This window comes from Cinclus cinclus, chromosome 2 (assembly GCF_963662255.1).
Source record: "Cinclus cinclus chromosome 2, bCinCin1.1, whole genome shotgun sequence".
Taxonomy (NCBI): Eukaryota; Metazoa; Chordata; class Aves; order Passeriformes; family Cinclidae; genus Cinclus; species Cinclus cinclus.
The window spans coordinates 112,727,765-112,797,265 of record NC_085047.1 but is presented as its reverse complement, the minus strand read 5'-3'; the positions used below and the strand labels follow the sequence as shown (position 1 = coordinate 112,797,265).

At 45.6% G+C, this 69,501-nt stretch overlaps 2 protein-coding genes across 13 annotated transcripts; one reads left to right on the top strand and one right to left on the bottom strand.

The window, feature by feature from the left end:
• Nucleotides 1-8,920: 8,920 nt before the first annotated feature.
• On the bottom strand, nt 8,921-22,791 carry U2AF1 (U2 small nuclear RNA auxiliary factor 1). 12 transcript variants are annotated; one of them, XM_062488155.1, is made up of 10 exons: nt 21,404-21,515; nt 20,283-20,370; nt 20,017-20,073; nt 18,071-18,101; nt 17,415-17,481; nt 13,226-13,275; nt 12,519-12,617; nt 11,257-11,390; nt 10,890-10,982; nt 8,921-9,173 (listed from the first exon to the last, which is right to left on the bottom strand). In XM_062488155.1, exons 2-10 carry the CDS (start codon nt 20,327-20,329, stop codon nt 9,038-9,040), a joined length of 714 nt encoding a protein of 237 aa, XP_062344139.1. In that variant the 5' UTR covers nt 20,330-20,370; nt 21,404-21,515; the 3' UTR covers nt 8,921-9,037. The 12 variants fall into 12 exon arrangements, with proteins under 12 accessions (XP_062344139.1, XP_062344137.1, XP_062344136.1 ...); XM_062488153.1 differs by lacking the exons at nt 18,071-18,101; nt 20,017-20,073 and adding an exon at nt 22,743-22,785 and having other exon boundaries at nt 21,404-21,929; XM_062488152.1 differs by lacking the exons at nt 17,415-17,481; nt 18,071-18,101; nt 20,017-20,073 and adding exons at nt 16,561-16,627; nt 22,743-22,785 and having other exon boundaries at nt 21,404-21,929.
• Nucleotides 22,792-44,035: 21,244 nt separating this feature from the next.
• Nucleotides 44,036-46,910, top strand: CRYAA (crystallin alpha A). The gene is made up of 3 exons (XM_062515198.1): nt 44,036-44,230; nt 45,135-45,257; nt 46,299-46,910. The coding sequence occupies exons 1-3, from the start codon at nt 44,042-44,044 to the stop codon at nt 46,506-46,508; spliced, it is 522 nt and encodes a 173-aa protein (XP_062371182.1). The 5' UTR covers nt 44,036-44,041; the 3' UTR covers nt 46,509-46,910.
• The last annotated feature ends 22,591 nt before the right edge of the window (nt 46,911-69,501 follow it).

The window sequence follows — 69,501 nt, the reverse complement described above, 5'->3', positions numbered from 1 at the left end:
AGGAAACCTGTGCTAGATCCTCACCACCCTCACAGTAAAAAATTCCTTCCCAGTATGTATTCTGAGGCCATTCTGATGGTGTCTGAGAATGTGACAATGAGTTATTCACCTGGGAAACAGTTCAGTGTCACAACAGCTGCATCCTCACTTTTGTGAACATGGTGTGATGATGCAGAACACAGGGTGCAGGTGAATTTAATACACTCCATGCAAATTATCTCACAGTAATTCTTTAAAATTTGCTCTAGATTATGCAGAAATTTAAAAAACAAATAAAAAAAATCACAGAAATCCTTGCACAAAAGCAGAAAATACTGAAAGGCCTTACCAGAGAGAAGTTCCTCAAGACTACAGCCTATGGCCCTGGAAAGTCCAAGCAGCAATTTCTTCTGTATCTATAAAAAGTACCAATACAGAGAAAAGCAGTTCTAGGTAGTTTATTTTAGGACATGAGATTCACCCTGAAGTGTTCCATGTGTTTCAGGCCATTGAAGGAGTTGAGGCAGCTGTATGTCTCCATCTACATATATACTATATAGTACAGAGAACTATTTGGAGAGCACTGAATGCTGTAGAAAAAGGAAAAATAATAAATAGGATGTTTTAATCAAGTGGTAAAAGTGAAAGAAAAGACTTTCCAATTGAATGTGACTGGTTTAAAGCTGAGGGACCAGTTTCAGCATTAAAAAGTCACAGCTCTCTCTCTGGTAAGAAAATGAACCATGACTAGAATGTGGGGTGAAATTTATGAAAAAAATGCAGGGAAAACACTGAGCAACTAAACAAAAAAAAAAATCAAGAGAAGAGCAGGATATTTTAAATTTACCATAAACAGAGACACTAAAGCAGCTCTTCCATTACATTGTTAAAAATTCAATACTTGCAGAAAACATCCACATCAATGACAAGTTACAGAATCACAGAGTCACAAAATTGTGAGTTGGAAGGGACCCACAAGGATCATCGAAATATCATTTCTGACTGAAATGACACTTTTTTCCCTACCCTCCATATTCTAATTTTACTACTGAAGAGTTTATGAGAAAACAGTCTTCTTAGGCAGAACAATTATTTACTCTAAATCATAGTTTGCTTAGTTAATTACCTCTGAAATATGCTATAAAGTGACATTTGCACAAGTAACCTTTAGCCCCACTGGTAAAACATCATTTGGAAAAACATGTGGAATAGATTGTGGCTTGCATCTGGTGCAGTTAAATTATGGGATGGCACAAGAGCGATGCAGAGTGTGAAAACGGTGATGTGAAGAAGGCCTGGTCCTTGATTTGGGTCTCAGAGAACCATGAGATGCCAGGGCACACATGAGGTGAAGCTACGCAGAAATCCATGAATATTTGGAACAGGAGTGCAAGCACTGACACACTGCAGTCACAGCCAAGGAGGGATATCCATACCTTTCATGCCTTTCAGGAGGTTCTGGGGAAGAAGCCCTGAGTCAGCTGTTCTGTCTGAAGAAGTGCCAGCCTTGCAGCAACCACTGCAACTTCAGGCAGATGGGTGTCGAGGTATGGAATAGTCAGAACAGATGGATGTGCCAGATCCTGAGAGATGCAAGACAGACACCTCAGAGGAAACTTGTAAGACCAAGTGACAGCGCCAAGTGTGTTGGAAACTATCTGAACATAATGTGTGAGGCAAATTAGAGGGGTTTGTAATTGCAGCACAGCTCTGCACTCAGGATTCAATTTCCTTCACCAAGGCAGCAGCCAGGTAAAGAATGGTTTGGAAGGGACCTTAAAGAATGTCTTAGTTCCGACCTCCCTTCCACGTGCAGGGACACCTTCCACTCTCCCAGGTTGCTCAGAGCCCCAGACAGCCTGGCCTTGGACACTGCCAGTGATGGGGCAGCCAGAGCTTCTCTGGGCAGCCTGTGCCAGGGCCTCACCACCCTCACAGGGAACAATTCCTTTCCAATATCCAGTCTAATCCTGTCCTCTTCCATCTTAAGGCTATTTCCCATTGTCCTGTCACTACATGCTCTCCTGGAAAGTCCCTCTCCACTACTACAAGGGAGTTCTGGTATACAAGATAAACGAATTTGAAAGATCTCCACGGCAACACCAACCCATGCTGTGCCATTGGCATTAAAGCCATTAAAATAAATCATAGTGGCTGGGAATGAATACACACCACTAATTAGCTCCATTAGGGCTCAGCCCAATCACTGGGACACAGATTACTCCTCATCCCAACTTTGAGAATAATTCCCATAAATCAGCACCAATTTCATAAGGAGAGACACTTAATCCATTTCCTGAGATCTGGCAATGACTGGGTTTCTTTCTCTCACAGGGACAAGAGGAGCTGCAGTGAGGGTTGGTATAAAAGCAGAATTATGACCTAACCAGCCTAGCAGTGAAGTGACAGCAGCTGGAATATTAACACAGAAATAAACAGCTTGTTTAGGGATGACAAGCAGAGAATGATGTTTCTTGTATCAGTGATGAGTAGATATGCTGAAGACTGAAAGGTCAAGAAGAACCCCTTGGAGAAGCACAGCCAGTGATCAGAGAGAGAGGGAGAAAAAGGTAAATGCTGTTGTGGTAAGATCACTGAAGGGGATCAAGTGGAGGATGCTTTTTGTGAGCAGAAACTGAAGTCACCAAAAGAACCAATGGAGCTTTGGTGGTACTCAGAGCCCTTTTGGGAAGGGAGAGCATAAGCCTATTGCACAAGTTCACAGAAATATTTTTTATGCAAAGGGAGGAAAACACAGCCCAGAATCACTTCTGATTTTAGCTGCATGGGATAAGCCACAAATTGGGACAGAATCATATTTCATAATGACCTTTGGCAGACTGGGGAAATCAGAAGAGAAGGTAAAATAGGAAGGTGGCTGATAAGGCAAGTGCTAAATTTTGCAGCCAGGCAGGAGGAATAATCTGCTTCTGTGGCCATTACCTGGACAGTAACTGTGTAGAATGGAAGGGCTGACTCAATGTGGCACTCAAAACTGGAGTGCCGGGCAGGCTCAATGTGAGTCAACAAGGCCCTGCTGTTGTGTAAAAAGCAAACATCGTACAGGGTTAAGCAAACAGGGATCCAGCCTGCAGGACACATGGCACTCCCAGCATCCATGTGCTGTGGGGAGGTGCCTTGTCCCATCTGGAATGACGCGGCCCGTGTGCGACGTGGCCTAGGGAACACAAGGTGTAGAGAGAAATATGGGCCAGGAGTAAAGACTGATAGAAGTGAAGTTGTCAGAGAAGAGAAAAAAGACTGTCAGAAACCTTGCTAAAATCAGCTACAAGTACTGTAAGGAGAAGGAATATAATTTGCTGCTTGCTCTGCATTGCAGGTCTATTCCCTTTGCTGAAGATGTTTTTTCAGTGAAATTTGACAGCTGGCACTACAGGAGTGCTCCAGAAACCCAGGGCTGTCCAAAAGACCAAAGGCTGGCCTCCTTGGAGACTGAGCAAGGAAGGCAATTAAACGTCTCTTTGTTGTGGTCACATGAAAGGGTAAAGTATCAGAGTCAAACCCTTGCAGAATGAAAAGTGGCCCAGACATTAAGGAGACTGTTACTTGGTCAGATTTTGCCTGTCAGACTTTGGAATTACCCTCACCCATCTCCACTGCAGTAATTAATGTTGCATGCAATCCCCAAGGCAGTAAAGGCTGGCTGCTCACTCTCCACCGGTGCTTTGCCCAGAAATCAGTTCTTTATGTCCTGCCTAGAGTCCTTTTATCAACTTCTTTCTCCAGGACTTTTTTCCTACTACACAAGAGCAAACATTTTGCAATGCTCACTGAAGAGGAAGGAAAAAGGATGATGTAAGATGCAGGAATGTTTTGATCCACAAGGTTCTCTCTCATTTCTCTCTGGGACAGTAACAGAGCTCTCAAGGAAGATGGGTGGTAGAGAAGGGAGGAGCAGTCGCTCTCCTTGGCTCTTCCCACAGCTCCCAGGCCCAGGAGCAGGCTGGAGCAGCTCCCTCCCTCCCTCTACCTGGCCAGAATCCCAGACAGCTCCAGGAAGACAGTGAGAAGGATCTGAAACACATCCAATACGCAGCTGAAAAGGTAGCGAGACTTGAAATGAAGCCAGATGCTGGCAAAAGCACAGCAGGCCTCAGCCTGGCAGACTAAAGGCTTTTCCCTGAAAAACAAGGAGGCAGGGAGACTCCATTGCTCCCTGCTGTTTTTCTCCCCACTTTGTCTCGCTGCTCAACCGGAGGAGAAACTATTTTTTTTTCCTCCAGACTTAACTACACATGCAGGCATGGAAGTGCAGAGCTGGAAGAGGCCTACAGTGCTTGGGAAAACTGTTCTGCAGACCTTTGTCATTAACACACGGGACTGTCCCAAAGGAACACCTGGACCAGAGCAATTGTCTCCTCCCAGTGGGAACAGCTCGAAGAATGCTGTTAAAGCACTCGGGTCAAAGGGGCAGCCGCACACACACAGGCTGCTGCCCACCCCTCACTCACATCCCACCACTTCATCAGTTGTCCTGTACAAACAATCCTGTTGGAAAGCCAACACCCAAACAGCACAAATTATGCAGAAGTACCGGCCCCTGATGCTTATCCGAGCACCAAGAAGTCCGCATTTGCATCCGAACAGTGAGAGATCAGCACACCCTGCCCCCTCCAGCCTTTGGTACCTCTAAGGAGCCGCTGGCTACCGGAGCCGGGCTGCTGGCAGCTGACCTGGGCTCTCGGCTACCACCGCTCCACAAGATCCCACATATCCCACTTACAGCTGGAACGTCAGAGCCGTCGAATTAACACCACTCCTGGCAGAAGCCACCAGCAGGGAAACAGGGACCTTCTAAAGCAGTTCTGCTGCTGAAGAACCACAGGACTGCCGAGTGGGACTGTGCTGTCGTCTCGCTCTCAGCTCTTCTTGCTAAGGTTATAATTTTGTACAAAACAAAATATTAAAGGTTTACAGGGACCAGAGGTTTTTGTTTTTGACTGATGAGTATATTGCTGGCAAGGAAGGGACTGCCTACATAGCTGAGGAGATAAGTTGAATTTTTCATTAAAAGTGCATTTAACACAATGAAAATCACAAAAAAACCCCCCAAAATATTGGCAACACTCTCATCACTGACAGAGTGCAACACAGGTTGCCCAGAAAGGCTGAGCACTCCCCACCCCTGGAAGTGTTCAAGAACAGGCTGGAAGGGGCTCTCTGAGCAACCTGGTCTAGTGGAAGGTGTCCCTGCCCATGGCAGGGGGGTTGGAACATCATGGGTATTAAGATCTCTTCCAAATCAAATTATTTTATGATTCATAAAAAAACCAGCTGATTGGATGAATTCAGAAATACTTGTGGATGGCTTTGGAAAGCACCATTAATCAATACAATGAGAAGATACATTAATTTATTCTACGGACATCTGGATGTAATTTTGTTAGTTTTTTTTTTTTTTAATTGAAATCCATTTGCTCCAGGGTAAGACTGTACAGTAACACAGATCAGCATCAACCTTGCAGTTAAGAGGTAAATGCAGCTACAAATATTCTCTCCTGTGACAGCATTGCCACTCAGCCATTACTTCCTTACCAGCTAAAAAGAAACATCAACTCAGTTCTGCTTTTCAGGTGGAACTTTTCCCAACCGGGACTGTTTTTAGGGAATCTTCAGTGCAGCAGTGTCTGGAGAATTAAATTGCTTACCCACACCGTCCCCAGCTGGCATGAAAGCAGTTTCACTTCTAATGCATTAAAGACAACAGATGCAGTTTAAGGTGATGTACAATGATCAACACCCAAAATCTTGCAGCCTGGATGGTGCAACACCAGGAGGAATCATCTTTAAAAAAGTCATGACCCATTTGATTACCTATTTTTTCAAGTAAACATATGCCTTTTGTAAAAATGAGCTTTCTCGTCCTCTGCAGACCACCACAACAGAAATTGACAGGTTCTTCCTAACCTTAACACCATAACCAAAAGCCTTATCAATTATAAGAACCCAAACCAACCCACCCAACTCCTAACCCCAAGCTGCACTCTTAAAATTCAACTGGATCATGTCAATATGGAGAGACTGGGGCTATTTTAGCTGAAGACATGCTTCACCAGCTCTGAAAAACAGAAGGCAAAGAATGCTTAAAAAATAGCTTAAAATCTAAGAATTTGAAATTTTAGTCTATGTCCTCATTAGATATTTAGAGAGCGGCATCCAAGCTAAAGGAAAGGGATAATTTTTGTCAGATTCTTATAAAAAAGGCTTTATTTTGAACAAGTTTTCTCCATTTGGTTTTACAGTCTCAACATACATCATATTCATGGACAAGCAGCATTTTCACAGAGTAAGAGCCAAATACAAAGAAGAGAAAGCCACTTGGGATTAACAGTTTCAACCTAATTGACTGACTTCAGAAAATCCTGTATGCTGTCACTTATTTGAGGTAAAGGAATTTCAGAAATTAAGATCTGCTGTTCAACAGAAGAGTCAACAATGAAATATTTGAGAAGTAGGAACCTTGGGGAGGAGGGGAAAAAACAAATCTTAAAGACATTGTGGGCCACAGCAGAAGGGGGAGGTAGGATTTCCACTTGGTTTTCACTAGTGAACCACCACTTGGGTCTATCAAGTGTCAATGTTTAACCAAATCAGTGGTTTAAATCTCAAATTTGATGAATTTTACTGGTAGCAGTCTCAAAAGGTGAACCTAACAAGGTATGTCATGAGCTTAGTTTATGTGCTGAAGGCTGTCACTAGGCACCTATTAGACTATCCAGTAAAATCTGCTGCTTTCAGAGCATAACCCATTCTGACATACTCCAGTTACATGGGGAATTTTTGGGCAGCTGTACAATCAGATCATAGAATTCTACGTTTGGTAGGATTCTAGAATGCTTTCTTAAGTAAAACTGTTGAGGGAGAGAGAGAAATCAACCTTCCACTATCTGTTCATGCAAAAATACACCTGCACTGAAACAGGGTTTAGATAAACAGATTAAAGCCATTACAGGGACACATTTATACTTGTTTTGAACTAACTTTATAGAACAACTAACTCTTAAACTAGCTTTATAGAGCAAATCTTAAACCTTTTAAATAGCATCCACATTGTATTACATACTGTTTAAAAAAGACAAAAACTATCTTCACCTTTTGTAGTTTGAAATTTAAATTAGCTATTTAATAATCCCAAATCTCACTTAAGAGAAATTTGGAACAGGATTAATATCCTGTAATCTCTAAGAACTAAATTATCAATGTGAAATTCCTAATGCCCAGCAGAAATACATTTCAGTTCAGTCATTTAATGCCAGGCACTGCTTAATTTCTTCCAGTAAAGCATTGTTTGATTTATGTACTCACAACAAAACATCATGTGGAGATGGGCTTCACTGCTTGAGTGATATTTCCTCAAAAAGGGTCCTGGCACACCAAGTTCCAAAGTCTGGTTGGCCAAACCATCCAGCGGGAACAAAAAAAAATTCAAATTGAACTGGTGCAAGAATTTAATTTAAGAAGCAAAGCAAACTAATTTAGAAAAGCTCACTTTCAATATTGTTTTGTTCTCCAAGTTCCAGTGAGAAAAATGGTTTTATACTTAAGAGGCAGAAAGAAGCTAGTTTGTTAATCACGTGATGCATCCATATCCTATTTCCAATTATTTTTAAAAGAATCACCAAGGAGCAGGTTTGCCACTTAGCAAGTTATCTGGCTCAGAACTAAGGAAGCTCTAGCAAATTCTCTCCCCCACTGGAAAGCTGTGTTTTATTGCGTAGCTTTGTGTACACAAAGTTCTTTTTTGCAGGAATATGATCAATGAGCAAAACTACTTGCTACGTTACACTTTGAAGAAAAGCAGACATGAATGAGGTGAAACTGCAAGTACAAACTGTCTCAGAATTCCAACATTTCCACTGAAGCTTTAACACTTTGGGACACAACCTATGATGTTCAGCGGTTGTGCAATTCAAAGCTCAAAAAGAAAAAAAAAAAAGTATTTGTGAAGGAACTGCCATCTGTCCATTAGTTTTCATCACACTCCAGACCATCAGAAAGGTGGAAAAAAATATGCATTTTCCACTAGAATACAATTAGTTTTCTACGACCCTGATGGTGAACAAAACGCTTTTCATTAAATGACAGGCGACAGAGCATAGATTAGGAAAAACAAAAAAAATCTGTTCAGAAATTTGATCCTTGCATTCAAGACCTTGCATTTCCTTCAACAGCACTTCTCTGTCATGTTGCATGGAGCATAATTTTGGTGATTTTATTTTATTTTTTTTTTCACAAAACCCTCACCTACCTATTATGAATCATTGCAATAAAAATATTTTTTTCCACACTGCACTAGGCAACTTTCTTTCCAGCTAAAGAAAGGAATTTAGTCAAGAATTATAAAAACCTGAACTATGAACTCTGGCACAGCCAGGAGCAGCCACTCAACTACGCCAGAGTGCTTAGAAAATAGGCAGCCAGGAGTAGCAACTCAACTACTCCGGAGTGCTTAGAAAATAGTCTTTCGATTTTACACCAAGAAATTGGATTTATTGTAAATGCCACAGTCACATTGATAGACAGAGCACAGACTTCTGGTAACAAACAAACATACATTTTTGTAACTAAGCGTTTCTACTCAGTAAATAAATGCATTTCGCACAGCCTTCCTCTTAAATGTGCCTAAACTAACCTAAATAAGCAGACAGCATAGCAGAAAAGGGAAACTTATGTGAGTAACTGTTTCTTAAGCAGTATATTATTTTTACTATGTATATAATATTTTATATTATATACACACACATTTTCATCAACAGTTCAAATTATACCCGAATAAAATAAAAAAAACCCAAACCAAAACTGGCGCTCCTCCAATACATTTACCACCTTTCCCTCAGGCAGACTTAATCCAGGTATTTGTCAAGATAGAGGAATGACAGTTAAAAAGACTCCCCCCACAAGAAACAAGTTACACAAAGAATACTGTATCACTACAAATTTTTTATTCAGAAGCCCATCTTTAAAAAAAATGTCATTATGAACTTGTTTGGTCAAACTACAACACTTTCTAGCAGACATACAGTAAAAATGGCATGGCTCAGAATCGACCGGATCGTTCGCGATCTCTTGACCGCCTCCTGTCACGCTCACGGCCTCCTCCTCCTCCTCCACCTCCACGACCGCGGTCTCTGGATCTAGACCGGCGTTCACGGGACCTCGACCTGGATCTATGCCTTCAAAAGAAAGTTTGGATATTTTACTGTTTCATCCCAGGCAGCAATTTACTCGCAGTACCACACAGTGGAATACGTAATTAAGAATGGGAGTGATGAGGGAGAAGAAAGGCAGCGTGTCATTAGAAGAATTGGTTAATTGGCACTTGGGCTGCAAAACCCAGTTTATTTACAAATTGCCCAAATTTCATACTGGGAAGTCAGCATAAACAGGTACAAGAACTGGCTGTTCCCTGCAGTCACCTCTTACAATGGATGTGCAAAACCTAAGGAAAGGCACAGTTACACTGCTGTTATTTAAAGCAGGAGAAGGGGTCACCTGCTTTGGCAGACAGGAATAGCTCTTAGCAACACACACCAAAAGCCTACAGCTGCTTCCAAGTCCACTCATATTCAATCAATTGCATTAATTAGCAATTACAACCCAGTTCTCTGTTGTTGGTCCCTCTACATGATTTCTACCCCCCACAGGATATCAGCATTGGCAAATGATCTTCCCTGCTTCTTAGGCTGATGAATTCAGGAAGGCAGCTAAAATCACTCAGAACATACTGCTATCACAGCTTCTACCAATAAGCATTACTGAATCTGAGAGTTCCAGATTTATAACAGTGACCAAAAGGTTAATATAAAAAGCACACCAGGTCTTTTTCATAAAGCATTCAAATATCTGAAAAATCTACTTAGCCACAAATACATGTGGCTAAACAATACAATCTATGTTTTACAAAATTAAAATCATCCTCACAGATCCTGAAACACTGCCAATTAGAGATGTTTACAAGAAAAACACATTCACAATCTCAGGCATCTTCCGTGATTAACAGAAATCTACAAAAATCACACTCTATATACAAGCAAGATCAAAAATTTTATACATCCATCCCAAAGAGCAAGGTCTTAAATGCAAACAGATTGAAGCCAGTTCCAAGTGAACCATCACAGTAACAGCTGTAAAAGCTTTTCTGCAAGGTACCTCACTAAATGAGTAAATTTATATATAATAAAATGTATTCATATTTTTTTACCATTAAGCAAAATTACTTCTCCTTTCTCCTACTGGGAATTCCTATCAAGAAGGGACACACTGTGAAGTTAAAAGTGAGCTCTGTACAGTGACTGGCTGGTATTAACAATAAGAAATGAATACAGGCTTCAACATTTCACTTTAACAGTTAAAAGCAAGTAAGGTTGGGTCCTTACTTGGGTTCTTATGGGTTGGAGTATAATTTAAAGACATGGTTGTCTGCACATAATGCTGAAAGCTGCCAATGTGATGCTGCCAAAATGCCCAGTGGCCAAGCAGCCTGCATCTAACAGAGGCCATGAGCAAACACATTTAGAAGAGAATAAAACAGAAGCAGCATAAAGCAACTTCTCCTAAATAATGTCCATCTGTAACACTCTACAGTTTGGAGATCTGAGCAGGTAGGGCCCATGTATTCCGTAACTCAGTGAATCTTCTCACTGAACCCTGCTTTCCACACCAACCTTCAGAATTCATAGCCCTGCAGAGCAGGAAGCACTGTACTTTTAGAGCCTCACTCCTTTGTTCTAAACTGGCCACTTGCCAGCCTGACTTGATGCTCTTTGGCATGAGCCAGAAGTGTCAGAAAAAACAAGAGGACGTGGCACGAGTTTAAAAATTTGCCTTCAGATTTTTCAGCAACTAATCCTTAAATTAGTTGTTTTAGTAGTGTTTAAAAACAAACTTACTTTTTACGCCGCCGCCCATACAACTCGCGCCTTAGCTCTCGAGAAATGGGCTTCAAATGCATAAAGTTGCAGAAACCTCCTCGTGTACACTCCCTGAAACAGAATTCAAGAGGCACAGTTAGAATTCTGAGCTCTACGCTATCTGCTAAGACCTCTAATACCCACAGTATTAAATGCAGTAAATTACAAGCATCGTTTACTGCCTCACTTCTAGGAGAAAATCCCCAAAAGATGGCAGAAGTCAAGAGGTTCACTGCAGGTCCTCAACACTACAGGTACCTGAAGCGCTTTTCTTCCTGCACTCAGCTACATAAATACCACACCCAAGCAGCCTCCAAGCCAAGGCAAGAGGAAGCCCCTGCTTTACCCCATCTCATATTGACGGCAGCAGGCCTCTCTGAAGTCAGTCACAGGGGAGAGCTCGGCATGGATGGGCTGCCCATTAAACCAGCGGTTGTTCAGGTCGATCACGGCCTTCTCGGCATCTTCTTCACGGCGGAACTAAAAGCAAAATCAACGTTTTCAGAGGAGCAACTGGAGATAAAAGATTCCTGTCACATCAGCTGTGTGATAGCTGAGGCTCAGGGATGGTAATGAAACTAGAAGCTACTTCTGATTTCTTGGACAGTCCATAAAATCAAAGGTAAATATGCCAGCTTTTCATTAGCTGAGACAAAGGGCTAATCAAAACATTGATTTTCCTCTTCATTACGCTCTGTATGGTCTCTCAAGTGGGAAAGTTAGTCAATAGAAGATACTGTGTTTTTTTAGTACACCTTTAAAGCAAGAGAATGTTTATATATACTTTCTGGAGCACCAACAGTCCTGATGTAATGCAGTTTTTCAAACATTTAAGAGATTTATATAAAAACTGGAGCTTGCATTCATTTAAATGAGAATTTACAAAAATCAGATCCTGTTTTACGATGAATGTATAACTTAAATTTGAAATGCCTTTTCACTGCTTATTTTTTAAAGACTTCTTTTTCTGATTATGACCTACAGTCGAGAATTTCAGGTGAGAAAATACTTTCCAGCTGAGGGTATGTACAGCCAAAATATTAAAAGAAACTCTCTCACACCTACCCCACATTGTGAACAAAAAGTAGAATTTCTGCAGTTGACTTTGTACTCCTTATCCAAGAGATACCAATGACATTTAAAAGTTAAACCTAAGCGCTCCAGTTTGCACCTTGAACCACCCAGCTACTGCCAAATCTAACTTGGCCACGGATATTGTGTTTAACTGGCAAGTTAAAAAATTAATGCACCTGTGGCACATAAACCTCTCTCATACTGATTTGCTTTAAGGGCAGCATGATGCTACGACTCTTCCCAAATTAATCCTGCCAAACTGAACAGTCCAGCAGGGCTGACTGTTTATGTAAAAGAAAAAAAAAAAAGTGGTTATCTTTCTGAAAATGACATAAATTTCAAGAAAGCTCCTCAAAATTCATTAAAATTTCTTTTGGATTCCTTTTAACATTTTTACTTTACTTTCAATTGTGGCGAGTTTATACACTGAAGAGCTTTCCTAGCAAAATAAAACTACAATCACATAGTAGCTTTTAAAATTCTCCATCAATAACTACCACCCCTCCTAACTACATGAGCATCTCTTCATTTTACCTTTACGTATACATTTCCAACTAGATGATCTCCAAGGTTATCACAAACGTTCATCTCCTCAACTTCGCCGTATTTCTCCTCCATTTCTGTGAAGACCTCCTAAGCACAAAGCAACCCAGCAGAAGTTTGCAGCACATTACTTGTAAGTACAGAAATATTGCAACTAGCTCTAAGTAAATATTAAAAAAAACCAAAACCTTCCTTGCAAAAAAAGCAAGGCCACCTGATTTTTTTATTTTTATTTTTTTTTTTTTACATTTTTGGGTTTAAAATTAGTAATTGCTTGGCTATCTGTAAGCACAACACTACCAAGATAAAATAAAAACTTATGGAAAACACATACAGCATTTACAGAATACACAGGATGCACTGAAAATACAACACAGAAACTCTGATGCTAGCTTCAGGTACTTTGTTTCTATACAAATAATGAGTACTTTAAATTTATAAAAAAAGGAGATTATACACTCAAAATGCTGCATCACTTAAGCTGCTGATGTTAAAGCCCATTTCAAGCAGTCAAATTAAGGCCAAACTTGCCAATGGTTACACCACGAAATATTTAATACCACGTTGTATGCTTTATATGAACACCTGAGGAAATAAGTGTTTTTTCTCTTGAATCCATCTAATTGTACTGTGCCCTACACCCATTTAACTTATTTGTGGTGACAAATCCAGTGACACTGCAAGGCACCTTTACATACCTCAAAGAATTCATCATAATGTTCCTGCATCTCAACATCGCTCACAGCACCTGCAAAAGTCAAAGAGTCAGATCGATTAGAGCCTGTCAGTGAGGAAGAGGAGATTTTGATCAAACTACAAAACAATCTAGAGAGGCCATCTGGAGCATAAGAGACACCATATAGCATGGAGCTAACTAACAGGAGTATTGCAAAGTAAGGATGTGTGAAGAGCTTTGAGTCCCCAAAGTATCTGTCAAAACATTACATTGATATGATCAAATCAAAGCAAGTTTTAACCAGAGCCAAAATTGTATGCCACAAATTTTAAGGGGAAAATAATTACTTTGAAATCACTTAAAATTTAAGGTACAGTCCCACTCTCTAACTGACAACAATTTTACCTAAACAGAAGGCAAGTGCTTTGTTTCAATTCCAAACCTTAAAATATTACTACAATTTAGTATTCCTCTTCCTAAAGGCAGAAATTTATGCCTACTTCTCCAACATGTCCACTAGAATTTGAGAGCTCACAATGTAAAACAGCCCAAAATTTGTCTTCAATTTGCTGAAAATAGTCATTGAAATGACACACTTTTCTCAGTGCCCTCAATACTTTGCAACAGAGAGCCATTTTCTAGTTTAAGTTTGAGTGTCACTTCATTTTTCTGTAGTCCTGCAGAACACCTTTCAGTGCAAGACAAGCCAGCCTTATATTCAAGTTAAGATTATTTTCATGCTACAAAGCTGGAGTTCAAAAATGAGTGCTGCTTGCCTGCTGCTACAAAACCCAAAATAAGTGTGGCTTATTTTCCAAAGCATTAGAAGGAAAAAAAGTAAGTTTCATTTATTTCTTCCAGTCTACAGCACTTTAAACAAGCTATATACATTAAAGCCATTAGATTAGCTCTTCAGCAGTTAAGTGGTTTATTAGGACCAAGCGGAGCAGTTTTACAACAAACCCTGCATTTTATGCTAGAAAAATAGGCTAGTGTTTAAAATTACAAACCAGACTGGTTTGGTTCACAGAATGTGAAAGAGAAGAAACTGAGCCAATAAAGCTGAGTTTATTCATTTTCTGGCTGCTATGAAAAAATTTTTGGCTAGTATTACCACTTGGACAAACTTTATGTTTTTCTTCAAAGACTCTAAAATTAACCAGCCACACTCTCTGGAACTGCAGTTTCTGTTCTTCCACCCAGCTCACCTCCACAAGAGGCTAAGGGGCATTTGATTTCTAGTTCAGGCTAACAATGTTTCTGCATTTGAGACATATTTGCTTTCAGAAACCTCTTCTTCCCCATGGTTATAGCAAATTAAGGAATATCAAACACTAAACCAGTAACTCTAGGCAGTTTAATACTTAGCTATATTCCCAAGGTTCTGCTAACACCACTGATAACAGCTTACTAACACCTAAGGATTTTTTTGTTTTGTTTTTAAAGGTAGCAGACAAGGGCTCTGTGAGCCTCAGTGGGAATAACTACTTTTTACCAGATGGACAAATGCTAAAAACTTTCTTTTTGTCAAATTAGATCATCACAGGCAACAGTTAGTTAATGACTACTTCGATGACCTTCTGAAGTGGGAAGCATACATATGCACAGGCTTTACAAACATCCATATTCCAGGGCTACTGGTTATCTGAACCATGAGAAGCCCAATTACTAATTAAAATACTCAGGAAAACTATTGCTGTTTCAAACTAGGGTTAATCCTCTACGACGGCAATAGAAAGGAAGATAGTTAAGCAACAACAACAAGGCATTAAATAGCTACCCAAGTTATAAATTTAAAATACATGCAATACTTAAGTAGGGACAAATATCAAAAACCAAGGAGCCAGGAGTTTCAGCAAACCTACTGCTTGCAGAGCTCCAGCTCTACCCCAGGAGGTACAGTCAGGCTCTGGCACACAGCTACTTGCTTGTCACGACAAACTAGAGCTGGATACCAGCATTTACAACACTGGAGGATCTGTGCAGGACTCTTGCAGCTGTAAATCTAAACAGCTCCACAGACCAAACTGCTGTAACTCCGTGCAAATTAGTTACCAGCTCATTAAGAGTTCAGGGAGAGTGGAAACACCCAACTGGAAATGTTTTGGTCTACTGAAAGTGTTAACTACTAAGCATCTGTAAGGAGAGAGCCTACAAACCAATGGAACTGGTCAGGCAACTAGACAAAATGATACAGCTCATTTACATGTCCAGCTTGATTGTGTGACAAAAACACAAATTACATAATCGAGCCATTATTCCTTTTAGAAGCAAGAGACAGTGTTGACTTTTAAGTTAGTGGCTGATTCACAACGCATTTCTAATCAAATGCTGGTAACTAATCTGAACTAGTCTATAAACCAACAGTAAAAAAAATTTAAAAAAATAAAATAAAAAAAAAGGATAGCCAAACAAAGCTTTATTACCACACAGTAAATACTCACTCCAACAAGAAATATTAGTTAGAAAAGAACACCGACCCTTTTTTTGTTCTACAACTTTTTTTTTTTTAATCTTATTCTAATGTTGATGATTCAATTACAATAAGTCAGTTAAATCGCCGATCAACAATCCTGGGCATTAACTGCTGCCAGTCTCACAGGAGGTGTATTTGCTCATGCCCATTTGTATCTCAGGAGGAGTCATTAAATTACTTCATGACCATACCCAAATGCCTTCCCCTCCTCAAAAGTACTTTAAAAAATACTTGTCTTAGGTGAATATGCCAAATGGCATTGGAATTCGAATTTTCAAAGTATGGAAAGAATTTTAAGCATGCACCTATCCAAAAAGGACAGCTGCCAGAAGGGGTTAGTCAGTCATAGTGTGTTCTTCCAAAGTGCACTCCCTAAATGGAAGCTGCATTAACCTAGGACGAATTTATGCATGCAGTCTGAAAAGTTTCAGTTTGAGTTCTCTTAACATTTACAGAGCAGGACATTTGTTCTGGATGAAGACAATGTGTCACTGTCCTGCTCTTTTCGACAGTGGAACCTAATGGATAGCACAAAACACACAGAAAACCATTACTAGGATGCAGGCAACTGGCAGGGAGAGAGGTGACAGGAAGAAAGCAGTGCAACCAACACTGCTTCACAGGGAAAATACAATTTCAACCCTTTTTGATTTAACAGCTGTTATTCAGATTCCCCTCATAATTTTGAGAGTAGGGAGGAAGGTAATGGGACAAAAAAAAATTTGGTTTTTCTTTTTTTTTTTTTGGTGTTTGTTTTGAACACATGTAACGAAACGTGGTCAGTTTGATCTGTTAAACTAAAATGGCAGACCAGCTTAAGTCGACACTGAGCTCTGACAATCAAGCCCAGGGAACCAGTGAAGGAACTTGTATGAACTTACAGCGCAAACCGTCAGCAGACTGGGAAGAGTTTTGAGGGTTACGGTAAATGTTCAAGAGGGCAATGGTCTGAAATACAAAACGCAACAACTTTATATTATGGAAAATAATTTTAACAAGAAACTGGTTTCCTTTAGGGTCGCTTTAGCCGAGTCTGTGCTGAAAGAGAGGTGGTTATTCTCTCCCAAGCAGGAGAACTTGCACTTAGCTGGTGACCTTTCTATGTCAACCTAACACTGTAAAGTAATAGAGATCTCATGATACTCCATTATTGTATTCTTAATTTCACTCCATTCACCAATATTTCTATAGAGGGGTTTTGCATTATCTCATACAGCTCTGAAAACAAGCAGTATCCAAATACAGCAGTCACATTACAAGCACAGTAATTTGAATTTGGTATTGCTGAATGGCTTCTTAGCAGCAAAATCCCAGGAAAGGAAGCAATACAATAATTAGAGCATAACATGAAATCTCCATTTTCCTAAAAAAGATGAAAGAAAACCCAGTTTTGGGACTTACCGTACATCACATATATACCTATTTTATTTTTTTTTGGGTGTTAAATCAAGAATTTGAGAAATGTCTGCGGTTTAACCCTTTCAAAAGATTGCAGTGTTACTAGTAACAACACAAAAGGGAATCTGCATCAAGTCTGATTTGTGCAGTCCTTTCTGCACTCAGAATTGCACACATTCCACAAATTCTTGATCTGTGCGCAAGAAGAGTTCCGTCACTTGTCCTGTTTGCAACAGCTTTATGTCAGCAGCTCAGAAGCCAACATTATTTTCTCATAATTAGGAGTGGGCTCTTTAACACCATTCTTTAAAAAAATTTCTCCAACTGTGGGACTTACAGTGTGAGCCGTCAGCCGTCTGTGCACTGTTTTGGGGGTTACGATAGATGTTTTGAATCAAGATGGTCTGCGGGGAAAAAAAATAAAAAGGGGAATTCTACTGGCTGCTGTGCATATAATAGACAATTGCAAAGAGACAACTTGTTTGCAAACAGCTAAAAGTCATATTTTATCCTTAAGACTTCCTTTTGTATTTGCAGAGTATCTTCCAAAATTGCATCCAGACCATCATATTATGAAAACAGTTTTAATTAACCACCAAGAAACAGCTGCGTTTGTCTCATCAGCTATCCACAAAATGGGAGGTGTGAGGCCCAGTAACCTAAAATGTCACATGAGGTATTCTGGAGATGCCTAAACTTTCGAGACCAGATTCACTACTGCAAGTCAAGCGGTGAGGGGGGAAAAACGTGTTATGTGCACAGCATGTAATACATAATGCCACAGTGTCCAAAATGCTACACCAGACCATAAGGCCTTTAGGCAACTGCTACATCTCGTTTTGTGCATCAGGATTTTCTTGGTGGAATTTCTGTTTAAATAATATAATAGCATCATAGGTTCACATGTTTCCGATCCTTCAAATAAGGACAATATCCTTTTAGCCCTTCTGCTTTTTACTTGAAGAATTAGCCCAGGCAGACTTGAAACCTTACATTTGTACCGTTCTTCTTAAAATCAAGTTGTCTGAAAAAACAAACCATGTTTAAGTTAGTAAACTAATATTACAAAAAAATTCCAAATGTCCATATCACTGTAAGCAGGTCAAAAATTGAGATTTGATTACTTATAATACAAGCTCAGTGTTAGTCAGTATGAATGGCAATCCCCAAGTAACGTTAGCTTAGACATTATTATTAGTCACAATAAGAATTCAGAACTTAAGTCACAGGACCAGCAATGTCACACCTACAGATGCTACCCGCTTAACATGTAAAAAAAAGACAACTGTAATACCACATTTAAAATCACACACTTGTTTTATGATGGGTCCAGCCATACCAACCAAAGCTTTGTGCTTCCGTGGCCCAGGTTTAAACTACCTATGCTTTAGCCTACAACTGGAGAGTGCCAGAAACAGGCATCTCGTTAGGGTGTTTCTGCTGATTGGGGGTAATTTGATCACCCTGATTGTGTGACCTTTCCTAACACAGCTCTTCTGTAAAGCAGCTGCACCAGCAAGAGCTGCACAAGGTTAAAACATTGTGCTGGTAATTTCCCATGAGCAAGACCTCTGTTCTATTTTCTATCACAGCTGATTGTCAACCTACACACGAACAAAGATTTATGCAGACCCCACATGCTGCCAGGGACCTGGGAGATGTCACAGCACAGCTGCCAGGTACAAGGCTGTGCAGTCACAGACATCCCTGGATGAATGGGACGTGCCCTGCTGACCCACTTCAGCTGGCATTGCTAAGCAGAGTCTAAAGCAAAGCTAAAGGCTGCTCTGACAGAAAGCTGTACTGCACACAAACTTTTACTGGCAAAAAAAAAAAACAGATGTAAGGGTCATGGGGTTTTTTGTCAGATTTTTGAGGGTTTTTTTTAACTTAAAAGACAATTACTGTGGAAACTGTCTTCTTTAGAAATATTTTTTTCGTAGCCAATGACATAATTTGGGTCTCTAAATAATCAACTGCACTTCAACTTGTGCTCCATGTAGGTCAGCAACACGGGATAGTTCTGAAAATGGACAATATTCTTTTGAAAAATAGTATCTGCATTTAAAAAATTTAAAATCCCAGAAGCAAAGAGATGTTTTATTAAGTACCAGAAGTCCCTGTACACCAGTAACCTTGACATTCTTCCCTAAAAGTCCCCCTGCCCACTCACAGTTTAATATGATGATCATAGCTATGAACCTGTCACATGGATAGTACTCCCCTCTCTAATTTCTCCCCAAACCAACATCAGCCCACATTTCTCATCAACTCTTCTCCTAAGCAGATTAGATGAACTTGCAGAATATTCTGTTGTCATGTAAACTCTGTAGTTGAAACCACTGCAGTTGAAACTGCTGTAGTTAAAAGTGCACTAACTTTCAAAAGCACAATCCCTTATGTACAGAATTCCCAAAGAACTTAATCTGTGTACCTTGACAATCAGCATTGATAGAAAGAGGGAAAACATACATTTCTCCAGGAATGTAATTTGTGAATACTGTACAGTTCATAATAGTAACAACAATGAAAACCCTGCCACTCCCTGCACCCTTTCAAATTTATTTTTATTCCTGGCAGACATGCAGTCACACATCATGTCACTTAACAATATTCACTGAGCCAAAGATTAAATAATCTGTCATGCCAACTGACAATTCACCCTCAGCAACCAGGCAAGTTGTTCTGAATAAACCATTTCTTCCACATTCAAATTCAAAGGAAGTATGCAAGTCACTCTTGAAACTTAAGAACCTGGTCAGAAAGCAAATGTAGTAACAGATGAGCCACTTCCATTCATTAATTAGTTTTCTTCTATTACATACATAAAAGATTGAAGTTCCCACCTTTGGGACAGGTGGAATGTGCTGCCCTTGTCTGTGATTTAAAAACTCTGGGATGGTTTAAGTGCCTGAACACCACTGAGAAGGCACACTCACCTGAAAGTTAGCACTGGCTGGTCTCTACTACAGGCAAGCTTACAACAGCATCGCTTCCTGCAGCCATTAAGGGTGACAGGAGATAATTAGAAATGCTGGGAAAAGTAAATGGAATACCCCCAAAAAAGCAAAGACCCAGAAAAACTGGGGCTAAAACTGAACTAATTAATCTGGGGCTTGGCAATTATTCACTTGTATCTGAGAATCTAAGTTTTAAAGAAGCAAGAATGTACTTCCACAAGAAAGAGAAAAAAGGGGAAACAAACCTGGCTAAATGTTGGTTTGTTGTGCAACCGAGAACATCTGTCTCCATGGCGACAGGCTCCAATTTTGAAATAAAATGAGCAGTTGACTCTGCAAGAAAAAAATTAATAAGGTAGTTACACGCTGGGACAGAAAACATTAATTTGCAAAAAAGCATATCCCTAAATATCTTTATCTTGATGTGGAGAACTAACACAGAAAAAAACACCACATCAAAACTGTACTGGAAAGCATTCCAACAAACCTGTCCATATTCATTCCTTTTACCCCTAATTTACAGTCAGTATCTGACCAATTTCCCCCAAAGTGGTTTCATGATGCACCACACAGAAGTGATCTCTGTTTTATCTTCTGCTTCTCCATTCTTGTCTTTACATCAGTTTCAGTGGGTGATGGGTGGAAAGTAACGAGAAAAAAAACTGTCTGAAAATTTACACTGCGAGCTCTGTGGCTGAGTTGATGCAGCCCCGGGTCCAGGTAAGAAAATCTGCTTTACAACTCACACAGTTGCACCTCTCCTGTTTTATGTTTAAGTTATACTCTAAGGGTAACTCAGGCTGCTACCAACACAGTATCCGAAATGATTCAGGGAAGAGAAAACCACGTTACAGAAAGAATACACATGAGCAAAATAAATTCACTTAGTTAAGCCATTTCCATGAATATAATTAATGGTTTTAAGAGTAAGCTGCTTTTTGTTTTAAACCACAAGCTTTTCTTGAATCATCCATCTCATGGCACCTTGATAGTGATCCAGGTTTAGGAATGGTACTGAAACTCCCACAAAAAGGTGTAATTCACATAGAATGATGAAAGAAAACCACAAGGAGCTTAGTTACCTTGACTGGGAAATTCAGAATTCTGAAGGGCAAGGAAACTATTATGGGCTATATATGGGTAAGTGAACTACTAGAATTCCGCTGGAAGAAAAATTATTATTTCCATAATTAACACCAGTTCTTTTCCACAATGCTGTGTAACCAACATCAACTCATGAAGGGAAGAATTATTAAAGTACTAAAGCACATCTGATCTCTAGCAAAGCATTCTACTGTAAAATTGCAACATGCTCACTCTTCATTATGTTTTTGAAAACAAACACTTAGCATTATAAAATACTTACTGTCTTTTCTGAACTCTAACCTGAAACAAAAAGAAATACCTAACTACAGAATTTCCAATAGTGCCTCCAACTTCAGCACCTTCTGGAAGGTTCCGTTTGCTTTTTTTAACAGAAAACAAGAACTGCACAGGAATTTCATGCCTGATTAACACTCTGAAACTGTAACGCATTAAACTCCTATGTATCTCCTTTGTGTGAAAGGATGCTACAGTAACAGAGCTCAAAACAGAGGCTGCCGACACTGCTTTCCTGGAATGGCAGCACTACAGAGCAGAGCAGAAGCCCCACGGCCAGGGGCTGACAAGAGTAATTTAGTCCAGCAGCACATCGATGCCCCCTTTTCATTTTTACGAGTGGAAAAACACGCCGGTTTGGTCAGGCCGATGGTGACCAAATTTTCGTTAGGAGGGTTTTGTGTGTGTGCTTCCAACAACCAGAGAAACTAGAGGCGTTCCCGGACGCGTGGAAGGCTGCAGGCAGAAGCCTGTAGGATCAGGATGCAGCAGTCGGGGAAATCCTCCGCACCCTGGGGAGGGGGGAGAAATAACCAGTCGCTGTCCTTGCAGCAGAGCGGGAGCTCTCAGGCTGCTGCGAGGCTCAGGGACACGAACAAAAGGGGAACAGGAGGAGGAGGAGGAGGCGCTTTCTGGCAAGAGGCGGCGGGAAGCTCCGGCACCCAGCGGCCCCGACAGGAAGGCGCAGCCGCGGGGGGAAGGGGGGAGGGCGGACGGGGGAGGGCGGCAGCGAGCCACGAGGCGCGGGCACACCCTCATGGCGGCCGGGGGAGGGGAGGGAAGGGGTGGGAGAGGAGGAAGAGAAGGGAGGAGGAAGAAGGGGGGAAGGGAGTGCCCGAGAACAGCCCCGGCCCGGGGGGGGGGGGGGGAAGGGGAAGCGCGTGGGCGGGGCAGCCGGGCGCGCGCGCGGGAACGCGCGAGACCCACGCGCCGCCGGGCGCGCGCGCTCCCGGGAAGGAGGGGGAGGGGAAGGGCCTGAAGGAGGCGATGGCAAGGGTGGGGGGGGAGGGGGACGGGGAGCGCGGCCGCCTGTCGCTTCTCTCTTCCCGCCGCGTTCCAGCGGGATGGGAAAGGCGGGGGACGTGGTCCCGGGCGGCGCCCCCGAGGCGGGAGTGGAAGAAATGGGCGAAAGGGGCCGGGGGTCCCCCCGCAGGGAAGGAGAGGCAGGGAGAAGGGAGGCAGGGCTGACCGCCGCGATCGGAGCAGGCCGCGTCCCCGCGCAACCCGCTACGGGCCTCCGGCCTCCCCTCAAGCTTCCACCCTCCCTCCCGGGGGTACCGGAGCCGCGGGAGCGGCGCGGGAAGCGGGGGAATGGGGCCACTCACTTGTCCTTCTCGGTGCCGAAGATGGAGGCCAGGTACTCCGCCATCTCCCACCGCCCGCCCGCCCGCCCGCCGGACCGCCCCGGCGCCGCCGCCGCGTCACAGCGACCGCGCCGGAAACGCTGAGGGAAAGGTGAGGGGGGGGGGTGCGGAGGGAAGGAGGCGGGGCGTGAGCTCCACACGGGGTCGCCACGGCGCGCGCGCAGGGGCGGCGGGGCGGGGCCGGGAGCGCAACCTGAAGAGCGCGGGTTCGAGTCCCGCCCCCGGTTGGAGCTGAGGGGACGGAGCTGGAGACTTCGAGCGCTGGAACAAAGCGGGACTCTCAAAGACGGCAGGGCGTGTGTGCTGAAGGGACAAAAAAAAAAAAAAAAAAAAAAAAAAAAAAAATAAAACCCCTTGCTTTTGAGTTAAAAGCAGAGTGAAGAATAAACCAAATTCTTTCAGATCGTTGTTTTGGGAGGTTTCATTGGAGTTACAGGCCGAAAGCTGTGCATGTCTGAGCCCAGTGAACTGAAATTTTTGCAGTAGAGTAGCAATGCATGTGGAAGATTCCAGTACTGTACAACACTGGAAACCACATCGGGAAATAAACTTACTCGTTCTGCTGATTCGGAAAACGAGACTGAGAGCTCAGTGTGAGATGAGTAGAATTCATCTCAGATATTTTGCAATTCCCTGGAGCAGTAACAAATACATACAGAGCTCACAGCTCCAGTTGGACTGTTCACAGAATTATGGAATGATTTGGGGTGGAACGGACCTTAAAGATCAGATCGTCTCATTCCCAGCCCCTGCCATGGGCAGGGACACCTTCCACTGGACCAGGTTCCACTCCAAGCCCCATCCAACCTGACACCTCCTGCAATTCTTGATTTGGTTTGAGCTGTGCTCTTCAGGGATGTAAAGCTCACCTCCTCCCTGCTGCTGCTTGCTCCTTACAACAAACTTGCACTATTTTCCCTTCAATGTTTTTGTTAAAGCCTTCAGCTGAAATAGTTCAAAATAGATTTTTCCTGGGGAATCAAAACACGTTTTCAGTATTTGAAACAGGCTGCGTTGTGTGGTGGTGTGAGTCAGGAGAAGGGATCTCTGCCTGGCATGGTAACAGCAGCCAGTGTTTCCCTATGTTTCTGAGGTTTTTTTATACCTATCTATAAATCTCAGGTTAGTGATTTACTGCAGGTTGCTCCCTGCCCCAAATTGCTCAGATCTATTGGGTTAAATACTGCCACAACCCCTCCTCTGTTTTGCTCTGCCTCCTTAGGCCACACTGTCATCACTGGGTATCAGCCCAGGACAAAATGGTGACACCCAGATCTGGTTTGGAGATAAAAGGGCTGAGAGGATTAAAAATGGGGAGGGAAGTAGCTGGTTTTAAGAGAGGTAGAGCTAGGAGGAAAGGCAGAAAAAAAAAATAATTGCAAAGCAAAAGAAAGCAGTGCTTGGATATAGAAAAAAAAAATATTAAAACAAACACAGAAACACATACAGGGGTTCAGTACATGAAGTACTTTAAGCATACACTTTAATAGCTTTTTGTTGTTGCCAGTGCCCAGAACTTTGTGCTAAAGAGGTACCTGGAGTTCCAGGCCAGTGCACAGGACTTGGTTTCTCAGGCTAAAAGGATTTTGCTAACAGTGCATATGCAGGGATAATTACTGACCCACAGCCAGCAAGCACTTTGAACAATTTTGCCAGCTCTCTGCTTGACACCTCTTGGAACAAGGCATAACTGTGAGGAAAGAGAACCAATTTAAGATGTAATGTCAAAAAATTAATCTGAGAAGGCAGCCCATGTACATTAGAACAGAGCTGTAGCTGGTAACCTCATCTAATCTACTTGCATGCCCATACTTCACTAATCACCATGGTTATATAAGCAGATCTTTGATAAGATCCTTAATTATAGCAACCCCAGGAAAGGCTGCACAGCACAGCAGACAGAATGGTGAGGTCTTTGGAGCAGGATCTTCCATGTGGATCTGGGGCAGGTCTGGCTGTAGCTTTGTTTTCTCTGTTGGGGCAACATGCACTGGTGTGAAGGACTCTGCCACCAGGCACGTGGGGACAGAGCCTCAGAGACCCCCAGGTCACCCTCAGCTGAGCCCTGACCCTGCCAGGGCTGTGAGGGCACTGCTCTGATGCTGTGCCTCTGGAGCAGTCTGGCACCAGGGACAGTCCCTGGGGTTGGATGAGTGGCAGGGAAGAGGAGAGGAGATGCTGAGTCAGAGCCTTGGAAAGGCAGCAGTGCAGACACTGCAGAGCATGGCTGAGGGATTTGTGTCTTGGGAAGCTTTTCCTTGGAAAGGCCTTGAGATCCAACCCCTGATTAGGAACACTACTGATTTATTTATTATCTGTTGCTGTTAGAGAGAGATCTACAATTGTAAACCAAGAAAAATAATAAAGTTGCAGGGCTTCCTAGTTCAACACAATATTTGATGAAATTAGAACTCTCACCCAGCAAGCTGCTGTGCAGTCTGAGGTCAAGGCCATCATTATGGCATTTGCTGTTTGTAAAAAGCACTCTCTCCATGCCCAGAGGAACTTACAAGCTAGACAAAAATGCCATCCTTCCCCCTTTATAGAGAGCAGGTGATTTTCCTTACATCAAGGTGGACAGGAGATGAGCAGAATCAGGGTGAGAATTTAGGGATAGCCTTGTTGGTTCAGATGGAGGGCTCACCAGTCTGCACATGCAGTCTCCTCGGTCACACATGAGGCAGCAGGACCTCTTAGCTGGCAGTGAGGGTGGACTGCCCTAGCAGGGGACACAAAGAGGAATATTCTGCACTCAGTGGTGAGCACTGGTGTTTGTGGCCTCCTCTCCTTCATGCCTCAGTGCACAAGTAACATCTGGTGTCCACAGCTGCAGCCTCACTTCTGGCTCCTCCAGAACCACTTCCTGATTTTTATTTTTTTTTTTTTTTGACACCCCATCGTTAACACTTTCCTTATCTGGGTGGAAATCACTGATTCTCTCTGTTAATTCTCTCTTATAATTCTCTGTTCTGCCTCCCCATAGCCCTCCAGCCCCCCTTGCTAGACAGGAATTCCAAGTTTTGTTCAGGATATGTGCTAGCCTGGCCCAGAAGAGAAGATATCAGTGGAGACTGTAGTGATACCAGCCTGGCAGGAGATCTCTAAAATCAGGTAGGTGTTGTTTCAAGGTGAGCCCCATCCCTTGGCTCTCTCTGTGCTGATCCCTGTGCTTTTCCCAGATGTGGGCAATTGAAAAATGTCATTGTGCTGTGGCCATGGGGGGATGGCATCCGTATTCACCACAAAATGAAGAAAAACCTCTCTTTCTTTTGCTTTCATTTTCTGCCCCTGTGAGTGTAATCCTGGCCCTCCTGTCTCAGATCTCCTCTCCCAGCCTTCTGAAGTGCTGCCCCAGGGCTGTCCCTCATCCACCTCTACTCTCCAAGGGCCAAAAAGATTCACTGGAAAATAATAAAAGTCCATCTCATAAGCAAACCCAGCTGCTCCTTTGAGGGAAATTCCTCTCTGAGCTGTCCTGGGCAGTTTGGATGAAACATTTTTTGTGAGCAGATGATGTCTTTTGACCTTTCTGAGTACTCTTTGAAAAATTCTCCATGTACTGCTTGCTTGCTGCCCTCAGGTATTTTGAGGACCAAGAGGACACCAAGGCAGTAAAAGAAGAGGTTTTGGTGGAAATCTCTTTTTACATCTCTCCTCCAATGACTTGCCAGTGAGCCCATGCAAGCTCTTTGCATAGAGAGGCAGCTTGCAGATCTGCTGTGCCCATCCCATAATTTTGTTTGTTTTCAGCCTGTCTTCATTTGGTTGTGGTTTCCTGGTGCAGCAGAACCTTGGCTCACATGAGCTCAGCCCAGGTGCAAGGGGCAGGTTTGCCTCCACCCCTCCCAGATCTTATTTTGTTCCATCTCCCACACTTGCCTGCCTGCATTGTGAGTGCCTTGAACTGGCTCAAATGGCCAAGTTAATAAGCTGAATCATTTTATCTTGCAATCAGGACGGGGAAATGAAGCTGCACTGCGCAGATGGGAGCACATGGCAGGAGGAGGAAGGGAAATCAGGAAGGATGGGGTAGAAGGAGAAAGAGAGAAATCTTCTCCCTTTCTGCAGCAGCCAAGTTGTTCATTTCAAGCCTGTCATGGAACTGTACCCTCACAGTGGAGCTTTTTTATCAGCAAATATTACATCTAAAAATAGCAGGTGTTTCTGCCAGAGAACCAGAGCAGAGGTATTAGAGAGAGTTGTAGGAGGGGGGGAACCTCCTGCACATTCCCTTTGCTGTCTGCAGTTGAACTCGGCTCATAGCTCCACATTCACAAAAAAAGAGGATCGTGCCAGACTTATTCTGAAATATATTTACAGACAATTCTTTGTTTAGGGGAAGAGCCCTGTCATAAGAGCCTGCAAAAGGGCAAGGAACAATACACCCACACCGGGCTTATTGCTGCTTCCTGGGGTCAGACAAGCCTCCCCCAAATCCACTGGGAGATGTCCTGGACCAGGCAAGGGTAGGAAGTGCAGGTGAAGGGGCTGTGGCTCAGGTACTCAGGTGCTCCATGGGGGCTCTAAAGCTTTTCTGCATCACTCTGCCCTGTGGTTTAGTAAAGAAGCAGCCTGAGGTGAGTGATGGACCCCTTCTGACAGCAGAGATGCTGCTTTCCATGACCCCCACAGGAAATAATCGCTGCGGAGGCAGGGTTTGCTCGACTGGAAGCCAGTTCCAGGTGGATGCAGGAGCTTTCCATTGGCTTTGCTGGGGCTCCCTCCGGTGGCATTCGGCTGGAAAGGCTCAGAGCCTGCAGCATCCTCGGCACGAACTGAGCTGCACATTATCCAGGGCACCAGGACCCAGTTTCCCACCAGGACCCTGCCGCTGGCATGCGGTGCTCAGGATGGGCATCGAGGGGACAGCAGTGCCCAGGGCAGGGTTGTGAGTGACCCCAGTGCTCCAGGAGCAGGAGATTTGCTTCAACGGGATGGTTTCTGCAGTGTGGACTCTCCCCAGTGCAGCTGCTGCTGCCCTATCCCCACCAGGAACACTCTGAGCAGCAGGGACCCCCGGAATGTACATCCTACAAGGAATTTTATGCCTCTATCTCTCTTTCTGGCATGTGAAGCGAGGTGCCAAGGGTTATGCTGCTTGCATTCACCTCAGTACAGAGATACTGGGTGATGCCAGCAGGGCCTTCTGTGTCATCTTGGAGCTGTGGGGATCCTGGGGGAGCAGAAGATCCTTGTGTCAGGAAAATTAATCCACAAACACCAGAGGTTTATGTCCAAAAAGAAGACAGAGGAGTCTTTTACTTTATTTGAATAGAGAAAGAGGCCATGGGGCATTCCCCTGAGGTCTCTCAAATTTTTGGAGGATGCAGCCTCCCTTTTTATCCTATTTTCCCGGCTGCATTTCCATCTCTCTTTCCCCATGGGCTGAGGTACTCGAGAATTAGACTTCCTGGAATGCTTGATAGCTAAGATTGCCCTCTAATGTATAACCCACCCTTTTAATTTTTAATTTTTATGGAATTCATGGTTTTTTCCCCATTGTTTCTTTCATCTTTCAATATCCAGTTTAATTTATCAGCAAACCTACAGTTTGTTTGTAAAGGCAAATATCTTTTTTTTTTCCATTCATCAACCAGTGGAATCCTTTTCATTGTTTCTTTTATCTCTCAGTGCTACTTGTATTTACCAGCAGATCCACAGCTCATTGTTAAAGACAAATCCATCATTCCTCTCACTTGTGAGGGGACCCAGGTATGGGATTCATTTAGGGGAAGGAGGGAGGTATAACTTGGGAAAAGCTGCTGTCATGGCAGCACTTAGGATAGAGTTAGCAGACCTGCCTGAGTTGTGAGGTGACATCACCTGGTACAGAGAGAAGCAGGATGGCTACAGAGAGGCCCTGAGAGGGGATGGAATCCCCTCAGGAGCTGACAGGGTGAAAACAGGAGCCCCTTGCTTTGTGTGGAGTGCCAGGCTAAGAGTGACTGTGGTGTGTGAGCTCTGCTCTCCTGGCTCCCAGCAGCGTCCTGTGACAACCAGCAGCCCCTCTGGCAGCCAGTGAACTTTGTGGAGACTGCTTGGAGCCCCTCCTGCTGCCCCAGGGAGCCAGAGCTGGGCAAGGAGAATGCAGTTTTGCCGTGGGGTTCTGTTAACTCCCAGGGCTTCCCTCTGCCCTGCACAGCTGCACTGTCCAGGTATCCCTGCTGTGGTGTGCTCATCCTGCCTTGGCACAAATCATTCCCAATGTGAGCAGGAGGTGGGGGTCAGTACTGATGATTGAGATTGAGATGGGGACTATTGACTCGTGATTAGAATCTGAATTTACTGTGAGCTACATTTGCTTCTATAACTTTCTAGGAAGGCCAGTAATTTTTTACTACATTGATTGGGTTAAACATCACACGAACGAACAAACTTATAAATTTTGCAACATTTCTACTTGATTCAATCTTCTTCCCTGTCACCAGTCTTGATCTAATCTTCTTGCTCTGTTTGTTCTTGCCAGCAGTTATCAAACTGTTCCTGCTAATTAAATCCACAGTATTCTCTGTCTTAGCTTCCATAGGCCAGTCCTGCTCAGACTGTCTGATGTGAACACAGGGATGCATAACAGGCATGGCAGACAAACCTGCACAGGGGCTGTGTTTGTGGCCTTAGTTACCACAGGTGAAGAGGCAGAGGAGGAGTTACACCTGCAAAAGCAATGGCAGTGGAAACCTGCCAGCAAACAGGTTCAGAAGAGCAGCCTGAGGTGAAGCCTGAACCGAGGCTCTCATTTCTCCACTGCCAGCATTGCCTTTCAGGGCCAGGTAAAGCTGCTGATGACCTGAGCTGAAGCCAGGCTCTGCTCTCTGCACCTCATAAAAAGGTGCCTTGGAAAATTTTATCCAAAGTCAAGCTGCTTATTTTCAAAGCAAGGAGCTCTAATCCTGTGAAAATATTATTTTCCAATTTTGACTTGCAGGATGGCTGATGCAGATCTAATCGATCTGTTTAGTCAGCCCTCTGAAAGCACAGGCATCAAAGCTGCTGGCTCTGACGCAGTTCCTGAGCTGAGGTGCCTCGTGTGAATTCTTCCCATTGTTGTTTTAGCTCTTAATTTCAGGGCAGTCACTGCAACAACAGACTTCTGCTGCCACCTGACTAAGGAAGCAATGAGGCTAAGGAAAAAAATAAAAAAGGTCAGTGTTGTTGCTAAGCTATATGCTCTTAAAGCATCTCCCTGGAGCTTAGCAAGAAGTAAGTGTTCACAACACCCAGCAGAACTGTGTTTTTGCAGAGCAGGACCCAAAATCAATAGTGGTTACAGCACTGGTTTTAGCACTGTGAAGCAGCTCTAGCTGAAGTAACACCAGCCTGGGAAGTAACACTTAGGGTGTAAATCTGTTTCAGCAAACCCACACAGCCCTGGATGGCTGAAAATGAAATGTCCTTGGGGTGTTGCACAACCTGGGCCCGGGGAAGGATCTACTGTACTCTGGATTAGCAAAAGACAAAAGGAGTTTCCCAGGAGTTAGATTTCAGAGTGGAACAATACTGAATGCTGGAGTAATACTAGACAGCAGTTTTCCCACAAGATTAAAATCCGTTTAAAACAACCACAAGCAAGAGCACTAGTTCCTGTTAGCTTGGTTGGTACGAAAGAGCTGGAAGGGGACAGTGTCACAAAGAAGGAACCTGAACTATGCTAGGGCAAGGCAACTGAAGCCAGAGCTGCATGAAGATACTCAGCCATTTAGCCCAAATTAGTCTCCCTGTGCATTCAATGATGCTGCTGAAAGGTTTTTTTACCACTGCACCTGGAACAGCCCCTGGCACTTGCTGGGCTCAGGTGAGCACTGCTGATTGCAGTTCTCTGTCCCCTTTTGCCTCTTGTTGTACTGAGTGGCCAAAAGCCTCCCCACAGACCCTGTGGACGAGCCAGGGCAGCTGCTGGCTCTGGGCTGGCAGCTGCCAAGGGACCTGGGCTTCCGTCACCTCAGCTGCCCACACCTCGCTCCCCCCCAGCTCCCAGGCTGCAGACACCCTCCAGCCTGATCCCAGGGAGATTCCAAAGGGATCTCCCAGCAGAGGTCAGGAGGCTTCAGAACCGTGGTGCTGCAATCTCAGTGGGCTGGTCTCACAGGTCACAGTGATTTTTCCAGGTCTCCTCCAAAAAGGGCCTGAATTTTATTTCTTTACTGTCCTTAACAAAACAAGAGATGAAAGTGCTGAAGATGCAGTTAGACTGGGGGGAGCCTGCAGCAATGAGCTCCCAGGATCCACCTGACTCCTTGCCTCTCCGTAGGTTTGGGATCTCTCCATGGGCCTGACACACCTTCAGGGAAGAGGTTGTTGACCAGAGGCTGAAGGTGGCTGGCTGTACCCTCACCTGGCACAGAACATTAGCCATTATTAAAAAAAATAGGTCAGTTGTTGGCCCAAGAAGTGTGTGCATTAACTGCAGTTTTTGAAAGCCCAGTGTAAAAGATGTTCTTTTGAAGGAAGTAGTGTCTGTGGTGTGTAACCAAGTTTTTCATCACCTTGAAGTGGATCTTGACTGGACACAGCCAAGGAGCTGTGGGCAGTGGCTCCATGTCCAGCTGCAGTGGGGGATGAGGGGTGCTCCTCAGGGCTCTTGCATGGCTTCCCCAGTGACACAGACTGTGGATGCAGCTCTCCCTCAACACATTTACAGGGAATGGGAAGCTGAGCAGGGCAGGTGACACTATGGAAAGATGGGGCCATGCAGAAGGATCTGAGCAAGCTTGGGAAGTGAAACCACAAGAACCTCAGGAGGTTCAACAAGGCCAAGTGCAAGGTGCTGTACCTGGGTCAGGGCAATTCCAGACACGAACACAGACTGGAAGTAGAATTTACTGAGAGCAGCCCTGCAGAGAAAGACTTGGGGATGTTGCTGGACATGAGTGGACCATGTGCACTGGCAGCCCAGAAATCCCTCAAGTCCTGGGCTGCAAAAAAGGGGGTGTCCAGCAGGTCAAGGGAAGTGATTCTCCCACTCTGCTCTACCCTCATGAAACCCCCCTGCAGTGCTGGATCCAGATTTGGGGTCCTTGGCAAAAGAAAGTCAAGGATCTGTTGGAATAGGTCCAGAAGAGGCCACAAAGATGATGCAGGGACAGGAGCTGCTTTGCTGCAGAGAAAGGCTGGGAGAACTGGAGTTGTTCAACCTTGAGAAGGCTCTGGGGAGACCTTATTGTGGCCTTTCAGTATTCAAAGTGAGTTCATAAAAGGGAGGGAGTCTGATTTTGTATATGAGCAGACAGTGATAGGACAAGGAGGATTGGGTTTAAACTAAAAGAGGAGGCATTTAGATTAGATTCTGGGAAGAAATTCTTTATATGAGGGTGGTGAGGCCCTGGCACAGGTTGCCCAGAGAAGCTGTGGCTGCCCCATCCTTGCAAGTGTTCAAGGCCAAGTGTTCAGGCTGGATGGAGCTTTGAGCAAACTGGTCTAATGGAAGATGTCTCTGTCCTTGGCAGGGAGTTGGAACAAGATGAAGTTTAAGGCCCCTTCCAACCCAAACCATTCTGTGATTCTGTGAATGGAGAATCACCTCCACCAGGTGAAGAGGGATTGCTGTTTTACCCCTGTGGCAGTCATTAAACCCAACCACTTCCATGTCTGCAGTGGCAGAGCAGCAGCACATGTCCTTCCCAGCCCTTTTCCACACAGGCTCTCTGTGCCCTTTCTCTCTCAACAAATGGGCAGCTGCAGTAAGCACCCTAGGGCAAGATCCATGGCACTTTCATCAGTATGCCAATGCCTACAATAGAGCCTGCTTGTTTTTTCCCCCTATAAACTGCTTTCCTAAGCAGTTGTCTTCAATGGAATGTCATGGGAATTTTGCTGTGCTTCTAGACCAGAAGTGGTCCTAAAATCAGCTGCAAAAAATGTCCTGTTAGCAGTGCTTGGGTATTGAGCAGGTATATTCATGCAGGCTCACCTTCAGCTGCTGTCTAATTACACATTCTACTGAACAGCTGGATTAACAAGGTCACATCCTAAAGGCTGTCAGTCCTCACTCTGTTTTGATGTGGTAGATGGTGTGTGTCTGGTCCTGAGTACTCCTACATCCAGCTAAAGGTTGGGAGAGAAAAATTTGCTGCTCTGTTCATTTTTCCTGGTGGTTCCCCATCCCTGGTCTATCCCTGTGACTGGTGGAGCACAGAGTGCCATCTGGGGAGCACAGATCCAGCTGGGGAGGGTGTGTGTGCCACTTTGGGCTAGTGGAGCACTTGGCGCAAAGGCCAGAACATGCCACATGTGGGAGAACAGGAGGCTCCCTGGCCGTGGGTGCAGCAGGCTTTCAGCTCTGGATTCTGTACAGTGTAGGGCGTTTAGAATGAGGGACACATAACAAGGCATTGCTCTGGAGCTGAACTTCCCATTGCAGTTGGAAGGGTTTAGGGAATGAGCTCCGGTTGAAAAGTCATACTGCAGGGGCACCTTAAAACCAGTGCTTACCTCCAAAGGATACTGCTGTCTGGGAGATAAGATAAAGAGGTGTGAAACTAGGCAGCAGCACCCGTGAAAGCCCAGCTCTTTCCTTCGTACCTTCTTTTGTTTGGTTGATAATTCGATTTCCCGCCTCTTGCCTGTTTGTGCCAGGCATTAGAAGAATGTGGTCCATTTACTGGGGGCTGCCTGAGAAAATCTAATTTCGGTCGGTGGACCGAACTGAGCTGGGAGATGAACACTTTGAAAATCAGATGTGATTCAAGGGTGAGAATGAGGTACCTATGTTTGTCCCTTATCTAAGGAATAACAACTAACAGAGCAAGTCGCTGGGATGGAAGAGATTCCTGACTAATTCAGGTCATCTTATCGGCAGTTCGGGTGTTGGTGCTTTTCAGAGGTTTGGAAAAGCCTTTCACACGTGCCTGGGAGTGGTAATAACGACCCCTCTGAACCCTTTCCAGGGCCGTGCAGATTTTCAGAACCTGGAGCATATTTTGCCTGAGTGCTTTATAAATGAAAAGCCAACTCTGCAGTGTGGCAACCTCTGGGAATAGATGTTAAATGGATGTAGAGCATATTGTGATCTCAGCTGAAGGCTGCACATTGCATCTGATATGCTGTGAACACACTGGAAAAATTGCCTGCGCTACAGTTTATGGGATAAAAAGCCCTTGCCAACTGCTGTAAGCCATGGAGCAGCCATGTCCGAACCCTTGGAATAACATTCACTGGAGAAGGGACACGTCCCTTCTGCTTGGTGTGAAGACATTTCTCACACATGCTTACAAGCGCTGCACTTCTACTCACCTGGCCTGGAATTCTCAGGTTCTGGGAATCCCAGAGGGACAGATGCAGTTTTTAGGAAGGCTGTCCTCATTTTCTTAAAGATCCATGCCAATCTTTTTTTGATGTTTTATTGATCACAGCAGATATTCTCTTGGCTGATTGCTGATTTCTTCGACCAAAGTGGATCTCTGAAGGCAAAGGTAACCCATCCTTGCAAATAAAGTGTGACAGCTGCAGCAGTGCAGAGTGGCTGAAGGACTGGCTCATTCACAGTTGCAGCCTCTTTCAACTCTTGTCCTCATAAAGAAAAGAGCCCCCCAAATTCCAGAAGAAGGGGGTGCATGAGAAGAGAAACAAAGTGCACAGGGACTGGCTAAGTTTAGTGGTGGGGGTTGGAAGAACAGGAGGAAGGGTTCTGTGTATCAGAATGAGCTTGTGAGACTCTCAGGATAGGGAAAAGTCCCTTTGCCCTCTGTGGATGCTTTCTTTATACACCTTTGAGTAGGCCTACAGTACTGAGCAGTACTAGAGCCAGTGTGGTCATGCCTAGATCCCCTTTTTCCCTTTCCAGGGTAATTAGCACCAAAGTGTGAATGTCTCCTTGCAGGTAAGGAATGTCTCCTTCCATCTGGGAAGTAGTGCCTACCCTTGAGAGAAGCAGAGCTGATAAAGCCCCCAGGACCATATTTTGTTACCATAAGGATGATTTAATGTCTACCTTCCTTCTCCCTCTTATGCTTGGGTCATCCCTGGGGCAGGAGCCAGCTTCCAACACAGGCTGGGACAGGAAGAGGATGGGCACAACAGAGACATAAAAGCAGTGAAATCTTCATGCCCCTTAGAGAATGGTTGCCTGCTTTTAACTGGATTGGGAAGAACAGGCAGCTCCTTGGAAGCACCAACTCTTTCAGGACCCCTGGAACAGGTCTATAAAGCAACACAGACCCAGAGGAAGACTGAGCAGCACTGACAGGTTTTAATCACTCCACAGCACAGAAGTACAAAGATATCCTTCTGAATAAAACTAGAGAGTCAGAGAGAGAGAGCAGGACAAGACTTTGGAGATAGAAAGGAAGGTTGAACACACTCGATCAGTGGCAAAACAGTGGAAGGATCTCTCCTTGCTGAAGGAGAGTTACCTCACAGATCTCTCTGTGTGAACACACAGAACATTCCTCCTGTTGTGCTCTAGGTGGAGAAAGAACACCAAGCCTTGGGCAAGGGACGCAGTTTGATTTGCTTATCTGCCTGAAAGCTATGAGAAGGCTCCAGGACCATCCTCCATCCACAGCTGACTACATAAAGTCCATTACATAAACCTTTATAAGTGAGAGCACCCTCTTTGTGTCACTGAAAAGCCTCTCTGTGATCTACAGGTCACTGTGTCAGCCTAGGGAGTGAGAAATGCTATTCAAATACTTTTATGTTAGCATGCTGCGAGTTTAGATTTGGGACCTTGCATTTAAAAATTATGGTTCTGAATTTCCCTCCTGTTATTGCTGCAACTCCCCTCCTCTGCACCACTTTTCCCAGAACTAACATACACATTCTTCTATTTCTTCTACTCAGCAGCTGCAGCAGGGATTTTTCTGTTTGCTTGTTTTCCCTCACTGTATTTGGTCCCCCAGCTATGACCTTTTGATAAAATGCATAAAACATCTGGGAAGGGAAAAAATACAAAAAAAGGAAAGTGAAAAGAGAGGTTGTTTCAGAGTGCAGATGCTGTGACAATCGTTATCATTTAACCTTAATTATACTCAGCAGAGCCATGGCCACTGGTGTAGTGTCAGCAACACCAATGATCCCATCTGCTGTGACTGAGCAGAGCACTTTGCTGTGGGTTAAAGTCTGGGAAATGTGATGCTCTCCAGTTTGATTATCCTTTATTCTGTGTCTTCTCCCCCAGAGCGTGCTCCGGTCCAGCCCGTGTGCTCTCACAAGAGACATCAGGAGGGATTTTGGCTCAATGTGACTCTTCCCCGTGCTCTGGGGATGCAGAGCAGCCACGAACCTGTGGTGTGGAGCAGCTGAGGAGCCCTGCTGGGGTCAGGCCTGGGCGCAGTGACGCACAGAGCCGGGCTCAGCGTTTTGCTCGCCGCTCTGCCGCGCTAATCTTTCTTCCACTAACCTCCACCACCCTCCTGCTAATGCTCATCCTCACATGAGTGCACACAAATCCAGCAAGAGGATTTGGCAGCAGCTTAGACAAATGGTTCATTAGGGTATTTTCTCTGCCAAGGGGTATTTTTTTTTTCCTGAGGTTCCCATCACTGAGCTACTGTAAAAATAAATTCTCCAAGTCACCAGACAGCTGCCACCCTAACAGACTTGTCTGGCATCCAGGGGTGAGGGACAGGGATCATTATCCCATCAAGAGATGGCCTTTTTTTTTTTTGCTCTCAGGCTGCTGGATGAACAGAGGGGGTCCCTGTGAGCCAGATAAAAGCTGTGATTATTTTGTGTTTCTCCTCAGCACAGGGAGATTTGCAAGTCCTGTGGTGCTGCACAGTTTCTTCTAAACCTGCTGGAGGTTCTGATTCACTCCTGTGAAGGGACATGCTCCTTGGAGCAATTTCTGAATGTGTGCTGTTCAATCACTGCAGGTTTTCTAGTTTAACTTTAAAGAACCTAATTATACAGGTAGCCTGTGTGCACACAGAAGCTGGTGGAGTGTCGAGTTGGTTTCAGTGTCTGCAGTACCAGCATGTCTCTCAATACCTCCCACTCTCTAGCCTGAATCAATAGCAAGCCTTGCCTGTCCAAACCCCCTTCGTCAGTGTCCCTGTTAGATCTGATACCCCCTCCTTTCCCTGTCCACCATCTCTGCAAGCCAGTGTGCCCTGAGAAACAGCTACTGCAGCATCACCTGCAATCAGGCAATTTTTGGAGCTTTCCTGGGTGGCTTAATGATTCATGCAGTGATGTTTGCGTTTAGTGTTTCCTCTCCAGGCACTGTTCAGACAGAGAGGCAGGCTCAAACCAGGACTGGGTTGTTCACTGCACAGTCACTGAGTGGTTACAGGGTTTGCAGAATGCCTTTTACAGAGCTGCTTGTCCTGATCAGACCACTCTCTTTCCATGGTATCTTCTCTTCCAGTCTTCTTTCCTCCAGACCTTCTCCTCCTGCCTCTCCTTCCCCACTACATCAGCACCACTTCCCCTGCACCAGCAGATAAAGCCACTTTTCTTTCTGGCTACCCATTCTTCCCTATATTCCATACTTTCCCAGTGCAAAGGCTGGGTATCAATCCTTTGGAGAGGAAAATTCTATATGATCACCTTGCAATGGGCTCTGTAGGATGATCTGCGCAGTGCAGGAACGCTCATGAGGACTGTAAAGAAATAACCCACAGTTAAGAAGAAGAAGAAAAAGCAAATTACTCTGTGAATTCAAAGTTACAGCAAGTTGTAATTTATTTTTGGAGAGGTCTCTATCTGAAGAGATACTTTATTTATTCAATTTTTTGAGGTTCATACCAAACCAAGAATGGACATAATTTCTCCTTTCTTCTGAAAAAATAGCCAAGATTTCAGTTCCTCAAGCTGTTGCATCATTTGCCATAATTATCTGCTTTAGATGAGTAAACATCACCTCACAAAACAACCCTATGCTCTCAATCTGTCTGGTCTGAAAATAAAAACGGGTCTAATTTCCAGAGCCAAGGGAATATTTTATACAGCAGGACAAGCGACCATGGAAAGCTCAGAGACATGAGATCCGGTTGCAAGGCAGGGGAACTCTCAGCAGCAAGCTCTGTGGAGTTGCAAGCGAGATGGTTTTATTCAAAGAAAGGACCAGGGCAGTGAAAAGGGCTGAAATTGTCTCTGCCAAGTCGTTTTACAGGATGATACTCACCTGAGATCTACAGATGGTGAGAAGCATCACTGCTTAGCAGCTGTAAACTTCCAAACCTGCTCCTGTCCCCGTTCTCCTGCTCTCTGGGTGTGTGTGAGATGCTCTCTCCACATCTCCCACTCTCTGGGAGCTGCTGCAGGCTGGGAAGCAAAGAGCATCCCTCATTCCCTATGTAAATCCATTGATGAAAACATAAAATGCAATGTGCTGCTAAAACTTGCTGAGCTTGTTTGACTAAGTGCCAAGGATTAGCAGCACGTAAATTCACCATTGATTTGACAACAATGATATTATGTGCCCTAAACACTGATGGGATTTGTTCAGTGTTTAGGATGTGAGCTCTGATGTGGAAAAAAGGGATTGCTAGTAATTTTTTAAGCCTCTTTGGCTGCACCAAGGCAGACTGTTGATATTACATAAATTCTTTAGATAAAATAAATATCAGTCTTAGGATAAGTAGAGTGGATGTTTAACTTTTTCAGTGTGCAGCTGAATTGTAAAGCTGACTGTGGATTGCTGTAAACTGTAAAATGAAAATTGCCCCATCCCTCTAAAATGGGCAAAAAGGAGATGTTGGAGTAGAAAAAGAATCACAAAGGGCAGCAGTAAAACAGAGGGTTATACCTTAAAAATGGTGAGGCGAAGATTTCTTTGTCAGTAGAAAACTAAATATGTCCCCTCCATGACTTGTCCCCACTGCAATTGTTCCCTCCTTGGCTCTGGTGTTCAGCAACTTTGCAACCACAGTCCCTGTGAGACAAAAGCATTGTTAGCATGACAGTGCATCCCAGGGGACCACCTGGGACGAAACTTGGGGTACAGGGCTGGTCGTTCATTAGGCAGGAGGGGCAGAGGTGAGCAAAGGGAGAGTTGTGGTGGTGTGCACCAAGGACAAGCTTAGCCAAGAGTCTGGAGGGCAGGGGCTGCTCACCTGCTCCCAGCTGGGCAGCTCAGGGCTGCTTGAGGGGCATGGGAATTTGCAGGGTTCTCTAAGGATATGCTGGTCTCTCTCGAAAAGGAAAGCAAGCCCAGTTTGGTGGCAGTTTTGTTTTTTCAAAGGTGCTCAGCATGTAGTGACCCTCCCACTAACTGGCTTCTTTTATTTTCTGTGAACTGACACCCAGGAGTTATTTCCTACTGTTCTTTGCTTTTAATAAGAATAATTAATTAATCTAATTTTAAAAAATAGCACCTGCCATTTCTCATGCCATTGCATTGCCCTGCAGCCCCAACCCCGGATAAACATTGTGCAAACTGCCCTGATAATATGGGCTCCCTTCTTCCCTTCCTTTATAAACTTTAGCAGGATGTAAACAGCATTCAGGACTCATCAGAATCGCTTCTTTCCTGCTTTTCCTGTTGTCTGGTGGGGAAGAAAATGAATCTCGCTGCTGTTATAATCACCTGCTCCCTCCTCCATCAGCATCCCAGCTCCACCCGTGGTGGAAAGGTTCAGAACTCCTGGCCATGAGGATCAGGAAATGAATCTTATAAAGAAAGGGCTCTTGAAAATAAAAGAGGGGAGGAGAGGAGAGGAGAGGAGAGGAGAGGAGAGGAGAGGAGAGGAGAGGAGAGGAGAGGAGAGGAGAGGAGAGGAGAGGAGAGGAGAGGAGAGGAGAGGAGAGGAGAGGAGAGGAGAGGAGAGGAGAGGAGAGGAGAGGAGAGGAGAGGAGAGGAGAGGAGAGGAGAGGAGAGGAGAGGAAAGGAAAGGAAAGGAAAGGAAAGGAAAGGAAAGGAAAGGAAAGGAAAGGAAAGGAAAGGAAAGGAAAGGAAAGGAAAGGAAAGGAAAGGAAAGGAAAGGAAAGGAAAGGAAAGGAAAGGAAAGGAAAGGAAAGGAAAGGAAAGGAAAGGAAAGGAAAGGAAAGGAATCTGTGATCATTTATAGGGAAAGCTTTTAATAAGTGCTTAGCAGTCAAAACTGATAACCACAAGTGAGCCTGCCCTTTCTGCTTGACTGCTTGCATTCTGACTTCTATGTCTTCATACTGACTTCTTGCATCCTTTCCAAAGCTTGGTCTATGCAAGATTAAGAAAAACATGGTCTCTTGTTTGTTTTTCCCACTCCCCAGCTTTCTTACACACGTTATGTAGTATTTTTCACCATATCAAGAGTGGCAGGAAGAAAACTTGCAAAAAAATATTACATTACTATTATTTACTCTAGCTTTGTTTCCCTCTCATGTTTTTGTAACTCACAAATTTCTATGAAGTGGAAACAGTCTGACTGGCATGCTGCAACAATTTTATTATTAAATATTACCAGAGATTGCTCAATCCCTTATATCATCACTAAGCAGCTGACATCTAAACACAGAGGAACCTTTTATAGTTGTATTCCGGGGGTTGATATGTGAATTTGAAAGAAAAAGCACTGAGATGCATTCCTGTTTTCCATGAGAACTGTCTGAAGAGTTTCATCCTCTGCAGGGTGACCAGTTACACTTGACTTGAGAGGAAATGAAGATCAGAGCAGAGTCTGCCTTTCTTGGCTCTCCTGGGGCTGCAACAAACCAGTTGGGAACAGGAACCCCCATTGTATCAGCACTTCAGAATCCCCTACAACCCTCCACAGTCACTGCTGACCAGTCACTACACCTGACCAGTGACTGCTCCACTCCAATATTTGCTTTTTTCTTCATCCTGGCCTTGCACAGAGCTTGGCAATGGGGTTGGAGACAGCCCTGGGTTACCTTGGAAATGGGGAGGTGGGAGTCAGTCATGCAGACAAATTGAGAGCAGCTAAACCCAGCTAAAGGGTTGTGCTTGATTGCTGATGGCAGCTTTACTCAGGAACACGGTCTGGGATTTCTTCAGTTTGTCCTGGGCAATATCCTTTACTAAATGTCTCACTCACATTCTGGCAATTACACTCATGGTTTAGGAAAGGATTATTTCAAAGCTAAGCTGGACAGCAGAACATTCTGGAGGACTTCATCAGTTTGACTCACATTCTGAACTTGCAATGAAGCTTTGGAAAAAACTGCCTTTGATGCATTGCTCTTGGATGTGCTCATGACCATATGCATTAATTTTCTTCCATTCAATTTCCACCAACAAATCTCAGTGCTTTTGCTCAGCAGGTGATAATGATGCTCAAATGTTGCGTGTCTTCTGAGGTCTGGTCTATTGAACTGGTGCAAAATGATCACGTTCTTTTCTCATACTAAATTCCCACTGGATGGGATTCTTCTCACCAGCTTTGCTTGTGCAGAAGGAGATTAGAATTAGAATTGCTTCCTGAGATACAGACACTGCTGAAAGGGGTGTCATTTCACCTGTTCTTACCCACCCACAGGATGATGTGATCTGGAGGCATCTGTCCCTCCACTGACTGGACAGGCAGCATGGACAACTAATTTGAACAGTACACAGAAGTTTTAGACCATTATAAATCACATGTAATGCATCTCAGAGATTTTTTTCCCCCAGAGGCATGCAGGCAGTGTGAAGTCTGCATCAGAAAAAAAAAAACCCTTGTAAATGTACATTTCAGTGAAATACTTTTGCCCACAAAAGACAAAAATGTCTGTCCAAGACATACAGATACGATTAATTCTAGGGAAAGCCCATGAAAATGAGGGTCCAGAAGAAAGTAAAGACATAAAACCACAAAGCTGGCTGCTACTTTTCAAGTATTTGAATGTGTGGTAATATACATAATTTCAGATAAAATTCAGTTGTAGACATATTTCTCATTTTTCTCTAAAGAGCCAATTCCTTTCATCTCACTGAACATACCGAGTGCTCTGGTTACCTGTATTTTGCCCACTGGCACAGGTTGCCCAGAGAAGCTGTGGCTGCCTCATCCCTGGAAGTGTTCAAGGCCCGGTTGGGTTCGGCTTGGAGTGACCTGGGCTCCCTCTTTCCTCCTGAATAACCCAGGGAATGGTCTGGGGAACACACTGGAGATCAGAGCTCAAGGGTTTGGCAGTTTCATAAGGACAAAGGATGCCCAGAGAGGATCCTGCCGTTGCTCCCTGTGCTCCCACCATAATCCTGACTTGGGAAATACAAAGAGGGTGCTCCCAAGACACTTTAGGGATGCCATTCACCCCTCACCCCCTCACCTGGAGCCCAAATGGTCTGTCAGATTCCCAAATCTCTCTTCCTTTCTGTGTGAGCACAGTTCCCACAGTTCCTCCACCAGCCAAATAAATAACTTGCTTTGTGTGTTCCAGTGAATGCTTTGGGGTTTGAACTTGTTCCTGTGCCTCTCCTCTCATTTTTCCTCTTATCCTGCACATCAGCTGAGGCACTCTGTATCAGGTCACTGCTGCTTGTTGGCTAAATACAGGTAAGCAGGTCTCTGGATCTGGCTGGCTGAGGAGAGGTTTTTTTTCTCTGCCAGGACAAACCTCAGAGAGTTCTTGAAAGAAAATCTTGGTAGCACTTTATGACTCATTTGCTTTCCCTTAATTTCTCTAACAAAAGGACAGATTTGGTACAATGGGAATAAATGAGGAGTTAGGTCTCTCTCTTGTCGTTTTTCCTTCCATGGCTTGAGGATGGATTGATCTCTTTTTGACACCTGATTTTAGAAAATCCTTCATGCTTGAGAGCCAAGACCAGACCATGGAGCTTTTTCTTGCTGGAGCTATGTAAGGTGGAACCTAAACTCTTTTCTGTCTTCTTAGCAGTCTTTACTGTGCTTTTGGGTGTTTTTCTGCTCAAGGTTTTGCTTTTCATGGAGGAAAGCCTCTGTAACAGGATCTTCTGGTTCCTACAATTCCTCCAAGACCAAGGATTTTCCAAGATCACATGGTGCCTGGATTCCAGGAAATTCTCAGCTGAATATCACTCAGTGATAAAAAGCCTCCTGCTTTTCTTAGTTTAGCTCCTCTGGCCTGGAATGATCTGGTTTCTCCCAAAAGAAAAGGGGGCAGGATCCCAGCCACCCTTGGTTTCTTTAGTCCCTGACAATGTGAGAGAATGATTCAGCCCCTCATATCTGAAGTGACTTTGGGAAGTGCCCTCTCCTCTTTTTTCTTTTGTTCTCTGCTGAACTGCAAAAGGTGCTGAGATGCATGAGACTCCCAACACAGGTACTCCTGCTGCTCAGAGGCTCCTGGAACGCAATCCCTGCATCTCTGGATGTGATGGAAATGGGGTTTCAGCTGTGGCCACAGCCTGTGAGCCTTGCTGTGGAGCAGGGCAGCCTGGCTGCCCTTTCACTGCCCAGCCACCTCAGCTCTCTGGCAGAGCCTGCGGCGGTGGGCACGGTGCCCATTGCCCAGCAGCCCAGGGTGCCAGATGACCCCTTAAAGGAGGCTTTAAGAGAAACAGAAATGAAAAACAGCTGTAACCAGAAATGCGTGTTAAGCAGGATCTGCGCTGTGACACCATGAGATAAATGGATCTCCCACATCACTCCTAAATCAAAACAAGGACACTCTCAAGAGCAGCTTTGGGACTGATGTTACGGTCGGAGACCAAGCTTATTTTTCTTTCTTTTGCCAAGGTATTTTTTGTTAAAAGTTTTTGTTTTGTCAGACAAAAAATGATGCTCTGCATCGTTTTTTAGTCCTGCTTCCCCCCCCAGTCCTGCCATTATCCCTTTGCCAGGGGTGTCAGGCCCCTCTCGAGTGGTAGAGGCACTTTGTAGCATGTCACAAAAAAGTTTTCCCTTCTTCAACCTGAATCAGACCCTTTTTCCTTGCTTGGAAGAGAGCTGTTTCATTTATTTGGAAGAAACACTGAGTTTCTACTTCAAGGAGGGGCAGAAAATAAGCAAATTAATGAAACCTAAGGTCAGGTTCTGAAGATCCATGGAGCAGATCTCTTTCACAAGCATCTTTGAGATGCCCACTGTGGTGTCCTGTTCAGCCTACTTGATTCCACAGGGGACATGCCATCACCCCTGAGCACCCTGTGCCTCGCAGCCTGCTGCCTGGCATCATCCCTCCAGGACATCTGGCACTGATTCCAACCAGACTGTCATTTCCAGGTCAGTCTCTGCATTTCTGCTGACCACGTTGCCTCCATCATGAGATCATGTCTTTCCAGAGGAATCCTGCTAATGCCTTCATTCTGCCAGGCTGGTATATATAGGGGGAGCTTCCCTGGGGCTGCACCACGCGCTCCAGCCAAGGCATCGCCGTCTCCCCAGCAGCGGCACTGCCCCTTCTGCTCTCCCCTTGCAGCCACAGGTCTCAGCAGCAGCAGCAGCAGCAGCAGCAGCAGCAGCAGCAGCAGCAGCATGGACATTACCATTCAGCACCCCTGGTTCAAGCGTGCTCTGGGACCCCTCATTCCAAGCCGTTTGTTTGACCAGTTTTTTGGAGAGGGTCTCCTTGAGTATGACCTCCTGCCTTTGTTCTCGTCCACTATCAGCCCCTACTACAGGCAGTCCCTCTTCCGCAGCGTGCTGGAGTCGGGAATTTCAGAGGTAAGGGCCCTTTGATTTCCTCTCTTTTACCTCCTCTCCCTCCCTCTCCTCCAGCCACATCTCACGCTGCTGTAGGGGAGGAAGATGACCCTGAGCCCACTGCCAGGCACAGCCCACCCACCCCTTCTTGGGGACAAAGGGAAATCCTCTCTGGGGACAGAGCTTCCCTTTGAGAAAAAGGAAACATTTTGGCTCCTCTTGAGGGTTGTTTCCAACACCAGAAGGCTGGTTTTGTTGCTCTGTGCCCACCACCTGTGTAGTGAAGAAGAGCAAGGCTGCTCCCAGAGTAAGTGTCTGTGAGGACAGCTCTCCATGGGAGAGGACCTGGCAAATGGAAGCTTTCTCCACCTTCTCCTTCACTTTGGGAGCTTGGTGGTTTTAGCAATCCCTCACAGACATACTGGAGCAATTTTCTGAAGGGAAATGTGTAGCTGTGGGGCCCGTGATCTGAAATTCAGGTACAGCTGCTTTCTGTAGCTCTCTCTTACTGTTTTCCTCCCAAAGCTACGACCACAACGAAACCATAAATCACTGAAAGGACAAAACACGTGCTACCAGAGAGTCTTATACTGGTTTCCACCCCCTCTCTGTGCCTGGTCCATGTGGCAGGTCACTGACTGCTAAAGGGTCCCTGGCACAAGAATAGCAGCAAGGAGTAACACCTCTTCCCAGAGCAGGAGCCAAGATGCAGACACCAACCATGGGCTCCTGGTGACCCTGACATGTCCCACATCCTCTCAATGTCCCTGGATCCCCACAATGGAGGAAAACCCCCGCTGAGGCCCACAGTCACAGAAGGACAAAGTGCCAGACCACCCCTTTTTTGGCCTTCAGTCTGTGGTGATGTTGGTGTTCCCTCCACACCCAGAGCTCGGGCCTCACTGTGTGACAATGCTCATTTCAGGTGAGGTCTGATCGGGACAAGTTCACAATCATGCTGGATGTAAAACACTTCTCTCCTGAAGACTTGAGTGTGAAGATTATTGATGACTTTGTGGAAATCCATGGCAAGCACAGTGAAAGGCAGGTAAGTGGAAGTGATGGTGATAGTGGAGCAACTGGGGAGTCCGGCTCCATTTTCCTTCTTTCCAACAGTTCTCAGCTGAAGGAAAAAAAAAAGAATTTATCTGAAGAAGGAGTTAATTATGAATTGTCATTATTGGCATGGCCTGTTCCCACAGAGCCCCCACCTGATAGCTGACAATAACAAGCTAATCCACCCCTCTTTTGTTTATTTTCAATCATCATCATCCATAACTGTCAGATGACAATGTCCATTGTTCACTAATAACACTGGGCCAGACACAGAACATCATCTGGCACTGCTGAAGCATGGTTGAGTTTTCATAAGCCAGAATCCTTAGTGAAAACAGAGTTTTCAGATGCCAATCTGGGAGAGAAAAGCAAGAGCAAACAAAACAAAAGAAAACCAACCAAGTGCCTCAGGCTTGGAAATTTTTAACATGGATGTCATGGAAATATCCGTGGGGGTCGAAAAGTGAATTATACCAGCAGGGGTTTAATTCTTCTCATACACATTTTTGGCCAGACAAAGCTTTAGCCTGGAAACAGTATGTATTTTTTTAAATATAGTTGTTATTCTCATGGCCAACTTTAAAAAAAAAAAAATTGCATTTCTCATTCTTTTGGCCAAAAAAAGAAGGGGGCCAGGATTGTGTACTTTGGCTGACACAGCATCGCAGCTTAGTAAATAAATACATGAGTGCGCACGTCTGCCTTGCTTTTACCTTCCCAGGCCTCCAGACTTTGTCTCCAAGCATCCTTTGAAATCAGAGGTCCAGATGAGATCCCAACCTGGGATCAAACCTATGGCCAAAATCCCTCCCTGCTGCTCTGCTCAGCTCTTGCAGCTTCTCAGTGTGGTGGGGCACACCTGCCCCTACAGACCTGTAAAATTAAACCCGGCAGAGGTGTACCCAGCAGTCCTGGCAGTGCAGTGTCACCATAAGCCAGGGTATCGAGGGTCTCCTGCTCCGAGGGAGCCGGACAAAGGGAAGCATGGAGGGTTTCTGACACGCCTTCCCCCCCATTCCCCACTGCCTCTCAGGACGACCACGGCTACATCTCCCGGGAATTCCACCGCCGCTACCGCCTGCCCGCCAACGTGGACCAGGCTGCCATCACCTGCTCCCTGTCCAACGATGGCATGCTGACCTTCTCGGGCCCCAAGGTCCCCTCCAACATGGACGCCAGCCACAGCGAGAGACCCATCCCCGTGTCCCGGGAGGAGAAGCCCACGTCCGCGCCCTCCTCCTAAGCCCGCCGGCCACCGCGCTGCGCAGGCTGCCACCACCTGCAGGTCTCACTCCCAGAGCCTTTGCGTAGATATCAGTGAATATCTAGAGGGGTTTCTTCTGTTGGTTCCTCCCCCACTTTGTTTCCTCTTTTTTTTTTTTTTTTTTTTGTTTTTTTTTTTTTTTTTTTTTGTTTTCCCCCTTTTCCCTTGGGTGGAACGAGGGGCTGGGTGAGCGGCTGGTGGACTTGGAAGCTTAAACCTTGTGGGGATGGCATGGATGGAAATGCTGCCATGCTGCTGTACTTGCTGAAAGGGTTTTTGTCTGGTGCTGCAGCCCATATCCACCATCAGGCAGGAAGGAGTGCACGAGTAACGCTGGCTCCTGCTGCACCAAGCCTTGAGGCAAGGCTTGGAACAGGGGAAAATCCCTGCAGAATTGCTGTACCCCACTCAGAGTTAAACTGGTTACTCTCAAACAGCAACAGAGCCAAGTCCCACACTCAAGACCCTACATCCGTGTGATGAACCTGCCATGAGTTCCCTGCAACTGCAGGAGAAATAATAATAATAATGATAATAATAATAATAATGAATAATAATTATATCTCACCTTTGGGGGGTTGAAATGTGGTTTGTTTTTTTTTTCCCAGCAAAATGTTTTAAGTGTCTCTGTTCACACCTCTGCCCTGTCATTTCCCTTCGTGACAACTGACAGGAGGACAAGCATGTCTTTCCACTGTCTTTGTAGGCCCTCGGGGGGGAGAGAGGGGGGCTCACCGCTGTGCAGAGGCTTCTCATCTCCAGCCAGCTCTCCCCAGCCTGTCCCTTGCTCTCTCCCTGTAACTCTAGGGTAGCTCCACCTCTCCCACTGGTATCTGGCGCTCAACCTGAGAACGTGGTCAGTGGCGGTCAATAAAGTGATATAGGAAACACGCAACCGGCCTTGGGGGTTTCATTTGTTCCTTTGTCAGGCTTTGGAAGGTCAGCCTGGTGCCCAGCACCGCTTGGAGGATGTGCTTTCCACCGCTGGAAGTTTTGTGAGGATGACTCACCCTTTCTTTCGTGTTCCCATTATCCCTCATGCAAGCAAAGCCAGTAGGATCAGAGAAAGAACAAAATTCAGCAACCTGACCACCACACCATTCCTTCAGATCACTGGGTCAGTACAAGCAGCAGTTCAAACCTCATGTCCATGGAACCATGTGGCAGATTTAATCTGAAATTAATGATTAAATTTGTTTGATGGCAGGGTGGGTGGGGTGGAGGTACGAGCTCTCTCTGCAGTTGCCACACATGAAATCCACAGCTCCAGTGTCTGTGCATACATGAACACCCAAGACAAAAGGTATCAGCACTCATGCTCTATTCAAGTAGCTTTCCACACAGATGGATATCCAGGGTGTTCAGGAAAGGCCCCCACATCCCCATAATTTACCACCTAAGTATAATAATCTCAGACAGCTTTTGCTCTGCCAAAAAGCTGAGCCCACCAACCTCCTCCTCTTTGATGCTTATTAGCTGTGAAAAACAGACACAATAAATGCAGTTGTTTGTTGGTTATTTTATTTTTTTTTCTCACAGCATGGTCTTAAATATTAATATGAGCCATAAACACAGAAGGTCTGAGACTATTTAAATTTAAAAGCCACTTGTTTCTGCCATATCTGCCATATCTAGGCCAAAACTCAGGGAGGGCTGGGAGTTGAGGAGCAGAGGCATCATCTTTTATCCAGAGAAAGTGAGTGTACCCCTGGGCTCATCCCAGTGTCCTGCCTGCATCCCCTGAGGGATCACTACTGGGACCAGCATGACAGCACCTGTGGCAGAGCCTGGGAGTGGGACAAGGCTGCAGCAGGGGGGAAAATGCTGCAGAAGCAGGAGAAAGCAGGCAAAGGAGGGAGATTACTGTCTGGTAATTAGAAAGCAATAAATCCCCTCAGCGTCTGACACTCTTTTAAACCAATTTTTTACTGAGATTAATTACTGGGCAATCTCAGAGCTTTCTACCACAAATTGTGGAGCCCGTTGTGTTTGTATCTCGGGGGAAAGGCGTTGAGTGAGTGCACTTTGGGAAAGGGCAATTCCATTCCAGGAGGGAGCTGTAGCTGCAGGCATGGAAAGGGCATTTTAACTGAAGCTGCCTCATTTCTTTGTCTGCTGTTAAGAGGTCCCCAGTAGCTGGTGCTTTCCCTTCAGATGCATCTTTTTGCCAGAGCCTCGATGCCTCCCTGCCACGTGCTGACATCTTTCTCCTTCCTAACAGAAACCCAGCAAAGCCAGGAGGAAAAAAAAAATCGAATCCCAGACATTTGACCCCCATTCAAACCTCTCAGAGGTGTAAAAAGAGGGAAGCATTAGTTTAAGCGTGATCTGTGTGCAGATGTTACCTGCAGGTGCCTGAGCAGCCTGTGTGTCTGTCAGGGCCATGAAATGACATTTGAGCCATTTCTGGGCCCCTTTTTATGCCTGGCTGGCAGAAAGTGAGAGTTTTGATAGGAAATGATGACAGGAAATCCGGGCATGTTTGAGGCAAGCCAAGAGCCAAGCAGAGGGGGCAGCAGCTCAGGACCCATGCTGCCCCTCACTTTTGGGGACACCAGACCATGACTATCTCTCTGCTCTGAGAGGGATGATTTTAAAGCCTTTTGCAATCCATAAGTCAAATAAAACCATAAGCAGCTCTATAAACCTCTGTGCAAGGACATTGGGGTGTCTGGTGGTGTTTTGTGTGGGACAGGGAATGGGTCACTGAGTGCTCCCCAGCCTGTCCCCAAACCCAGAGCCTCTCTGACCCCAAAAGGCTCATCTACTTTCAGAACAGCTTGAGCACTTCTACTAATGCCTGTGTGTCACTCAAAAGATTTCACTTTTTTCACCCAGAAGTCTTCCCAGTCACATCTGTCCAGGGTACTCCTCCTCTTCTCTGCAGAAATTCTTGTTTCTCTTTGCTGAGATTAACTGTCATTTAAGGAAATTCATGTTATTCATAACCTATGGTGGTTTCAGGAAGGAGCTCTTAACCCAAACTTCTTTTTGCAAATTCACCTGTTAATAAGGTGCTGATAGCACTCTTTAAGGATTAACAAAATTTCTTGGAGGTTTTTTGGCTGTGAATTAGTCTATAGCTTTATGATAGAGGGAAAGGCAGCAAAGCACCCTGCCCACAGGGAACTTTCAAAGAGTCTGGGCAGTTTGAGAAACGTGGGCTTTAACCTGAGGCTTCTGCTCAGGGTGACTATTCATCCTTTTTGCAGTGTGTTTTTATTACCTGCCCTCCATTTCCACCCAGAATGATAATCCTGCTTCCCTACAGCAAAGCAAAAATTACTTTAGCTTCCCGTCTGGAGGAATTATGAGAGGGATGTCAGGAGGATGCAGCAGATGGTGGTCCAGGGACATGCAGCCTACTCCAAGTAATTCCCCTCCTTCCCCCAGGCCCCAGTGGCTCAGTGGGGGTGGCAGTGATGTGGGGGACAGCAGCAGCTTCTGGTGTGTCCCTGCTCATTCCCCTCCTTGGTGCTGCCCTGCCAGGATCCTGTTTCCTCCAAGAAAAATCCAGGAGCAAGAACTGGCAGGATCCAACCTGTGGGCCACCAGCCAGCAAGCTGTCCCTGAGCATTTGGGCGAGAGCTCCAGGCTTGTCACCCTTCTTGGCAGGGGGATAAGGAGGCTTCTCCTCATCCTGCTCTGGAGAAGGCACCAGAGCTCACACAGCCCTCTCTGCAAGGGTGCAGGCAGTTAAGGGATGCTGCGTCCTCCCCACGCTGACCCTTTAGTTTTGGAATGTTGTCCCCTGGCTCCTGGCAGAAGGACAGCCCTGGGGACAGGGAAGGATTGCCTGGCAAAGCCCTGTCCCCACGGGGTGGTGTGGCAGCCTTTCCTGTGCTCTGGCACTCCCAAGGGCTCCCTTCTCACCAGGTTTCAACTTTTCCCCAGGGAGATGGGACCCAGGGCACAAGGCAAGCAGGCACATGGACCCAACCAGAGTTGCACAACTCTGGCATTCCGTGGTTTCTGGTTGATTTACAAGTTAGCCAGTGCTACATAAAAACTGCGAGTAGCCTGAAAGTTTACCAGCATTTTTCACCCCAAGCAAATTCTGCTACATGCAGTCTCCGTAACCCCTCATCTCCTTGGTATCATCATCAGGATTTGGGCTCTACCACACAGGTCTCTAAATCTGGAATTAAAATAGAAGTAGCTGTCTCTGTTGGTAAAAATAAGGGGTCCAAACACATTAAAAAAACTCGCCAGTATTCTCTCAAAACAACACTGGGCACATCTCTGCAGTTTATTGCTGTGGTGTTGGGCACGTAAATCTGGGAGATGCAGCCAGAGGAGGCTGCAATGACGTGGGCTCTGCCCTCCCTAACTTGGACTTTGTCCCTCTGGTGTGACCTCTTGTCAGGACTGGCTTTGAAAGCCACCAGCCCACATGAGGAGAGCAGGTGCCTGCTGTGTCCCAGCAGTCATTTCCCACCATTTCCCAGCTCCTGACCTGGCTGTGGGGCTTTTCCCAGGGGAAGTGCAGTCAGGGTCCGTCCAGAACCCACAGAACGGGGCTGGAGCCTGGTTACCTGGATGGTGCTTCACATGCAATTCACTGGCTCTTTTAATGAAAAGAGTGAGCTTGGGACAGGCACAGATGTTCGTGGCATTTCTGAGAGAGCAGCACAAGTGGAATAAAAATGAAATCTCAGCCAGAGAGGCAGAGGCAAGATGATGGAGTGACGTAAGTCGAACAAAGCTCAGGAGACTTGTGTCTGCCTCAGAGTTCATCCTCCAGTTGACCTGCAGAGATCTACCACACTGCGTGAAGGCCCTGAACTCCTCTGAGAGTGAAAATTGTCTGTCTGCCTGGGGAGGGTGAGACCCAGCTGCCCTGGGATATAGGCAGAGGATGATCCGCAAGGAGCTGGAGCCTCCTTGGAGCACTCATTGCTTGCAGGGTGGGCTGTGGTGTCTCGCTGGAGCTGTTTGGGGACGGCCGAGGGTCACCCTGGGGAAGGGTCCGGAGGTGGGGAGGGCGTGCATGGGATGAGCTCAGCACACCAGCTCTCCAGGGGCTCATGGGCAGTGTGGCATTGCCTGGCATGGGCTGGTGTGTCCCAGGGGAATCAGCAGCTCAGCTGGCGGTCAGGAGAAAGGGAGTTTCCATGATTTGCTTGCGGTGCTTCCTCTGTTCAAATTTCATAGCTGGTGGATCCCCCTCTGACCAGGGGGAAAGGAGCATTGCTTAATTCAGAGTCTGCTCTGCCTTCAGGCCATCAGTCAAGGTCTGCACACTCGTGTATTTCAGTACACAGAACCTGTGCTGTCCAACACAGCATTTGCACACGAACGCTTTTATTTCCTCGGCGCCGCAAGCGCTGTTCTCAGAGATGCTGCTGCTCCCGAGGAATTTTACATACTCATCCAAGTATTCCTGCGTTATTCCAAAGAACCGGCTCTGGTCTGGCGTCTCGGTCCTTTTCCGAGGCTTTCTCGCCCGGGGACCGCCTGCTCTCGGCTCCCGGGAGATGGCAGCAGCCCCTCGCCGGTGGGACCGAGCATCCTCCCTTGGAGGCTTGGAAGCGAACGCACGATGGAAAGGTCACACTCGGTGCGTGCCGAGCATCTCCCGTACGTTCTTCCTGAGAATGTTAGGGTTTCCTTTCCTCTTTCTTTTTTTTTTTCTTTTTTTTTTTTTTTTTTTCCCCGACCCCCAACCATAATTATTTCAGTTTTATTTTCTCTCTTTTCTTTGGCGAGGTGCTCAGAGGGAGCAGAGCAGCACCATTGTCTGCGCTGTCTCCATTTTCCACCCACTCAACCCCTCACTGCAGGATTTAATGCATTGCTGTCTGCCTTCCACACTGCTTGTTTCAACAACTTTTTGTTTCCTTTTTTTTTCCCCATCTGGTGGGGAAATCTCAGAGCCAAAGCCTGGCTCCCACCTCTGATGCCTTTTCCCTCACTGCTGAGCCATGCTGGAGGATGGGACATGCAGGATCACCCTGCCACTGAGTCACCAGAGTGAAAACAAGGGGGAGCCCAGGGGAATAGTCCCCCCAAAATTTTTTGCAGGCCACTGAGACTCAAAGAGGTCCCTTTTATTCTCCCCCTTGTCCCTTGCACGAGCCCAGGACACTCGGCTGAGTCTTGCACAGAGCAACATTTGGCTCTGAAGATGTTGGTATTGAGGTAACTCAGAGCTCAGAGCTGAGCTATAGAGGCCTTTGAAAGTTTGCTTCATAGTTCCTAGTGCTGACTAAGGAAGGTCTGGGGTTTAATTTCCTGCTGTGTTTTTGTTGTTTTTGTTGTTTGTTTTTACTTAAAGGGAATCATTTGGAATGTCTAGCCTTGTCTCAGCTGGTTTTGCTGGAAGGCTCCTTGGGCTTTTTGGAGGATTTGCATGTTGAACTCTCTCACACTGTAAACAAAGCGTGTCAAATCCCTCCCAAGGATGCTGATTTTCCAAAGCATTCTTTAAGAGCCTGACCTTTCTTCTCCAATAATTTATGAACTACTTCCAAACCATCCACAAAACAGTAATGCAAAAAGCCTGACTTATTTATGTGCTTCAGCAGGCCATAGGGGTAAGAAAAGCTATACACAGCTTTGTTTCAGTCTCTGGATTTGTCATTATTTCCCCTGTGAGGTTCATGACACCATGATCTACGACCCTGCCCATAGAGCTGAAACCAGGAAGCCCAACAGGCTTCATTCAACCCCCGTGGCAATTTGGCTTCCCCTGAGATAATTTCTGCTGCTCATTGATTTTCAACCTGTCAGCTCAAAGTCTCACCTGAATTTAATGCAAAACAAATACCCTGCCACATCAACAAAGGGAAAATGGAATACGATGACCTTAATTAGCATTGTCAGGGTGGTTCAGCAGAGTCTGGGAAAGGATTTTGGAGAGCACCCGTTCACGATTTTTTGCTGGGCTGTAGTTTCTCTAGCAGCACACACCAGAGCTGACTTGCAAGCCTGCCAGGCTGGCTTTTCTCTCCCAGGCACTCCTAATGCCCTATCATTTTATCCCCCTATCATTTCAGCCTAATAAAAAAGGCAGCACAGAGTAAGAGAGGCGTGGACTGGGATGCACAGAAGGCTCAAATAAGAAATAGTGTCAGTGGGTGAGCTGGAGAAGTTGGCTGTAACAATATTTCCATCTCCCTTGGAAAAAAGCAGCCCGGCCACACTCCACCTCTCCTGGGGGACTGTCAGATAACTCAGAGATAAAGTCTCCAGCTAAAATTTTATGCGCAGATCAACTCCTTTATGCTTCAGTAACACAAAATTTAAAAAAAAATCCAAAACAAAGCACATTTTAGAGGCTATATATGTATTTTTCTCTCTTTTGATAGGATGAAGTGCAGGAGCCAGTGTAGCACGTGAAATGCTTGTAAATACTCTCCAGTGAAGTATAGGGGAATTCAGCTGTGGTACAGCTGGACTGTCCTGCTCTGCCTCCCACCAGCTGATGTTCAGAATCAGCCACTGAGGGGGACTGTACTGGCATTTAAGCTTTTAATTCACATTTATGCCCAGCAAATTGCAGGGACTGCTTCACTGTGTGACTTCCATGTTTGGGTCATTAACCAAGCAGCTGAAAATTCATTAACTAAACCAAGAGATTAAAAATCCCCCCTCTACTTCCCCCCCCCCCCCAAAAAAAAAACCCAAAAAAACCCAAAAAACAAACACAAAAGTAAAACAACCAACCAACTAAAAAAGTAATTAAAATAAGACAGAAGAGTCTGACAGAATTTTACATGCATGTTTTGGAGGAAGACAGTATAAATGGAAGGAAAAACTCATACCCACAGCCCTTGTGATTTCATTTGCTCAGACATTTTATTGCCAGCCCTTGCAGGAAGGGTTTGCAGCAGGGGTAATGTGGTGACAGGAATCACTAAGGTGGGCAGTCACTGTGCCAAAAAAAAAAACCCTCTGTGACCACTACAGCACTTGGGTCAGAGAGGGGTTTATCACCACGTGCTTGCACCACAGAATAAAAATCCCCCAATAAATCAGATGTGAACTCATGTTTCTCAGGCCTCTGAGGTGAAATGCTCTCCTTACCTTGGAACAGAACCAGACTCTGAGGTCTCTGGCATATTTTGCTGCAGCTGCAATGTCTCAGGACACAGCCAGGTCAAAGGGTTGTAGACAGAGGGAATATTTTTCATTACATCCACTAGCACAGCTGGAAATATTAGGGGAGATTTTGAGCTTTGAAGCCAATGTACAAGTCAGGGATGACTTTGAGGGATGAGCCTTGGCTGTGGTTGTTATGGTAGGTTTGGCATTACCCCCTTCCACTGCTGTGGCTTGGTCTGCAGGGGAGGACAGTGGAAGCAGCCACATTTCCCAGACCTTCTGCCAACATTTTCCTGCTGGATGCCTGTGCTGCAGCCTTCCCATGGGTTCACAGGTGCTGTCAGCACTCATGCGTCTGCCAGTGAATGGGAACAGAGTTGGGAGACCATGCAACAGCAGCAGAAATCTGATTTAACCTCTTGTCTGATAAGTTCACTTCTCTGATAAACCTTAAAGAAAGAGAAGAGGGAAGTCTGAACATTACAGAGGGGTAAAGAGGTGGGTAGGAGACAGTTATTACTTCTTGTTAGAAGATAAGCATGAACATTTGGTGTAATTCTTTATGTTAAAAAGTGCACTGTAGAGACACAGAGCACAGAAACCTGGCATAAAATCCTTCTAGACCATGGGATTGCTTTAAGACCGGTTGCTGTGGGTAAAAAATCTGCTTGGGTGGCTCTGAGCAGACAGATTGCATGAGCTCAGGTGGCTGCATGAGCCCTGCACAGACAGGGCTGGGACAGGCAGTGGGAAATATTGAGCCCCTTGATAGTCAGGACCAAAATTTAAGCATGACAAGATTTAAGAAGACAGAGGAAGTGCATAAGGAAGGAACATTTGCAAGAGCTAGAACAAGGGGCAGTGTCTTCAAACTGAAAGAGAGTAGGTTTAGATCAGATCTTAATAAAAAATTCTTCCCTGTGAGGGTGGAGAGGTTGGCACAGGTTGCCCAGAGAAGCTGTGGCTGCCCCTGGATCCCTGGAAGTGTCTCAGGCCAGGTTGGATGGGGCTTGGAGCCACCTGGAGTAGAGGGAGGTGTCCCTGCATATGGGATGGGGTTGGAATGAGATGCTCTTTAGGTTCCCTTCCAAACCATGCTAGGATTCTGTGATAAGCAACCACAAGACACTGACACTGACATCAGCTGGGAACACTCAAGGGAGGAGGGCTGTGTGCCAGGATCTGTGCCAGGAAGAGGCTTCTGTGGTATTTTGGGTCTGGTGGGTGGGTGCCCCAGGGAAAAGTGTGGGTGTTGTTACTCTTGTTAGAACTCTTTGGCTGCACCTGCTCACAGAGGATGGACAAAATTCAGACATGTCCTGGTGTGGACAAAAATCTCCTGGGGAAAATCCCTGCAGTTAGAGAGCCAAGGACTGCTTGGGAAAGCCCCAGACTATCCCCAGCATGAGGTGGTGGAGAAGAGACCTCGAGGGAGAAGATGAAGCTGTGCATAGGTGGAAACATCCTACTGACCCCAAAGGGAGGGCCCAGGGCCTGGCTTTGGGCTGGGGGCACAATGACACTACCTGGGCATCTCCAGGGCATTAGCTGGCCTCCTGCAGGGAGAACATGAAGAGAGGGAACAGCAGCCACGTTTTTTGTTGGTTGTTTGGATTTTGTTATAATTATTAGTGATGTGCTCCACAGCAAAGCACCAGTTTTCCCTGCTCCAGAGATAATTTTTTTTGCTGGGTTCCCTTTGAATCCATCTCTCTTCTGGCCAGTGTCTTCCCCCAAAGGCACTGCCTTTTGGTCCATCCACCAGTCCCTGGCACTGCCCTACATCCAAACTGACTCCAGCTGTCACTCTGTGTCACCTCCCTTCTGCAGCCTCCACCTGCTCGCTCCTGCTCACCTGTGGGATTAATTCCTGATGTTGCAGCCCTGGGGCAGCTGCTCAGCCAGGTGAATTTGGCAGCAGTGCTTTCCAAAAGGCTCAGTTCTGAGCTGGGAGAGCAGGCAGTGAACAGACACATCTGGGGTGTGCAAAGGAAGGTGCTGGTCTCTGTGCTGTACACCTGCAGTGGGAATGCCAGAGCACTAATAGAATCATAGACTCACAGAGTGGATTGGGTTGAAAAGCACCCTAAAGGTCATCTATTCCCAGCCAAGGGCCACACTGCTGACATTAATCAAGCTGTCACTTTACCCTTGGTTGTATGGACACAGTTGACACCACCACACCAGGAGCACTGTGGGGACCAGCAGGCACCAAACTTCAGCTAAGCCTTGCAAAATACCAGAACTCCACCCAGAGCTTCCCCTTTTCAACTAGAATCACAGCTGAAAATAACCCTCCCTTCCAAAGGATGGCCCTGTTTGAGCCCTTGGTGTGCCCACGGTGCATGACAAGGGAGTTATTTATTGCCAGCAAGCTGAGAATAGGATTTTACAAGGAGAGGGAGGGTGACAAAGCCTGTTCCCAGCAAGCTGGGACATTTGGACACCTGTTACTGAGTTTACCAATGCACTCACATGTATCAGAGATGTATGGAGTTACCAAGGTCTCCTGCAACACTTCAAAGTCCACAAATTTTCCAGCTGCCAGCAACACACTGGCTGGTTTCTGGGACTCCCCTTGGACCCTGCCTGCACATTTATTTTGCTTGCAGCTGGATCTGGCTTGACAACAGAACTCCCCCAGCAGTTATGTGAATTTCCCTTCACTTTTTTAAGAATCAAAAGCCCCAGGCAAAAAGCAGAAGGCTGCACACCAGTGGAACAGGTAACGTGGAGGCTGCTGAGCTGCTGACCTGCCCTTGGTCAGTGCATTTGGGAATGTCTGCCCTGCTGCACCCCATCCAGTCCCCTCCCTCATGAACAGCAACTTGAAAGCCTGTCCTGCCCAGCACAGCTCACTGAACATTTTCTTCCCAAGTCTCAATGCACTCTAGAATGCGAGGCACTTCCTGAACCAACTTAGGTCAATAGGGTGAAAGATCAAAAGACCCAAACTCTGCTGCTCTAGAGGGGGGCTGCAGGTCAGCTCAAGGGTCTTGCCAGCATCCCAGCAGGAGAGGGATGCTTGGAGATGAAAATGCAGGGAGTAGTGTGCAGAGGAATAATCCTGCTTTCGGCTTGCTTGTGCTTTTAGGAAGTTTGTAGGAAGTGTGGGGAAGCTCAAACTCGCATGCAATGAGTAGGTAAGAAAGGATTTGGGATCAGGTTGTGAATGGCAAGCCCCACCACCCATGCATTTCCCACCCCTATTAATTACTCTTCTCCAGGCTGCAAGGATAGGATTCAGCTCTCCAAACTTGGAGGCCTAGGGTGGACATCTCAGTCTGAGCTTGCTGTCCTTTTCTCCCAGGCAGGCAGTGGAGAGGAGTAGCTATTCCATGGACACACTCCAGCAAACCCATCCTCAGCCATCTCCAACAGGAAGGGAGGTGTTGCTACCGGGATGGGCTCTGTCCTCAGGCCAGGGAGTTCAGGAGACATAATTAATATAAATCTGAGTGGATAAATCTTATCCAAAGCACCCACCTGGTGCTCAGGAGTTCAGGAGACCTGCTGGATGACTTTGCTCTTCATCTGAGTGCCCTGAAACCTTCCTTGTGGATTGAGTGAGTGCCAGGCACTCCCTCTTGGTAGCATCCTGGAGCTCAGATGAGAGGTGTGCACAAGCACAGACTCATGCAGAGGCCACGTGGTGGATGTTGTGACAAAAGTGTGAAGATTGGTATGAAAGGAGAATAAATGGGAATATTGGTATGCAAAACTCCCAAAGGATTAACTGGTAGGAGGGGGACAGCAAGGATGCAGATGTTGGTGGCACCTGGACTGGCAGGTCTTTGAGAAGCACAGCTGGAGACAGCTCCTCAAAACACCCAGATCAGGAGACAAAGGACTCAGGAAACAACATCCTGATGACTCATGGGGAGGTGTGGCAGGATGGAGAGACTCATCAGTGCCTGATGAGTGAAAAACACCATCTCTGAACCTGGACAGTGTCACTCAGGACACTTGGTGAGGAATGGGCAGCCAGTGCTCCTGGACCTCTGTGCCAGCATAGGGAATCATGGCCAGATCAGGTGGATACAAACACCTCAGTGCTCAGGGTTATGTGACTATGACAATATGAGGGAGTGACTTTCATTTTGTTTAAAAATAAATTGCTCTTCTCCACTTCTCAGGCCTGGCATTGAACTTTATCGCACTTTTATTCATATTGCAGCACTGTTTCCTACAGCAGAGAAGCAAGTCTTGACTTGACTTGGCATGGTCTCTGGTCCTGGAAGTGCCTTACCTGGAAGGTACCTGGAAGGGTACAAATCCTGGAAGGTATAATGTCTCTGTGATGCTAAGCTCCATCAGAGTCTAAGGTTACCCTGAACTTCCCAAGTGAAAGGCATTGGCTCAAGTTTGCTTGAGACTTGGGCTTGACTTGTCTGACAGAGTTGAGGATCCCTAAAACTCTTCAGATTTGGCTCACTCGTTTTACAGGCTCCTTGATGAAGTGCAATAAATTCACTGCTGCTTTTGTCACAGACTACTCTAAGCTGGAAGGGACCCACAAGAGCAATCCCAGCCCAGCTCCTGGCCCTGCATGACACACACCCAAGGGTCCCAGCAGTGCCTGAGGGCATTTTCCAAACATGTGCACAGCCAGGCATACTAGTGCAATGTTGGAAAGGGTGGATCTGGAACACTTGGGCCATTGGGCAGCCCCCAGTTCTGTGATTCTCATCCCTATGGAAAGCCTGACTCTGGGCTTCCACTTCTTTTTTTTCTTGAATCTGTTTTTCTTTGGAAGTTTAAAGCAGAATTCCCATAGGAAAGGTGCCTTCCCTCTTTGGTCTGAAGCTGGCTCAACACTTTCTGAGTGATGACCTGGACACAAACTCCTGGGAAACCAAGGCAGAGCGAGGGGGCAGTATGGGTTAGATTGCCAGGATCTTTGCACACTGGGAGCAACGAGCCAGTGGAATGTATGCTCAATGTGCATTCCAAGTGTGGAATTTCTATTTCAGTGTCTGTTAAAATCCTGCCCTGTTCAGCTGCACACCTTTATCATTACAGCATTGCCTTATTTCACACATCCTTCTCCACATGGGGTTATATAGGACCTCCAAATTTCTGCGTAACCCCCAAGAATTTATTAATTTTTTAACACACATACACTTTAGAAATGGAGAAAAGGATCAAGCCTAGACCAGCTGAACCAACGAGGCATTCAGCTAAACACAGCCTTTTTGTGCAAAGGCCAGGCATGGAAATGGTTTCGCAAAAATCTTACCAAACACAAATGGAAGTAGTTTACAGACTTTTGTTCTTGATTTTTCACTTTTTGTGGTTTAGCTACAGCTGGCAAATAAGCCAAATGGAGCCCCACACAGCCCCACACCAGCCACTGTGGAGAAAATTAAATTTGGCTCTACTCCAGCCAAAACCAGCACATCATCTCACCTGCCACATGGTTCAAAGATCAAAGACTTTGGACATATCCCAGCCATTCCTGGCGACAGGCTTAAAAGGAGACCAATCTGTGTTCTTCAAAGCCTGAAAGCCAGAGGGATATTTGATCAGGGCTGTATTCTGCCAAGATCCAGGAGGCAGGTGGATGCTTTGGCTCTCTTGCAGATATGGGGGAGCATTGTGGATTTGCACTTCCCACAGAGGCCATCAAGATCTCTGGAGATATTGCTTTAATTCCCTCAAATGGATTTGGCAGACAGTGGTCAAATGACTTAAAATCAGGGGCCTCCCAGAAATGAGGCCGGATACCATCCCTGGGGCAGCCTGAATGTGGCAAAGAATCAAGAGATAAGTGGGGAATAGAAATGTGGGTTAGACTGGGAGCTTTGGAGGAGACCAGAGGCACAGTGTGGACTTTGCTGTGTTTGTACACACAGGGAAGGATCTATATCAGTATTAAAACAGGAATTGCTGCTCTGACAAGACATTACCACACTGACTGTGGAGGAGTGAGCCTGCATACTGTAACAGGCTTGGAAGGCTTATTCCAAGTCTTGCAGATGTGGGACTGTTGACACAAACCTAGAATTGGTACCTCTTTTGGAAAATTACCATTATGAGAAGACTCATTAGGGATAATACTCTCATTTCCTTTCTAACAGCAAGTCTGCCAGCTAAAATAGACAGTAGGATGCTTTTCACTGATAGGGAAAGATATATCCCTGCATTTTAATTTAAAAGGATAAAATTATTTTTTTTAAAGCAACACAAGTAATTTATCTGCATTGTGGCTTTAGCATAGGCAGGATTTTAGTTATTGGATTTCCACAGGGCAGCCTTAGATCCTGGTGGGAGTCTCCCAGTGGACAGGCTGAAGGTTTTCTTTCTGCTTTGAGCCATGCTCTGCAAGAGTGCCCAGCTTCCAGGTCTGGTTACTAACCCTGAGGTTTCTCACAAAGGATTGTAAAGGTTCAGTAACCCTGAGGTGAGAATCATATGAGTCTAGGCCAAGTTTACGAAATCTCTCTGGTTCTTAGGAAGGTACCTTGGGTCGAGCCAGGCTGCAGGTCCAGAGCTTTCTGACTGGGGCAGAGTGAAATGTGAGGGATGTGCCAAGTCCCAGTGCCCGCTGCCTGTGCCTTGTGCAGCTTGGGTGCTGCAGCTCATCTGAAAATGAGGATGTTTCCTTCCACCCAGCTTTGCCAATGGGATTTTGAAGAGACTTTAGAGGACCTTCCCTGGTGCCTGGCTTAAGCCCAGGACAGCTTTTCTTGTCCCAGTTAGAAAATCACCTTGCCCTGAGGGCAGAGATGTTTCCTCACACTGCGATGCCCTGAGAGCACACATAATGAGATAACATTGTGTTCACATTAAAAAATGTCCCTAATTCCTGGTACTGCAAATCTGTGACAGCTCACCAGCCAGCTTGTGCTCTTTGGGAAAGAAAAACAGCACTGACCTGGCTCGGGGGCACAAGCCCAGCTCCTGTCACAAGCCACTGGGAGCTGGGAGCAGATGCTGCTTCTTGAACTGCACGTTCACAGGGGGACCAGAGTGTTTCCATCCAGGTTTGGCACTGCAAAGCTCTGCCAGAGCATCCACAGGTGTTACTGCCTATGAATGATACCTCCTTTTTCAGAAGGGTGCAGTACATGGCCACGGGTCAGTGCTGAGTAAACCAAGCTTTGTGTTTGACATGGGTCACTTAATCCAGGTGTTTATGGGCACAAATATCACGTGGGAGAGCCCAGAGATTCCTCTGGCTCAGGGTCATGGGCAAGGTCAGCTCAGTGAAGGTCAGTGAGTTTAGGCAGACTAAAATCAGGGCTTGCCTTTTCTCTGAAGAAGGGCAGAAGTCAGAGCCAGGGAATTTTTGGAGAAGCCAGGCAGCTCCTGCTCTGTCTTCTCTTGCTCCCACTCTGCTGGGTGACAGCGCCTGGCTGGGGCAACCTGGGAAAAAAATATTTCCAGTTTCAAATCACCTGTGCTCAGAAATATTCGGGCAGCTTATTCCCCACTGAAATCAGGGCAGGCAAAAAAATGTGCATTTGGGGATTCTAAGTGCAATGCTGGGCACCTCAACCCACCCTGAGCATGTGTATGACTTCAAGTGGAAACTGGCAGCTCCCAGTATCCAGCCACACTCTGCTGTGGACATCTGCCATGTGGCTGTGGAGTCTCAGTCAGGCTGGAGTGGGGCCAGAGTGCCAGGGCCCAGCATTCTGACATGGTTCCTGCCTGCCCTTTGCTGAGACAAAACTGTCCAGGTGACATTTGGGCAGATAGAGGTAAAAGTCCTTAGGATATGAAGTGAGTGAGAAATTCCTTTTAATTGTGTCTCTGCCCACGATCCTCTGACTTATTTAGAGAAGGTATTTGAAACAGATGAAGGCTCCTGCTTTACTTCAACTGTCTGACACATCCCATCCTCTCTCCTCCTCCCCAGACTGCCCTGCTGGCACTCCTGCACTGTGCTGGGCTGTGGCCTCCCTCCCAGCTGCACTTTTGACTGGGGCCACAATTTGCTGGAAGCCTTTCTAAGGATTCCCATGAAGAACAAATCAAAACAACAGAATCAGACCAAAAATTAATTGTTTTTCCATCTGTTGAAAGTAAAAAAAAACCTTCCCAGCACTCTCTTTCATTAATCAGTCTGTTTTCTATCTGCTTTTGACCCTCACCTGCTTTATTTAACATTAAAATACAGGCAAGTGTTTTGATTATCTATTGTTGAGAAACTATTAATTCAAGGAAATGTTTGCAGTGGGAGGAAATTTAAGTCAAGGAGGATTTAACCTTGGAACAGTCCTGGGAGCAGTGGGAGTGTCTGCAGGGCTGGCAGTGTGGAATGTGGTGGCCTTGACACCCTGGTCCAGCACACCCCAGGAGGCACAGGAAGGGAAGGAGTTGTCCATGAAATACCCAGTTATTCCTGCTCTCCACAGAGCCAGGAACTCCATGGGAAAAGGTTCCTTCCTGGCTGATTTGGGGTTGTTGTTCTGGCCCAAAAGAGAACAGGGAGACAAGAGTGACAGTGACCCCCTGCTCCACACCTTTATACAGGGTGGGAGCATTTTCTGATTTAGAAGAGAGATGGGTTTTTTTCCCCAGAGAGTGTCTGAAAGCAGCCAATTCCTCAGACTTTCTCTGCTAATGCTTATATTTGGTGCAGTCCATGTGCAGATGCTGATGGCAAACACTGCAGTGCAAGCTGGGACCCACATCCAAGGTTTGATCCATCTCATCAGTACTGGAATCACAGAGGTCATTTGGGCATCTGAGTCAGATCCACCATCATCAATGGCCAGGAATATCTAAACCACACAACAGGACCACCTTCAAGAGTAATTTCTGTGTCTTGAGATAGACCCTCTCCTCCCCAAACCCAGAGTCTTACATCTGTAATTTCCTGGGATGACAACAGGCAGACAGGAGATATCCTCAAGTGCTTTCTCAACTCATAGCCCAGCTTAGTTGGAATAAAATAGTAATAGTAATAGTAATAGTAATAGTAATAGTAATAGTAATAGTAATAGTAATAGTAATAGTAATAGTAATAGTAATAGTAATAAAAAGCAATGGCAATAGCAACAGTAATAGTAACAGTATAAATAACTGTATAAACAAAACCAAACCAAATGTAATAGAGATGACGGGGAAAATGAAATTATTTGTCCTGAGAAATGCAGTTTCCACCTACAACAATCTAAATACATGCTTCTAGAAAACTTCTGCAATGCCTCTTTTACTTCAAGCACTCCAGTGCCAACAGAAGCTAAACAGGAAAAGCAAGAAGGCAAAGCAGGAGCTGATGTGACAGCAAAGACTGAAGTGATTTTAATTTGCCCAGACAGCCCTGACATCCCTGCCTGGCCAAAGGATGCTCTTGCTAATGGGATGGGTGGCAGGTCCTGAACCCAGGCCCTCAGCCAGAGAAGCTGCACACATCCCTGCCATGGGAGAGACTCCCTGTCCATCCCAGAGCATGGATCACTCACCTGTGGGGCTGAACAGCTCAGAGGGGAGGAGAGGAGGAATGAGGGAAGGGGGGCACAAGGAGGTGCTCCCAGGAGCTCCCAGGCTGGAGGGAGCTGAGGAACAACCTTGTGCCCTGCTGATCCCTGAAGGTGGAACCTCCCCACACTGACTGCCAGAGCAGAGCAGGACTGAACTCCACGTGCTGGAAACTCCTGCAAGACCTCTGTGGTGCAGATCAAGGTTTTAAGGAGGTAAGTAGCAATGTCTGTGGGGGCCAGGAGAAACATGGCTTGTGGGTGCCAAAACTCCCAGCCTTATTCTGCCCCAGGCCCTCTTGATCTGTGTGCTTTGCTCAGCACCAAAGGCAGAAGGAGACAGGGACAGGGACCCTCCATTTCTCTGGAAACATCGCTCTTGAGCACGGCCATAGAGGAAAATCACAGAATCAATGAGGCTGGAAAAGACCTCTGAGATAGAGCCCAACCTTTGGCTGAAGACCCCCTTGTCAACCAGACCACGGCCCTGCGTGCCACGACCATTCCTTGAAAGCTAAGATGTTCAGGCTGAGTTGAGGGACAGGTACCCTCTATTCAAAGGCTTTCAGAAAAAGCAAATGCCACAGCCTTCCTCCTAGCCCATATCACATGCTCAGGTGCCCTCCTTCCCCCCCTTCCAGCTATATTTAGTCTCAGCAGCAGACATGGAAAGACACTCCAGACAAATCCTTGTGCAATCCACAAATCTCTACCTGGGCTGATTGCTCAAGTTGCCTTATTAGCATCACACCTGCTTTAAGCACCAAGGCTACCAAATTAGATGGAAAAAAAACATGCAAATGCCTGTGTAGCTCTCTGGCAAATTAGCATGCTCCCTGCACAGAGGTGGAGATTGCTTGGAGGGGGGAGAAGTAGCAACATCGTCGTCGTCTTTGGTTAATTATCAAAGCAATTATATCAAATTAGTAGAAGGGATGACTTTAAAAATAAAAGCACAAGTATCAATGCTGTCGTATTGACTGGCTGCTGTAAGGGTGGGACAAAGGGCAGCTCCTCCGAACGGCCACAGGTATCCATGAGGAGGCTTTGCCATCTAATCACCGTTTTTAAAAATTGTTGTTTGATTGAAAATGACCAAGATTTCTTGCCTTCTTTTTTTCTCTTTAAGATAGTCACAATTTTTTAGAAGGAGCCCAAGGGGGAGAAAGGAAACAGCAACTTTTGAGCAGTTGCCATATCAGCCAAACCCACATTTGGGGATCTCCTGCTCCTCTTTCCCAAACAAATGGCTCAGCCAGCCCCATTAGCTGTCCCACCCCTCTGGAAGCAACAAACTTCAGCTTTTCTGTTTCCTGGAGCATCTCTGCTGTCCTCAATGGCCGCTAAACCTGTGGGTCCATTTTCTCCTGGTGTCTGCATCGTCAAAGGACTGGAAGCTTTTCCTCCCAGAAAAACCACAGCATTTACCTCAAACCATCTGATATCTTTTTAAAATAAATGCAGACATGTAGCTCTTCTAGATACCAAGAGCTGGAGGGTCCTGGCAGTGTCCTCTGTTACTTTTGGGGTATTCCAGTGGGCTCCTGCCTGGGAAGTGAGTGTGTCCTCCTGTTGGAATGGTCCATCCTGCCCAGTCCACCAGGAATGGGAGGATGAGTGTACAAGGAGCAACCAGCATCATCCCTCGAGGAAACACTCCCTGAGCACACATACCTTGAGAAATCCATGTGTTTGACACCTGGGATCTGCTTGTCCCTACAAGAAAAGATTTGTCCTCTGGAAGTGGACAGGAGGACAAAAGAGCTGCCCACTTTAGAAATGCCAGCCTGTGTGCTCCCTTTGTTTGGTCAGACTTCTGTCCCTGAGCAATACTGCAGGCAGCTGTCTGGAAACGCTCCCCTTCCTTTGGGATGGCCTCAATTTTCATGCCTGCTTGCTGGAGTCTTAAAAGCTTGTTTTCAGTTGGGTTTGCTTGCAAAGCTCAATTAGCACTTTGCACGCATTTGATCAGGTGCTAATTTAACTCAGGGGACGATTTACCTTCCAAAACATATGCTAATAGTTCTCCTCAAGAAAAAAAAAAGAAAAAAAAAACAAAAAGCAAAAAAAAAAAAAAAAAGGGGGGGGGGAGAGGGAGGGATGACGAGACAGTATAGAGAGAAAGCAGCAGATAAATTATTTTTAACTGGATCAAAATGATGACATTCCTTTTCCAACTCATCCCTGGCTGAGTCATGCAAACCTTCCCGAATGTGAGGATGTGCAGCAAGGACAGCAAGAAGCTCGGGGAAAGCAGGGCTGGAGGAGCATCCCTGGGTAGCTGCCCTGCCCTGGCAGAGTCCTGCCATTCCCAAACCCTTCCTTTCCCACTCTCCATGGCTTGGCCATGGCACAGGCTCGTGGGGCAAGTGTCCCACTGCATCACCAGACCCTGGAATATAAGATTTATATCTATTCCTTCTAACCCAGGGCATTCAATGGATGTACAAACTGTTGCATGGGGTCAAAAATATGTCCTTAATCTGAAAAAGTGGGGCATAAAAGCATCTCTTACACCAGCCTTGCCAGGGAGGTGTTGTAACAGCACCACAACCTCACCCTTTTCTCAAATGGCTTTTTTTTTTTTAATTAGTTTTTTTTTACAAAAGCTCTGATCAGGGGTCAGCAATTAGTTGTTGAATCTCTGGTATCCACGTAGCACATGGAGGGGTTTATTTCTCAAGGTCTGCTGTACCTGGGAAAACAAAATCTGGTTTGGAAAAAGAAAAAAAACAAAACCAAAAAAACAAAAAGAAAGGGTAGTTGGAAGCTCCCCAAAATCTGAGGAGTGTGAACATCACTGGTCACTTCCAAGAGCTTTTGCCACTATTGTAACTCACACTGCCTGGCACAGCTGAGCCCTGGATTTGCAGAAACTCCATAAAAGAGTCAAGGTCTTTTTTCCACCCTTGTTTTGTATGTCTTAGGCTGCAGCAATTCCATCACTGTCTCAGATTGTTATTCAACAATTGAAAACATTTCTCTGACAGAGATATTCCCCAGTCCAAGAACATATTTCACATCACCTTCTGTTTTGTGCAGGATTTAAGAAGAAAGTTTATGAGAGTGGAGACTGAGCCTAGCAGATCCCCTGCTATTCTCCCCTCTGTGATGCCACCCTTCAGAAACTCTCCTTTACCCTGGAGAAAGCAACCAATTTACTCTGGGCAGGGGAGGAGGGGGTGGTTTAATACAAACTGTCAGGATATCACTGGAACATGGGACAAAAGGGCAACAGGATCTACAGAACTCTCCCCAGAGCAGCAAAAATGCTTTCGTTCCTGTGGTCCAGGGCCAGGTGGGATGCCAGAAATCATCTGCTCCTGCTCTTAATGTTAATGAACCAAAGAGAGAGCATCAGGCACCATCCCAGCTTTTTGGTTTGTTAGCATTAAAGTGACTTTAGTCAAAGTTGCCAATGGGTCTGTGTTTCTACTGAGCTGGGGCTGGGAAGGTAAGTTCAAGATTAGAAATGCAATGCGGATTTTTTTCTTCTTTTAATTTTAATTTGCTATAGTTCAAGCACTGGTGGTTACCTACGTTCCTTGAAAGCAGTCTCCTGGCCAAGGCAGGGTTATCCAGAGGCACAGACATGGGGAGTCTGAGGTGCAGAGTGGTGCATCAGGAGCCTGCAGGTGGGGAGATGCAGGTGGAGGTGCAGGGAGCACTCCAGGACCCCTGAGTCCTGCTGGACAGCAGAAAGTGTGGTGGGGCCAGGTCACCCCTGGCTGGGTGGAGCCTTTGGAAGCTGTGGGACTCTGGGCAGCAATCCCTGTGCAGTTGCCATTTCAGAGGGCAGCAGTGGAAGAGCGAGGTGTTTTCATTTACCCACCCCACAAATGCATTCATTTGCACGCCTTACCTCTCCTTCCTACCCAAAACCGTTTCCACTTATTTCCTTTACTCTGTTCAAATTGCTTTTACACCGTGTCTAATGCCCCACAGGTCCCTTCAATTCACAGCTGCTGTTATTTAGTGAAATGTTTTCCCTAGGTCAACAGACTTTCATTTTAGGGTAGATAATCCTCAGTATATCCCCTGCGGGAGGTCGGGCTCTGCTCTGCAGCTGAGAGACTCTTTGTCAGGGTAATAAACTGAAAGCAGGGTTTAGAAGAAATTACCTAGAAATTGAGTCCTTTGCTGCAGCTTTTTATTCCTCCTTTGAGTCATGTTTTCCTAAGGGCTTTTCAAAAAGAGGGATCAAGAATATGTATTATCTTTGCAGAATGGCAGAAAGGCAGCAGACAGATTAGTCTGGCAGGGAAGGGCACATGCAAAGGCCACTACAAAGACAAAAAAAAAAAGGCTCTACCTTTAAATAAAGATGAAAAAGAGCTGTGTTTGGCGTTTATTGTCTTTCATATGAAAACACACACTTAAAAGCGTTGTTGGTTTTTCTGGATTTTAATTCCTACATGGCTTTCCTGGGAAAATCAAATTCGCTAACATAGTCTCCTTAACAAAATATGAGTAATTACACACACATGTATGTTTTATATTTAAATACATGTTATGTGGGTAATGAATGTGATAAATATTCATCATATTAATACATAAAATACTATTGCCTTGCTTAGCTTATGACAGCAGTGGATCTGAATGTCTTTCCTAATAGGCCCTTCTTGGCTTGGTGGTATTGACCTCCAGTTTTCTTGGTGCTTTTTTGTTTCAAAGGCATTTTAAGCAATGGCAAAGTGTCTGATTTCCATCTTCCCCATTTGCACTCTCTTTTAAAAAGAAATGTAATTTTCCTGGTTTCTCTTTCCTCTCTACACCGTTCTGGGACTCTCTAGTACCTGGTTATTTCTTACAGAGGGAGCAAACTCAGTTCTTGGACAAAATATAACCACTCATCAGTGCCATTTCAGTTGGTAAAAATCTCCATGAATCAAGGAAGCTTTTCCCTGGCAGTTAATACAGGAATGCTGAGGCCCTGCATAAACCAACAACCTTTGGCTCGTGCAGGTTTGGCTGCCTCCTGTTGTCTGAGCCCAGGGCACAGCATCCTTCTGCAAACCCCAGCACTGCAAAGCTTTTAAGACCCTGCATTGTGGACACTAAGCAGAATTTATTAATGGATTAACAGAAGCATTTTTACAAGCTCTGAGGGCCATCACCGTTTTGGGTGTCAGAGGCTCATACAAAGCACAGAGGTGAAGGGAACTCTTGGGTCACTGAATTCGTGCCCCTGCTGTGGCAGACAGCCAAGTCCCATAAGCCCATACATAAATTTACTTCATTGCAGCCCAGAGATGCTGGGAGGAAAGAGAAGGGGGAGGGTCTTGCTGCTTCTCTTGAGTTTTGGTAAACATTCCAAAACCTCCTCAGTCTTCAAAACTACCTTCTAGCCTATGTGTTTTTCTGATTACCTGAAGTAATGCACTTCAGAAGATCAGTTTTTCCTTTGTGTTCAGTGTGAAGCTGTAGAAAAAAAGTTATCAGATGCTCAGGTCTTTCGGTCTTGTCCTGTAAGGACCAGAGAACCACAGAATCAC

Excerpts from the sequence above, each read along its gene's own strand:
- U2AF1 (XM_062488153.1), bottom strand. The coding sequence starts at position 21,573 with ATGCGTTACAGTTTCAGAGTGTTAATCAGGCATGAAATTCCTGTGCAG. Across the intron at positions 17,482-20,282 it reads ACAAACCAACATTTAGCCAG|ACCATCTTGATTCAAAACAT; the intron begins GTTTGTTTCCCC and ends TTTTCCCCGCAG. Across the intron at positions 12,618-13,225 it reads ATTATGATGAATTCTTTGAG|GAGGTCTTCACAGAAATGGA; the intron begins GTATGTAAAGGT and ends CTTTGTGCTTAG.
- CRYAA (XM_062515198.1), top strand. The coding sequence starts at position 44,042 with ATGGACATTACCATTCAGCACCCCTGGTTCAAGCGTGCTCTGGGACCC. Across the intron at positions 44,231-45,134 it reads TGGAGTCGGGAATTTCAGAG|GTGAGGTCTGATCGGGACAA; the intron begins GTAAGGGCCCTT and ends TGCTCATTTCAG. Across the intron at positions 45,258-46,298 it reads GCAAGCACAGTGAAAGGCAG|GACGACCACGGCTACATCTC; the intron begins GTAAGTGGAAGT and ends ACTGCCTCTCAG.